Source organism: Passer domesticus, chromosome 8 (genome assembly GCF_036417665.1).
Source record: "Passer domesticus isolate bPasDom1 chromosome 8, bPasDom1.hap1, whole genome shotgun sequence".
Classification (NCBI taxonomy): Eukaryota; Metazoa; Chordata; class Aves; order Passeriformes; family Passeridae; genus Passer; species Passer domesticus.
Genome location: NC_087481.1, coordinates 53,575,121 through 53,647,209, shown reverse-complemented (window position 1 = coordinate 53,647,209; position 72,089 = coordinate 53,575,121). Strand labels below are relative to the sequence as shown.

Below are 72,089 nucleotides of genomic sequence, written 5' to 3'. Positions count from 1 at the left end.
GCAACAAATTGCAAGTGATGGGCGTAAATGACCCAAGGAATCCCAGCCTGGAGTAATTGCCTGTGAATTTGCTGAGTGTTCCTGCCTGGGGAGACTCTTGCAGAGCTGGGCTGCAGCCACAGGCTCCTGGCATGGCCTCAGGTGAGTCTGCTCACTCTTCTGTACCTGAATTTCAGTCTTCACCTGGTCAAATTAGTAAATTATTAACAAAAATCACCTTCCCAATCTAAATCAATTAAAGCCTTTCTTTGATTTGTTCTTCATTTCCATAAACGTTTTGAAGAAGTATTTCCCATTCCCTGGTTAGCTCTGTACTCCATACACTTGTTCTAATATCAACTTATTTAATATTTGGGTTAAAATTAAGTTATTAAACTTCTTTAATATTGGGGGCTTCTTTCTTACTCTGCTTAAAGACCAGGATAATGGCAGTATAAAGAGAAGCACTTTCAGAGGAAAATCTGAATGCTTTCCATTTTCCCTTTCATTAACCTGCCATGACACAAAACTGCTGCTAAGGCACCTGGTTCGATTCCCTGGTGGGACAGAAATGCACCTTTCTCCAAAGAGATCCTATCCCTGCAGCCAGGAGAGGGCCCAGGGCAGCAGTGCCTCTGTGCCAGGCAAATCTCAGGCTGGGAAGTGTTTGCTGCAGGAATTTCACCCTGGCACAAGGAGCCTTCCCCTCAGGATCAGCACAGCCCCTGCAGAAATCAGAATGCTACTCCCACTTCTGGATTACTGAAGGGTTTGAGTAAACTCTCGAGATCTTGTTCCATTTCAGATGTGCTGGTGAATTTACCATTTATATCATTTATGGTGAATATACCATTTATGCCATCAAGCTTAGCTCTCTAAGTTATCTTTTGTCCCTCTCACGGGTTTTAAATTTTTGATCAAATTACCTGATACAAAGCTATGGCTCATTTTGACAGAGGGATAGGTTCGTTCAGTCTTTCAACACAAATGAAGAACAAATCTGTATTTGCAACACAAATCCCAAGTCCACCCAGATATTCTGAAATTTCACCCATATTTCCTATCAATTTCAGGAGTTCCAGGATTTGGCTGTTCCATATCACTTCCTACAAAATAAAATATGTGGGTGCAAGGCTTTGAGCTACCTTAGTCAGATCTTTATTTAAAAATGGTTAAAAGTTTGAAAGCTCTGTGACACAGGTTATCAGGATAAAACCATAGGAGAGAAACTCTGGAAGCTGTTTGAGACAGTTTACACCCAATAACAGTAATTCACATCACACAATTGATGACATGAATGATATTAATGTTTCCTAGGTAACAGATTTTTTAAAATATATTGCTACATTTAACTATACAAGAACTACACCTCTCTTAGATAATGATGAGAGAACAGAACAGTTTCAAATTCCTGTATATACAAGACAGCAAAAGAATAAAATCAAGATCTGAAATAAGTGAGTTACTACATGAGACTAAAATCTGGAGTCTTTTTTTTTAAAAAAAAGAAAATTCAAATAAACTATTAGAAATTATTCCTAATTCAAATATCTCTCAGATAAACTTTACAGAGGGAAAAAATACAGACTTTGTTCTGTTAGCGTGAAGGACAAAGGTAAATATTTAATGCAGGCTGTAAGAAATTAGAGATCAAAGACTATTAATAAAGTTCAAATTTGCAATAGCCTGAAAATTGAAGGTTCGTCTGTTTGTTTTGTACTGGAGCCCCTATCTGCCATCCCAAAAGAGCTGAGGAGAGTTTGAGTCTCTGTTTGAATACAAATGTGTCATTAGAAGTAAAATGATCCATTTGGAACATGCAGGCAGAGGGTTCCAGGGGCCTAAGTCATGCACTCACCAGAGCTGCAGGTGCATTTTTAAAGCTCCCTTGTGAAACTGGCTTTCAGCACTTCGTCAGTTCCCTTTTCTGATTTTAAATATGCTCCTGTAGATTATTAAAGATATCTGTGTTTATTTTGGCCTAAGCTTTGAGACATTCTTTGACTTGCTGGGAAAATGATCACAGCTCATTTGGCACCACCTCTATGGCCTATGGTGTGATGGTTTAGAGCTCTCCCCAAAACCATTTTCTCCATTCAACCCTTCCCTGATTTTATGATAACATTCCTTAAGAATAACATCTCCTTACCCAGTGTATTTATTAAAGTATCAAGATCTTTATAATTCACATTATTGGCAAGGGGAAAGGATTTCTTCTAATTAAGCTATAAAGCTAAGTTAATAAAACCAATCATCCTGTGCACTTATGTAAAATTTAAATTTCATGTTCATCAGTGTTTAGTTCCCTTATAAAGTCCCCAGTGAGCTAATAACCCTTTGTGTGCTCTAGAAAGAAACATCCATCCTTCTTGGGGTTCCTTTTAAATCCTCACACTGAAAGCCCCTATTTTCACGTGGGTTATTGCTTTATTGGGCTGTTCAGTAGCAACTCTTTATTGAGCCCTCCTGGCTCTGAAAGCGTCAGCAAAATTTGCTTTAAAGGAACCTGCCAAGTGCTGAAGGCTCAGATCTTCTGCCCCTGAACCCAGCACGCTCCCCAGGGAGGTTTGTGCTCTCACTTCCCTGGCTGTGCCAGCACCTAGAGCCAAAATTGTGCACTTTATGCTCAATTGTGAATTTTATTCAAGCTCAAAACAGCCTCGGCTCTTAATCTGGTTGAAATCAAATGTTGCCTGGTGTCTGTCCCAGGAGCATTTCCAGGCTTCACTAGGAGTCAAGGTCACTTCTCTGCCCTGACAGATGCTGCTTCTCCTCTAAAAAAGTCAACACAAACTGTGGAGGGAGCCTGGTAAAAGGACAACTTCCCAGTGCTGGTGGGCCTTAAGACTGCCCCTCCAAATTTCATCATTACAAAGCAGAATAAACCCCATGTGTTTGCTTTCTCAGCATTTTATGTTTTAGTGAGCTAAAACCACACATGCACAACTGGCTGTGTTAGGTGGGCAATAATCAGCAAATGATTTGCATACAGACCAGGATAACCCAAGATCACTTTTCTGGGGGTAGATGCCTTCTTTCCCCATTTTTTCCCCCTCAGAAATGCTTGGCTCCTTCACACAGGGAGCACATGCCCTTTGCTTTGCCATGGGAACGGGAATGTGTAACAGAATTTGGAATTTGCTCTGCCAGAATGGAGAGGGATTTTCAGTCAGTGTGTGCAGTTCTTCTGTTTGAGTTGGTGCTTCAGCAAGCACAGTCAATAACACATCTTTAGAGGGCTTGTAGATAATTAGATTAATGAGTTGACTCTCCTCAAACACACGATTTGCAGTAAGCCTTTCTGCTCATCTCTTTATTGACTGGCACAGTAATAATATCTATTGAACTCCACTCAACCATCAGGTAACACAAACATATTTTTGCCCTTGGAGGCAGTCAGAAAGCACAGGCACACTATCACTGCAGTACATATATTTTCTGAGACAATTAACAACCTCAAGGTGCTGTTAATCAGGAGGAAATAGGGGCTAACTAAGAATTAAATTATCTCTTGCTACAACAGATTTCCCAGAGGTATGATGACCGTGTTAGAATTGTTTTGTAGGGATCTATCTAACTCTTTGTCTTTCTACTGTAATGAGATGTCAGTCAATCCTCAGAGTAAAAATCCTGCTCCCTCTGAAGAACCAGACAAGCAACAGAATTAGAAATGTCAAGTGACTTTTCCAAAGCATCTGATTCACCTCATCCCAACCCCTCAGCTGGAATTCAGGATTTTAGCATGGAAAGCCTCTGTCAGTGTCCTTTGGTGGCTCCCAATGAACCGCTAGGAGAAGCCAATCTCATTAACAAAACCACTGTGAGTAGAAAACTGTAGAAGTAGCAGGATGGCAGTTCAAGCCTTGGAAAAATGGAAGAAAAGGGGATGCAAAAAGCTCCATCTAAATTGAGCCAAAGCACTGACATTTTCTTCCATTTCACCAATCAAGTAAATGAAAAAAGTCTTACAACATTGGCTAAGCAAGTCCTTTCTGGGACATTACTGTGGTGAGAAAGGAAAAAAGCCCCTCAGAAATGCAACTGGTCCAGAATGAGCCCCTACCAAGGCAATCAGCATCTGCAAGGCCAGGGGAACACAGTCCTCACAGACCAAGGACTGTGAATGCAATAGGAAAATTAAAATTACTCAGGAGGTCTAAGCTGAGCACACAGGGGAAACTTCATTAACACAGCAGAAGGCAAAATGAACAAACAAACAAATGCTACAACTTTGGCAGTGCTCTAAGTGCAGAAATCCAAGAGATTGACAAGAAAGGCAAAGCACAAACCCCCAAACAGAAAAACTGCAGCAGAGTTGGCTGCCAAAGGGGTTAATGACAGCACTGCCTTCTTCCACCAGCTTCTGCAAAGCTGCAAGGAAAAAAGCATCTGCTTCAGTGTGCTGTAAAGCAGCAGAGAGAGCAACACTGGGGTTGGGGGCACTTATTTCTGAGGAAACCAATGAAAGTGAGAGACTGCTCTGCAACCAGTGTGACCCACTTGATGAAAAGCAGCAAACGTTGCTGTAAGCGATTATGAGTGCAAGAGCAGTGCCTGTCTGTGTGATGGTTTGGATGCTGGGGAAGGTACCAGGCTGCAGAGATGCCTCGGGCAACAGAGAGCAAACAGCCAGCTCTTGCTGAAACTTGGGAAATAAATGCTTATAGAGGTTTCGTAAAATATGGTGGCTGCCACGGGGAGGAGAAGGGCTCATTAGAGCCCTTAGAGGTCATTAGAAAAGCAGGGAAATAAAGCTTCCCATGCAGAGAGTGAGGATGGGTTCTGAGTGCAGGCAGAACCAGAGCTGAAGGGATCTCCATGGTGCCTGAAGCCCTTAACTCCCCTGCTCCTAAAGAAAAAGAACTGATTGTTTACTTACACACCCAACTGGACCCCCAGCACAGAGGAACACATCCTGCTGCCCAAAAAAGCAAAAATTCTGAGAGAATGAAAATATCTAAAACCTGCACACCACTGGGGTTATGGATGGTATCCCTAAAAGTAATATTGAAAAATATCGGGTTCATAGTACCCATTTTGAGCTGTGCATCATGCCCCAGACACCCAGTCACAAAAAAGCTGTGGGGTGAGAAATCCAGTGTCCAAATCCTAAAGCCAGAGGTTGTCTCCTAGTTGACAGTTTAATCACTAACCTATCCAGAGTAATGGATTTTTGACATGGAAAAATATGATAATTTTTCTCTAGCCTGATTTCCCATCAACCTGAGGCTTAATTAGAGCATATATTTCAGAAAGAAACAGACCTGATGTCTTCAGCTAGTGATCATATTATTTACAATAACAATAATTAACAATGAGAACATATTAGGAACACATCTCTTCACTTTATTTCCAATTCAATTATTGGGGTCAGACTTTCTACCAGGAGTTCTTGGTCCAAGTTTAATTTTTACTTTAGAGATGCTTCAGCTTCGGTGTAATATCAGATTTTAGGACCTTCAGCCAGGTCCTACTTATGAAGGGTTAAATATTAATGGTTAAATATTGACCCCCAAATAGAATATTAATTACATTTATTAACATTATTATTATTGAATTATTACAATAGTCATTAATGAATTACTATTAATATAATAATAGAATATTAGTATGTTATATATTATAGAATATATGTTATACATTCTATAGAATTATAGACTATTGATATTATATTTATAAATACAATTATATGTAATATATAGAGGTATTATATATAAAATTATAATTATTATTTTAAATATTTTAATTCATTTTTTTCAAGCCTGTGGCCAGGTAAGTGTCTCTCTGCCAGCACTGAGGGAGGTGTCAGTGTGTGCTATCTGGCAGGAAAGATTTTGGAAAGATCTTCCTGCCAGCAGTAACTGAGCTGATGTTGCTTAAGTTGCTCTGGAATCAAAAGCTGTCCAATCACAGTGATTCCTCTGCCATTGGTCATTAAAATTCACCAGTAAATATTAATGTTGGCTACTTTGCCAACTTTTCCAAGTAATTGATGGATTTGCTTTTTTGGCCATTTCCAGACTTGTCATTCTGGGGAATTAATTTTCAGTATATAATCTAGGCTGGATAATTCAGGCCAAATTAACGTAGAGGAAATAAAAGCTGATTGTACATTAACTGTTGGTAACATCTCCAGAGGTACAGAAGCACCACTTAGGAAGCCAAAATTTGCAGCTCCTGCCAAAACCCACCTGGTGCCTTTGCTGCCCAGGAGGCAGAATCCCCTGGAGCACAGGATATCTGTGCCCAGCCTGCCCCAGGGGATCCAGGCTCCTCAGGGTCTTGATTTTTGCCACCCTTCCCTCTCCAGAGACACAGCAGTGATCTATTTTCACAGCCCCATTCAGGCTTTCTCTGAGTGGAACTCACACAAGCAGGCTACAAAATGTGCTGCCATGAAAACACCAGTCTTTGAGTAATTAATTTTGGTTTTATGGAGTGATATTCCCTTTAAAACATCCTGTTCTGGTGGTCACCTGAGAAATATTGATGTCACCTGCAAGGGCTGACTGGAGAAAAGGAACATTTGGTTCCAGTGGAACCAAATGGCTCGGGTCTAGGAAATTTAATATACAAGGAAAAAATAAATTAGAAATGCCTTATTTCTAATGCAGAGGTATACTCAGACAGGTACTTCCATTCTGCCCTGCCTTGCTTCCTGGTATTTCATTTTATTTTCTCTTCATTTTGGGCTTTGCCAGGTATTTTACAGGTTCAGGTCAGATTTCCTGCTGCAGTCACGTTGTACAGCACTATTGTACTTCACACATTGCTCTGATTTTAATTTTGGCCAGCAGCTAGGGAGACAGAAAGAAGCCAGCTTCACCATATCCTCAATGGCCTGGAGTTGGGAGCCAGGGAATCATTACAGGACATCCATCCAGCCAGGCAGAGACACATTCATTTGCAAATGAGCAGCCCAAACTCAGTCTGCATGGTTTGAGGGATGGAAAAAGTTTGCAGGGTAATTTATTAGTGTCATTGTCTGCAGCTTTCCAGATGTTCTTGTCCTGGAGCATACACAGAGGAGAAACTCCCAAATACATCAATAAAATAGTTTAGAGATGTTTTTCTGCTAGGAGGCATGAAGCTGGAAAAATTAAAGTTGTTCTTCCAGAAGTGATTTAAATTAATGAATGACTTCAGATCAAGGCCAGAGGGAGGGGAAAATGTCAGCACAGCCCCTCCTGCTTGTATCGAGGTAGAGCAGGTCTCTAACCACTGCTGCATGCAGGGAAATAACAGATAAAAGTAATCAGGTAATAGATTTTAAAAAAATTAAAATAATAATAAATATAAAAATAGTGAATAATATATTATTAATAATATTTCCCATGGGATGGGAGATACTTCCCTGAATGCCCAGAGAGTACCCAGGGATAGTTCTGCAATGCTCAATGCAAATAAATGCTCTCTAAGCTGATGATATTCATGCAGACATTGTGTGAAATACTGCCACTCATCCAGCATGACACAAATATTTTCCTTAGAACACACCATGTGAAAGAGGAAGGTGTTCCCACTGGACTCGTTTAAACAAATAATTGGACAGAGAATGAACCAAAAACCAGCCCCTGCCTGTTGGAGTTTAATGCCAGAAGAGTGAAAGGAAAGATGAGAGCTGCTTTCATCCCTCAAGCCCTTTCATGTCCTTTGGATGGTATCAGGAATCAATAAAAATCAGAAAAAATAACCCTCATAGGTAATAGAGGTGATTCAGGGCATGTTCAGCCCAGATGAACATCCATCCCCCACCTGCATTTACTGGGGAGCAGGAAAGAGTGAAAGCCTGTATCAGACCTTGAGTATAGCCTGAATAATTGACATTAAAATTTGTTGAAATGGAACAATTTGACTGACCCACTTTTGGACTTCATGTGAGTTTATCTCACGTAAAGAACTATTTTCAGTTTATGCTGATGTTTTTAGGAGCTCTGTCATGCCTGCCAGCTCACCTTCCCACAGACACAGTCTCAGAAAATAATGCACAGTATTAATGCCAGGATCCCCCAACTTGATTTGGCCTCCACTGATTTCAGCAGTGATCAAACAAAGCTCTTTTTCCTAATCAATTTTAATATAAACTTTTCACTGTCAGGTTTGTAGGCAGATATCTGCACTTGTCCTAATCAGGGATTCCCTTGCAGCTGTAGGTTTAAAACTTCCTCTAGAGTAATTTAAGTACAGAGTTGTGTGCTGGCTATAGGAAAGCCCAAAGCCCCTAAACCTCATTCAAGGGCTGATGTTGACAGAAACCTGGCTCAGACCCCACTCACATGAACCAATTCCAGCCTCTCTGGGCAGACCCTGAACTGCTCAGCTGTGTGCCCTGCGCTGCTGAAAGCAAAAAAAGAAACCACCATTTAACTGAAATAGTGGGAGCTTCAGGAGAATATAGCTCTCCCAAACAACCACCTCGGGGGATCAGTGTTTAATAACAGAGAGCAATCACTGCACACCACAGACACCGAGAGCCCATTTTGAAAACCTCACACCTAAAAGCTCAGCTTTCAGACTTTACTGTGTCACAGCCCTAGCTGTTGCTGGGGGCACTAATGCAAGGGTTTAGAAAAGACCCAAAACATAAACACACAATTCAGCCTGAAGAAAAGCGCGGTGTGTTTCCTGAAAGCACATCACTGGACCATAAAATAGGAGTTGTGATGCTACACCGGGGGCAGGGATGGAAGAGAGATGTGCCTGTGAATCTCTCTCTACTTCCCTGAGCATTGTGTGATTAGCTGCCCCCTTTGGACCTAACCTTTATTCCTTTAACAAACCCAGAGAGTCAATTACACCTCTTGCCTCACTTTGAAACTAAGTGAAAATACATCAGGACAGGAAAGTGACAGAAAAGCTTTTAGTCTGCTTCAGCTGACAACGAAATGTATTTTTGTCCCTCTCTGTCTCAGCAAAGCCATTGAAATTCATGTCAGGGGATGGTTTAGATCCTATTGCACCTGTTAGTTCTGGTGTTTAAACAAATTCTTCATGATGCTGGTGTACCTGGGTGAATACCAGCAAAAACAGAGCAGAGGCAAACAAACTCAGCCCCTCACGTAGGATTTACCTCCCCAGGTTTGGAGGGGGCTGCAGATCATACAGAATTCTGTAATATCAATTATTGCACTGACTCTGGCTATTTAGAGCATTATCACAGCCTAACGAGGCACTCCTGCCATGATTTACCTTGTAAGCACATCTCTTCATGGCTGCATTTACTGCTTTGTAAATGCTTCTTATTGCATAGCCATTACCAGCGCCATTAAACCCATCTAACCATGCTCTCACCACTGGAGTGTTACAGAAAGATGGCAGCAGAAGCAGTGTAACTTTTCCTCTTTATTTCTGCAAGGACAACATTATGGCTAAACATGTATTTATTTGCATAACAGCACTTTATAACTCCTGAGAAATCTAAGTATTAAATGCTGTAAGTATTAAATAAATGTGTTCAAAAACCCAGCTGGCCTCTTCAGTATAATCACTTGATAAAAGTAAGGATGGAAGAGATTAATAATATTGATTGGTTTTAAGCCAGTAAACCTTGAGTTAAAATCTAGCCCTTTTTAATGGCAGATAGGAGAACACAAACACTGATTTGAAGAGAAAAAAAAAGCCTGAAAAAGTTTCTTAACTGATAATTCTGCTTCCCCCTGCTACAGAAACCTCTGACAAAGTAAGGGCCATACAGAAACAAGGTCGATATTTCTGCTCCCCCCTTTAGCCATAGCACAGAAACTGCTCCACAGTTTCTCCACATTAAACCTTGCAGTCCTTAAACTTCACAAATTCCCAGCTGGAATGCACTCACAACTGATTTATTGCTATTTACTTTGGGAAATCCCAAATACAGCAGAGGCTGCTTTCATCACCTCATAGAAAATGTAAATCCACTTACTGATAATGAGCTCCTGTGGCATCTCTTCCTGCACCATCCACGAGCTCTCTGTGCCCCCCTCTGCCAGCTCTCATTCAAAATGTTGCTGCAGGAGCTGGGTTTTTGTGTGATAATCCTTGTTCCCTATTAGCCTGAAGTGAAAATTTAGATCAGCTGTTGTCACCCCTTTTGGGGCAGTAGCACAGGAGTTTTCTTTCAGGGTTTAAAATGAGTAGACTTCAGCTGATGCTGAAAATAAACTGGTTAAAAATCAAAATGAAACTATTTCCCATCAGGACAATTCACAGAAGCAGAGGTGTTGCACTGAAATTCCAAGGGAATTGGAATTCAGACCACAATAGAATTAGGAAAGGAGCAAATTAGGAAGGAGTAATTCACCCACTCAAGAAAAACCCTGTTTCTCTGGGCATTTCTTGACAGGAGAGGGTTGGAAGCCTCAAAAGAGCAAGGGTGGAAATCCTTCTCCTACAGGTTGGCAAAAGTCTTTATATACTGGGATGTAACAAGAGATTATGGTTTTTTCCATTAGCATGTTCTTAAAATTATGAGTTTTGTTAACACATTAAAGTAAAAATATTTCCCAACCTCTGTGAAATGGAATTCCTGTTTCCAAACAAGCCTCAGAAACATGATCTCTCTCCCTTTACCCTGTGCAATGATTTGTTTGAAGAAGCCAGCTCCAGTCTTTTCCACACTCAGTGATAGAGGATGTTTGAGCTGTTTTATCTTTGTTGAACAATGCTGCAGATATGAATCCCATCCCATTCACTCCCTAAACAAGTTTACACCTCTTAGATTAGAGTGACATTGTGACATCGCTGTAATGTTCTTTTCCCCTTTCTTTTTTACTGCGTTATATTGCTTTCAGCAGGAGCCCACATCTGAAACTTTGATTGTGGCTTCAACCTGTTGGGCTGGGAATGAAGATGAAATGGGTTTTTGCATACACAAATGCTCTGTAATGCTGATAAGGGGTGATGTGAACAGAATACAGACTAACACAACAGAATTGTGTATTCAGCCTGCCTGGTAAGGGAGATATTTTTCAACAGTCTGTCAGTTAGCAATAAATGATTTGTAAATATTACCCTCAATACAGTGGGGAGTCCTTTCTTCTAATAACCCTGACACACACAAAAACAATTAATAAAAAGCTCAAGGAGATTTTTGACAATAATCTGCCTCTTGGGAGCCTTCAGAGCCCCTCTGTGTCCAGCAAGGGGCACTGGGCAAGCCTGTTGGAACTAATAAATCAAACTTTCCCTGGCTTAGATCTCTGCCAGCATTATGTGATGGGCTTGGATCTTAATGAGCAGCACTTCTTTCCTAATCTGAACGGTGTCAGAAGGTCACTGAGAGTGATGCTAACTACTTTTGAGTTGTTGTCTCCAAACCAGAAGTGTGACAGGGCACTCACCAGACCCTCCCAGATCAGGTGTGAGTGTGCTCAGCCTATAACTTGAGAAATTAAGAACAGAAATCTGCTTTCGCTCCAGCTGTCAGTCAGGGGGAGAATTCACTTGAATTCAGGAGTGAAAGTGCATTTGGAAACTTCCCTTTACTGACTGCCCTTTCTCACTGCAACACTAAGAGCTGTAAAATCCTTAAAATTCTTTAAATGCCCTTTGGCTTAAAAAGTGAGAAATTCTGTGTATTGGACAATGGCAACCTGAGTTCTCTGGCTGGATCTTGTCTGGATTCTGTTGGGCAATTCTGCAATGACACCTGGTCCCTTTTGGAACTGCACTCTGTCTTGAGGGTGAATGTTGCTTATGTATAAGTGCATTAATTAGACTTGGAAATCTAATAAAGATGAAAAGGAAGGAAGACAGGCACCATCCAGAAGGTGTGTCCATGTCACCATCAATTCTCTTCCCCTTCTCATCACCAGGGGAGAAGCTGCTCTGCAGATGGAAAGAACCAGGGACCCAAAGCAGCTCAGAGAGCACAGTGCTGTGGGTTGTAATTGAAAAGCACAATTACATTTGTGAGCAAGAGGCCAAATAAAAGAGAGCCATAGATAATCACTGTTATAAAAACCAGTGTCCTTGTGCCCCATCTACTCCTAGGAATAAACTTGTTTCAGACCACATTAAAATCGAGTAGAATAATGCATGGCTGCTGCAAATCTGCCAGTGAAATTAAGAGCTTTTTTGGCAAACTAACAAAGAGACTCAGCCCAAAGGTTTAAGGCTTCTGGAGCTGCTTCAATTGTGTTTCATGCTTGACTTTCTGCAGTCCTCCTGAACTGGCTGAAAGCATCTCTCTGTTGTTTTCACCCAGCCAAAGCACTGAGAGAGCATTTTCTATTTCATACCTTGCTACTCAGATAATGTAATGTGGGTTATCCCAAATGCCTCTTGTTTTTCCCTTTGGAAAGTTCTTTTTTTCAGAAAATAATAATGGGCAGGTAATCACTTCTGTAACTTCAGCACACATCTGTTGCAGCTCTGATTTTTTATTATATTTATCTGGGTTCAAACAAGGTCCAAAGTTTGGACCAGTCTGAATGATGATTTTTTTTTTGTTATTTCTGCAAGTTTCAGCAAAAATCCTGTAGCACCTGCAAAAAGAATCTCAGTTAATTCAGTGCATTCTTGTAATTTTAATTTTATATATGTTAAGCAAGTTTTAATGGCAAAATGATAATGGTTTTTCTCTGTTTAGGGCAAGTTCCTGAGCAGGGAGTAATTTGCACACCTGTAGAACAGGAGTTGTCTGTATAATAAACTGAATTAAACTTGGTGCATCCCAGTGGAAACTTCTAATTTAATTTTAGCCTCTTAGGACAGCAATGTAGGCATTCTGCTTATCAGATGAGTGTGGAGTGTACTCTGGGATAGCAGGTGAGACTATTTATCTTGTAAAGATGAGTAAGAGTAATAAGAAATTTGATTTCAGATAATGCCTGTGGGTGCTACTCCTAACTGTCCAACATCATGGTCCTGCTTAGCAATTTTAAGAAAAAAAAAAAACATATGAAGGCTTTATTCCACCTACAGGATGTGATGTGCTCAGTGATCCAGAGCAGTTCTCCCAAAGTCATTAGAATTTTAGTACCACAAAACAAAAATATGGCTTTTTCATAGGTTTGGGGTTTTTTTCACCCCAATCCACAGCAAAGTATTTTTTGCCATGGACAGAAAGAAGGCAAATGAGGTTCTCTTTTCACATTCAATAGAAATAATTTGTTCTATGCACAGGGAAAAAAAAATAGAGGGCCAAATTAGAAAAAAAGCAACAAAATCTGAATGAATCAGCACAAATGCTCTATTCCTAACCCAGTTCCTGAGATTTCAGTCACTGTGGGGACATTTTGCTGGTTGCCAGTGTCATGCTTTCAGGCTATCCTGCTGTGTTTGATTTGATATTGTCCTCCTGTTCTAGCCTAACCACGTTTGTTATTAAATATGGCACTTGCAGTGTTATTTGGGATATGGAATGGGACCAGGGGAAGGGACCTGTGGGGTTTAGCTGGGTAACAATTGCAGAATTTCAGCCTTGCAGAGTTACACTGTACCTTTGCCTGGAGGAAAGCTGAAGAGCATTACTTTGGTTAAAGGAGAGAGGCTGTTCCATTTTAACAGCATCAGTAATGACTCTTTATCAGTAACATTGTTTCTTTAGGGCTTTCTTTGTGTGTGATGCTCTACATGGTCTATTAATGAGAATAACTGTTAAATTATATTCTTCTCAAAAAAATGATAGCACACAGATGTACAAACCCACATTCATGTGTTGTTTTATTGGTGCATTACAACATTACATTTCCTTCACATTGAGAAAGCATGAGATTAAAATACATTGATCCACAAAAATGCCTTCCCTACGCTGACTTTGCACTGGTGATTGTGGCACCTACAGATCCCTCCACAAGTTTCATTCCATTAAGTCTTTCATAATTTTAATTACATTTTAATCAAACCTTTTACACTGTCTACTTTATTACTCTCAATTTAATTATTCCCATTAAAATGTGTTATTCTTTACTGGTCACCAATTACTCCTGCAATTTCAGTTTTTGTGCTGTATTACACTTCATGTTCCAATCCTTTAACAGCCCTTGAGGGCTGGATGAGCTTTTCCTCATCCTCAAAACAGCCTGCCTGTACCAAAAGCCATTAAAATACCGAGAATGTGTACAGCACAGTTAGAAGGCCCCACTCCATTTTGAGAATAAGCCAGATCTATACAAAAACATGCAAAATGCTCTATGCATCAGTATTAAATTTCTAATTTTGATTGACGATTTATTCTTTTTTTAACATTTGCATATAACCTGGAAGACTAGGGTTCCTGCTGAAAGAAGGAGCTAATGGTTAACCTCACCCTGGCTCTGGGGCTCTCAGTAATCCTCCCACATGAAGTAATAGAAAACTATATTTGTTACAGAATTCTGTAGGATGGTTTAAAAACTTTGTAGGAAGATTAAACCCCCACTGAACTCTGTGGATTTCTAGAATAAGATCTCAACCACACCAGAGGAGTGCTCTGTCAAATCCAGTGCAACTGCCAAGTAATTTTGCTTTGCTGATGCTGGTATTGTGAATTACTGTATATTCACCAGGAAAACCACAGCTAAGTTCAACTGTCTCTGTTGTAGAGCTCAGAATTCTGTAAGTGAAAGATCCTCCCTCTGACTCAGTTAAACTGTACCAGCTTTGCAAGGCCTGATTTCTACAGAGCCTCCCGGGTTCACTCCTGTTACCTTCTGTTCCTTAATGTCACTTCCTGTTACCTTCTGTTCCTTAATGTCACTTCCTATTTATAGCCATTTCCAAATATCATACAAATTTATACACAGCAAGGTTGCATCCTCTTGTACACAATTATTAGGTTTATTTTTAAGGGGACCCTAATTTGCTTGCTTTTTATAAAAATTCAAGTGTTGCCAATCAGGAAGCAGCTCTTCTCAAAACAAAAATCTACAAAGCTTAGCTTTGAGGAAAGTAAATGACAAGCCTTACATAAAGACATTGAGCTGTTTGAATCACAAAATGTCTACGAGGCTGATGCATATTCCAACAGGAACACAGAAATTATAATCATGGCAGCAGTCTCCTCCAGTCTGAAGCACCGTAATTGTGGTCGTTGATCAACATTATCTTGATTGCTCCAAGAAATGTTCAACTGCCAGGGTGTGGTCTGGAATATTTTGCCTGCATTTCTCACAGGATACCTAAGGAGAAAAAACCTGGAATCTGACATTCTGCCATCCAAAGGTACATCATCTCACAGGAATGTGATGTATACTGCATAGTGCATACGTAACAAACAGAATCCTACTGATAATAAATTAACTTCAGTCACACACTTGAACCTTCTCCACACCAACAGTGGTTTGATTCAGGTGAGTTCCAATTCAGGTACCAACCTTGGCAAGCACCATGCCCAAGAGCATGGTGAGCTGAAAATGTGGGATGGGGTTGGTGGAAAATTGTCTCCAGCCTTCCTCTGGATATGTTACAGTGCTGGAAACCACCACAAGCATTCGTGGTTGTGTGCCCAAAGTCACAAATGAGAATCTTTGCATTTCCTCAGGTCACCAATGCTGCAGTGAGTCACTACACAAGAATGAACATGGCACAACGAAATCCACAGAAAACTTTGTGTCTCTTTATCCTCCCAGCTTAAGGGGGTTTAAAACATCTGTTTGAAAGACTTCAGCTTGTTAAATGCAATGGATGCTCTTTTCTTTCGAAACTGTTTTGATGTTAAACACTGCAAGAGTTCTCAAAAATTGCTGATGGTGCAATATCAAGTTTCTAATCCATCCTGTATGTTGTTAGTTGGCAATTTTAACAGCATGGACTTTCTTGAAAGTGAGAATCATCCTGTGCAACTACTAATGCATGAGGCTTGGATCTCACAAGCACTTCACCAGCCACACCTTTCTCCTTCTTAGTCATTAGTAGCTCAGAACAACCTTGGTAAAACTTGACAATTAATACAAAGTTCCACCAGCATGTGGAGATTTTTGTTAATGTCAGAAGGCAGCAGGAAAACATAAGGATGATGCCCTAAATTATCAAATTACAGATGTTGAACACCTGATGAAAAGTGCTCTGTGTACTCGGCACCCATCAAAATCAATGAGTGCTGAAGATGACCAGAACTTTGTAGAAGATACTCAGTACTTCAGAAAATCTGTTTCCAGATCTAGTATATGCTCAGCCACATCTCAAAAGTACTCTCTTAACCATTCTCCACGAGATTCTTTTTAATAATGTACTTTCCCCTTTCTTTGTGTAGTTCTACCTGCTTGCAGTAGACTGAAAACAGATAATTCAGCAAGTGAGTATGAACTGAAAATTTAACTTTAAAAGTATGATGGTACCATGGCATTAAAAATAAAATATTTAAATTCCCTTTATAAAAAGGAAAGAAACAAAAGAAAAAATGTACATTAAGAACCACTGTTAAGAGACCAGTTTGGAGGAAATGTGAGAAGGCTAAAAGTTCATTCTGCACATTTCTCAAAGTCATACGGGACCTTCAGTTATTCCCTCCAGAGGCAGCCCAGTGGCATTGTCTGCTGTGGGTCTCTCTTCTTTCTTCACTGAGTTCTGATCCAGCAGGCTGACATAAGATTTGTGACAGGCTGTATTGCCCAAAGGAGGGTAGTGCTGTCTGTAGCAAATATAAGCAAAAATGAGGCCAATGACCCCTCCAACGAAAGCATCTGCAGGAAAAAAGCAACAAAACCAGAAGCATGTCACAAGGGGAAGGGCAGCCAGGAGTGAAAACTGCAAATAAAACACATTTGGTTGATGTAAAAGCGTTTAGCACAGAAAATCTGGATTTTGAATTTTCCTAAAGAATTTGGAACCAAATACCACAATTACACCAGACACACAAAATCCATCCTTGGGGACTTGTGTAATATTTTGAACACCCAAACTGTAGATGGTTGGCTCAGTTTTGGGGGATGAACACTGGGAGTAGAATGGTCTCCACGGGGTACCAGACACTCCTGATGTTCCAGATCACAGCTGACCATTTGTGGGTGGGCAACCCATGGATTTTCACCCATTTAAAAAAGCAGACTGACAAGAAAAATGTCAAGCTGGATGAATGCTTACCAAAAGCATCTGAAAAGTCAAAGAATAAGCATGCCTGTTAACTGATTTAATCTTTTTAATATATATCTATTTAATATTTTTAATATCTTTTAATGTTTTTTACTATCCCATACTCCTATCAGAAAATAAAGTAAGATAAGTAAGGCTATTGGATGAGATATTTGCAGCACTCGCACTTAGGCAATTTAAAGTTTCTATAGAGGATTCCTTCTGTTTCTGGTTATTAAAATGACCAGAAAATACTCACCTCACTAAAATACTCACCTCATCCTGTGTTTCATTTACAAACAACAAGAGAAAAATTTCACTGGAAATTTTTCACACACTCTGTGAAAGCCTTAGATTTAACATGAAGAATAATGAAGAGAGGCAAAAGGCACTGTTTAAAATGACCTGACAACACATTTTATTTTAACAAGACTGATTCAGCACCACATAATCTGTGTATAACTGTGTTTCCATTCTTTCAATTTCAAAAAACTCAAAGCGTAATAAATATGGTAAATCATTGAGTTTATTGGCAAAGAAGGGTAAATCAATGCAAATTATTTTTGTCTAAAGTCCTTAAATACAGATTAAATACCTTGGTTTGGCATTGTAATTTTTATTAGAACAATGTGGTTCAATTTTCAATGCATAATAGATGGTTTGTAATCATCAGAGAAGTGAGATGCCTTTTATCAAGAATGGCTGGGGAAAGAAAACCTGAAAAATTTAATAGTGAGGTGGATAAATTTAAGAAATGTGACTGTAAGTCACATTTGAGGAACAGGACTACATGGAATGACCCAGGAGATGCCTTCAAATCCTATGTTCTCTTCCTCCACAGAAAAGGACATAATGAATCTATTACAAATTAATGTAACAGGGGCCCAAACAGGAATTTAAAAGGTGATTGTGTGCAGACAGTAATTTATCCTACCCACACTGGAAGCTGACTGATTTCATCAGCCTGACTCTACCAAACTGTAATGGTATTAAAGTACTGAGGGCAAGAATTTTCACTGTACAGCATCAATCAACTTGTAAAAAACTTAGTTGTTGTGACAAGATTAATTTTCTATGAACTTGTGTTGGGTGCAATTCTCACATTATCCTACTTTCACTGAATACTGTTCCAGCTGCTTTTTTATTTTGCTTAACACTTGGGTCAAGCCTATGACTATTTAAATTACTATTTTTCATCATAGAGAAACACCAGATTTTTGCCAGTCCTCTTTAAGTTCCCTGGATTTTAAGGCTTGCTAAAATTTGCCCAGATTATTTCTTTCAAAACCTTTACACAAATTATTCAACTCTGGATCTCAGCTTGGGCACCACAGTAATACAAATTCACTACTTGATTTATGCCAAAGGTCTCTGTCTTACTGACCTTGCCTGACTGGGGTTAATAAGCAAAAAACACAGGCAACTTTTTTAAACTCCTGTTTTTGAAAAAAACAATTCAGTGTTTTGTTTGATTTCATGGTAGAAATAACTATCCTCTTTTTGTTCTTGTCCTTTTTCCCACTTTGCCCATAAAGGAAAATGAATATTCTTTCATTCTCAGCATTTCACTTTACCTTTTTCCATACAAAATTCTCCCTTATTCCATGAGTAAATTAACATTTTCAGAATTAGAAGTCTATGCAGGGAATATATATATTATAAACATAACATATATAATATATATTATATAGAACATCATATATATATATATGGAATTGATATATTCAGGATTCACAGCAAAATATCCTACTATCCACTAACACCAATACTAAGGCCTTGAACATCACTCTCTCCAGTCAAATTGAAGAGAGCTCATAAAGTTCTCATAATATTAATGCTGTAAGCACACTCAATGGATTTTTAATAGAGGGACACTCCACTCCATCTTTCACCTGCTCTGTGCAAAGTCTTGGACTCAGAACGAATGGTCCTTTTTCATTTCCCACAGCATGGTAAAGGCTCCATCACAAAGCCACCACAAATAATTTAGCACAATTAGCTGACTCTGCTGAGCTGAAAAGCCAAGGCCTGAGGTTCTGGGCTGTGTCCAGAGGGAACCAGTCTCTCCCTTGGGAGCACAGCTCTTTCAGGGGAAAGCAGAGGTCACCTGCAGGATAATGTCTGCCAGCACTGCTCTTGGGAGGAGATGGGTTTGTGTTGCAGGAAGGTAGAAAAATCATTGAGAAGAGCTTTACAAAATCAGGTCTGCTCTCCTAGAATCAGCAGTTGGCCTTGTCAAAGCTAGCATTTTGAAAGTTCCCATGTGAAAGCAATCCTGTTGGGAGCAATTTGTTAACAAAACAAGCTATTCCTGGGGAAAAAATAACTTGCACCTGTATAAAATTGTTTTTACACAGTTAGATAGAAAAATGTAAACTATCTTTCACAATCAACTTCCCTGCATGTAGACACTGACAGTTTGACTGACCAGTCAATACAGAATAACAACTTGTTACTAACCAATAAAGGTAATTGGCAAGAAAACTCCTAACCAATTAAGAGTCCCACACAAAGTATATAAATCTGTATAAAAATGAATTCTGTGAATAAAGAATGGGCCTTTTCCCACCATGAAGAAAATGGAGTCCCATGTAATTTATTCCCATAAGTTTGCAGCTCCATCTCCTTACAATTCAAAGGCAGAATAGGAGCAGCTGTGATGAACTGAGTCCCAACCCCTGGGTGCAGTGTTCCTCCAGCATGCACAAACCACACCACCATCACCTTTCAGCCCATCAATAATTCTGGCAAGGCACAGCTCACTCTGCAAACACCTGTTCCAAACTCGAGAGCAAACCTGTACTCTCCACATCTCTTCCCACTCCTCCTTTTCTCTTTAACAGGAAGCTCAAGACAAGTGCCAAATATTTTCTGTGCCTCCTGCCAGCCTGGCCAGGCAGCACCTCACGCTCAGCAGGTTTGTGCTGGAGGCTCTCTGCAGCCCCAGTGCCACTGAGAAAAGGAAAAATGGGTCCTGAAACATGACAAGGCTCTGCTGGAATGCAGGAGGCTCCTCAGAGAACATGTCAAGGCTAATGGCTGATGATTAAGCAGCTGCAGGAGCACAGCAGGGTGAGGGAAAGCATGACCGAGACTGGTTCTCCTGCTGGGTAGATGAGAAGGAGCTTGGGGGGACAGAGCAATGCAACAATTAATTGAAATTATGTGAGGAACCAACAGAATGCTGTGTCTTTGTACTGGGATTTGGGGCCAGGTTTTGGTAGCAGAAGGAGCTGTAGAGGTGGCTTCTGTGAGAATCTTCTCCATGTGCAACAGAGCCAGCACCAGCCAGCTCCAGGATGGGACTGCTGCTGGCCAAGGCTGGGCACAGCAGGGATGTGGGAGCACCTCTGGGATAACAGATGTAAAAAACTGGAAAAAAAATCTGGACAACTGAAATGGCAGCTGGAGAGAGGAATGAGAACATATGAGAGAAACAGCCCTGCTGACACCCAGGTCAGTGAGGAAGGAAGGGCAGGAGCTGCTCCAGGCACCGTGACAGCAGCTGCTGAGTGATCTCTCCTTCACCTTATCTCGACTCATGAACTTTTCACAGCATTTTCTCTCACCCTTCCAGCTGAGGAGGGGAGTGACAGACCTGGTGTTCAGCCAGGGTCAACCCACCACAGTGCTGGCAAACAGGAAACAGCATGTAACCAGTATGGAACTGAAATTTCAGGTAATTGAAAGGAGCACTCAGGACCTTGAGGGGAGTTCAATTTGCAAGGCCAGCAGTACAGTCCTAGCAACACCACAGAAAGCCAAGGTGACCTACATAACAGCACCAGAAATACCATGCATGGTATTACTTATAGGAATTCAGGGACAAATAGAGAAAAAGAAATTACAGGCTGGTTTACTTAGCAAAAGAATGAGTGAAAGCAAGGAAGCTACAAAGGTGGCCATAAAGAAGGTGAAGAAATGGTAAAAGAAATAATTGATGGCAGGGTTTCCCGAATTGTCACACGAGTGTGTAATTGATAAATAGCACAACCTTCTCCATCAGTTACAGAATTTTGAAGGACTCTGAGGCAGCAGTGACAGATGCAGTGACCTGATGGGTGTTACACTCCAGAAGTGCCTGCTGTGAGGGAGGAGAGGATGCTGTGGCAGAGGCTTGAAGCTCTGAAGGTCAGTGCTAGCTAATCCAGCCTGGCTAGAAAGCCCCAGCATCAATCCAGGAGCAAGGAAAATCTATAGCACAGCATGGTGTTTTAACTCACACCATGCAGTGAAACAGAAAAAAAATCAAAGAAATACATGGCTAACTAAGAACAAAAAGAGTAGGACAAAAGGGCACATCCGTGTCTCACCTTGCCAGTGGTGTTTGTAGTCACACATCCGTGACAGGGCGATCATCATGGCACAGTAGAGGGGCAGGATTGCTGCACAGAGCCTCCAGCTCTTCCCTCGGCCGCTCTCCGTGAAGCAATGCAGCTTTCCAGCCAGGTAGAAGGTGGTGAAGCCAAGGCCTGAAAATGCAACTGATAAAGCAAAGCACATCACTACAGTGAACTATAATTAATGCTCGTTTGGTCGGTTGGGGTTTTTTTATTAAAGGAGTCATGATCTTGCAGACTTGAAAAAAATTACATTTTTGGGGAAGGAAATGAGAAAAGACATTCTCCAACAAGATCCACGACAAACATGTATTATCCATAGCAGTATTACCTATAGAGCAATGCAAGCAACCAGGCAAGTGAACAATTTGGGAACCAGGCAAGGTTCCCAAATTCCCAGGCAATAGGTGTTACCTACAGAGCAATGCAAGCAACCAGAAAAGGGAGCACTCAGAAGTAATTTGATTTTTTTCTAATATATACACTCAGCGTTCACATGATCTGACACTTCTGCAAACACTGTGGTGCCTCTAGATATTCACCTATCCCATAGAAATTTAAATTTTTTCTTCCTTCAGCAATTTACCTTTTTCCTCTGGGGGAGACATCAGACACTAAATTAAACATTTAAGCAAATTTTTAACTTGAGTCACAAAAGCTTTTTCATGCTTCAACCTTCAGCACATCTTTCCTGATTTTGGACCTATTCTAAAACGTTGAGGTTCAAAGCAGAAAAGGATTCAGACAGTTTGCACTGTAATTGAATTACATTTAAATGAGATTTTAGGTTCCATTACCCAGTTTGTATAGAACATGCACAAGTGGCAGTGACAAGAGAACTCAGGCACCAACTTTCTGCACTGAACTTCTTTCCTGTTACAGCTCTTAAACCTTCCAGAGAGACACTGGACAAGGAAAGGACTTGTTTGCATAATTTCATCTTCCAGATGAGCAAATGGGAGTAATCAAAATAAAATCTGTTTGGATATGCAATATCAAATGCAATCCTGAAGCAAAAACTTTCCCACCCCAAAAATATTTTTGTCTTCATTTTTCTATTTTTCACCTCGGGTTATTATTTTTTAGGTGAACTGAAATCTGAAGGCAGCATTCCCAGGCAGAAGACTCAATTGCTTTGTGGTTTCAATTTCAGGCAATCTGCAATGCCCAGCAATTTAGAGGACTTAAAGGAATATTGCCCAAACTATAAAGTAGGTGTTCAGTTCACACAGACTCATATTTAGGATTACTACCATTTATCAGGCAATTTTACCAGCAATTGTCAGCATGGTGCACAGCAGCAGCAGATGTAGCTAAAAGGAACCTGGTGATATTTTCAAAATACTATTTTCCCCAAATTTGTGAGGTTCTTTTCAGGGTCTGTCTTCCAGAAGGATGTGCTCATGGAAGAACATGGAAGTTCAGCAGGATCTATATTTGTAATAAACACAAAGGCTGATCTTGCCTTAGGTGGTGGTTATGTTCTAACTAAAAGCCAGAAAGAAGAGAGTCACAAACATTCCTCTAAGGGGAACCCACACCTAATATAAGGGGGAAAATAAATATACAATACTCTAAAAATATCATAATATACAAAGCTAATATTGTGGCTGTAGAACTAATGTTGTACAGAGAAGCCTTACACTGCAGAATTTCAGATTGACTTCCCTTACCTGGAGTGTGCAAATCCAGAAAGGGCTGCTAGACCCAACAGTCCCAGTGCAGGCAGAGTCAGCAGCAAAACCCATGGAATTAACAGCAAAATGCTCTAGGATGTGGGATATACATTATAAAAGTAAGTGCAGAATTCAAGACAGCTCAATAGCTGTGCACCCCATGTGGGCAGCTTTGCCTGATGGCTCTGTTGTGAAGATGTCAGTCAAGAACATAAAGAAAAACAATTCACTCTTCAAGAATCCTGGGCCTAAAGGTGATATTTACACTGAAGGATTGGTCCATCAGTACAAGATATTTGAGCACTTTTTCCTGCACCAGCTGGAGTCAATACCTCACTGCAGCATGAAGGAAATGCAAATCCACACATGCCCTGAAGGGTCACACTCTGTCTACTGTCCTAGTAAAAGTTATTAGAAAGATCCCAAAGATTCAGCAGAACAGTACACACTCACATCTAAGCTGCCTTTTTCCAGAAAATAAATCAAACTCTCTTTATATAAGGAAGGGAAAAGCAGTACAAAATACCAACCATCCCTTTTTGGAGACACTGATGTAAATGAACAGAAGTAATCAGTCTGATTTAGTTTAAAACAATGTTAACACAAGAAACATATTGATACAAATTCCAGACACAAAAATTCAATTGATTTTAAATGTTGTTAAGAGGAGAAAGGAATGAGGAAATGAGATATTTTTACCAATTGGTGTAGCTAACTCAAATCAAAATGCTGATGCCACAAGTTACTGAACTCAGGAAAAACTCTCATGAGACAAACCACAGGTTCTGTCATGGCTTGTTAAAATTCTTTCAAATGCATTGTCGTTATTTGAATAAATAAAAATACCATAGACTCAATTGTTCAGTTTGCTTCTATGATGTTCTTTTTAAAAAATGAGTTCAGAAGGCATAAGGAGGATGACAGCACCTGGAGACACCACAGATCCCATCCAGACACCTGATTCCCTCCAGACAGGGGATTTAGGTGCGCTGAAAAACCTGTCTGCACAGACCAAACCAATTACCAAGCTGAAATGCATAAGGTGAGAAACTGTAAACAAGAATCTGATCTAAAGCACCCCAAATAAATTATTCATTTAAAAATGTAATTGCTTTTGTGAGCATTTTTCTGAAATTTAAACTACCCCAGGAGGATCTTCAGCCTCTCAAGTTTTAATGGATGCTTTGTTAAGCACACAATAAATGACTTTTATACATTAAGCAGTTTTTGAACTAAAGAAAACCCTTCAAATTACTTAAGTGACATCAAATTACAAAACAACCATCTGAATGGCCTTTTAAAAGATCAGATAAAATGATCCATCCCTTTGTCTGCAATGCTTTATTTTTGCAGTGATAACTGTACATTTCCTGAGTGCAAACACAGACTATTCATCACTGGAATTGTTTAGCAGCCTACTGAGGAATTCCAGCAGCTAGGGCTACTGCTGAATGTTTTCAGTTTCACACTGTTCAAAGACTGAAATATTTATCTTTCTTGAAGGAAAAAGTATGATACCAAATGAGTGCATAAATTTTAATGCTGAAATTCAACTCAAAGAGCATTTTATAGAAGTACAATTCCCAAAGCATGTTATGAGCTTATTATCACAAAATATTTTTAAATTCTTTTTTTCCAAGTGGGACAGTCAATCACCTTCCCTTTGGCCTAGCTTTATTAATTTCTTTTCACAGAGAAAGACAGTTCAGCAAAAGCAACGTGAAAAGCACATCACAAACTACAAATGTATGCAGGGACTTGGGAAACAAAAAAGAGATGTTAGAAGAAAAATAGACTTATTATCTGGAAAGCAAGAGCCTTAGTCATTAGTTGTTTTTGCATTACTGTCACAATGAATTCTTATGAACTTTTTGGGGGTTTTTTTGGTGACATGTGCTTTCATGTACTTTTCCAGATACCTCATCTCACCTGAAATTCCTAAGGTGGCTTCAGGATGCATCTCATTGCCACCAAAAAATGAGAACTAAGTTTTGATTTGTTCAGTTCACGACACCTTTTACAAAAGTCCTAAAAGCAACCTGTTCCATAGCCTACTTTTCCATTTCTGTGGGTAGAAACCTTGAAAAAAATCCTCCTTCTCTGAGAACATAGTGAAGAAAAGATTAAACCAGCTCAGATCCTGGAATTACTTTCAGTAATTTCTCTTTTTAAGCACAGCCTAGGTACAAGCTTTAAATCACTGCCTCTTCAGCTCCAATGCAAATTATGGCATGGGGGCATTTATGAGATATTTAACAATAAATAGTCCCTACCAAGAGCAATTTTTTCTTTTCCAGGTCAACTCTGGGAGATATCAAATTCCAGCCAATAGGTCAGGGTAACTTCTTGCTTTCCTGTTTTTCTGTAATTACATCATCAGTAACATCCTGGGTAAGGATCACATCCTGCTCAACTTCTTGTCATGCATCACTCATTCAGATATGTGCACCTAATTTAAAACTTATTAGAAGGAAATTGGCCCAAGCATCCAGACTAGCATGTAAAATACAGATAGAAGACAGGCTGAAGAGTTTCTCCATGGATAGAAATTTTTTACAATGGAGTATCAGAATGCTTCTGTCAAATTCATGATCAGCAGTGTCAAGGAGTTTACTGGAATATACCAGTTCTAGTGCTGCAAATAATCCCCCTAAATACTTCAAAAAAGAGCTAGGAAAACCCCAGGACTTTGCCCAGCCTGAGCAGGAAGGTTTATACAGAAAATCACTGCTTCTCTTTTCATGGTGTGACACACCATGAAAAATATAGGAAAAAAAAGGCAAAATATTATTTATTCCTGGAACACTGCAAAGTGCAGCCTGATCTATCCACCATCTGTAAGAGAAACTTTTCATTTTATGGAGAGAAGTTTGGACAGGGGAAGACAAATGACTTTGAGCCTTTTTCACCCCCACTTTCAAAGTGGGCCAGGACCAAGGAGGAAGTGGCTGCACAGCAGGATTGTACTGTCACTGAATCCACTGGGCTCCAAACTTGCCAAAAACTCTCTTGAGAAAATCAGGGACTGGAAAATTGGGCATCTTCATTCCCAATTCAGTCTGGAATGAAGTTTGCTAGCTGAAGACAGCAAAACTAGAGTTGCTCTCTGTTATGGAGTACACAGTAGATTTGGGATTAATACCTTTAAACATACAAAGAAAAGGGAGAAAATACATTTTTTCAAAGTGCTAAATAACTGAATTGTTCAGCATGCAGAAGAGAAGGCTCGAGGACAACCTGGTCTGGTGGAAGATGTCCCTGTCCATGGCAGGGAGTGGAAGTGGATGATTTTTAAGGTCCCTTCCAACCCAAATCCCACAGTGGCCCTACATCCTTTGTGTAAAACAAATTCATTAAAATGTTGGCCAGGTAGGACAAATCCCAGTGAGGAACCACTGCTCTATACTTCCAGGATTCCTGTATTAAAATTCACTTCTTTTTTTTTTTAATTCAGAAAAAAAGGAATATCTTTTTGAGGTATACCCATAATCTGAACCTCTAACAGGCTCGAAAGAGTTGATTTATAATTAAGGCTGGAAAACTGAACATTAAGGAGTTCATTTCCAAAGCCCCTCATGAATTCCAACAGCCCTTGCCGTTGAGTATTCACAGGTAATTATGTCAGAGAAGAGGTAGAAGCATTAAACATAACCATTCCTGAGTGTACTCAGAGTTTGAATTAAGAAGCCAATAAACCCCACAGGATTTTTTTTTTTTTTGCTTGCGTATTTAAGAAATCTGTTTCATATTTCCCTGGATTCTTCTATAAAAGGATGAAATATTTCAGTGAGACAGTGCCATACAGCTGTTAATTAAGAGATTTATCTTGAAAATAGGGGAGTAGCAGCAATTACTGCCAAAAACCTGTGGCTTGTAGCTCATTTGTTACTTAAAATGTTCATTTTCAAGTGAAGGAAATATGATTATCCTCCATGAAATTGCTAGCTAAAGATAATTAACAGTTCAAATTTAGATACCCAATTATAATTACAAGTACTGAGGTAATATTTTATATAAAATTATCACAGGATAGCAAACATTTTTATTGAAATTCAATAATTTCTCCATTCTGAAGCACATAAATCACTTTAATTTTTCAAACAAATGGGTGTCTTTTAACATGTAAAAATATTTTCGTTCTTACAACTGACTATTTTAATTATTTAGTGGAAAAGGAGAGGAGGAGCTGCCTGTCCTTTCATTGTAATGACAGCATATTTCCCAGTCACCTTTTTTCCTTGTAGTGGCACAGCACAAAACACCACAAATGCCATGTTAATTTAATTAGTGCTTCATCAGGCAAGGCTAGAGAATAAATGATATAATCAGCTTTAATATCTCTGATGATATACAGTGACAAACACTGAGTAGGGCAGGCAATTGTGAAGAGATAGAGACAATAAAATATGAACAACCAGCCACTCACCAGAAGTGCTGGGATGTTCTGAGAGTTGTTGCAGAGTCTTTACCTGGCTACGAAGAGAATCCACACCCAGGCTGCTGTCACAGAATTTATAACTGGCTCAGAGAAGCAAAAACCAAGAGATTTCTCTTCTTTTTCTCCCAAAACTGAGGAGGGGACTAGATAGAAGCCTAATTTAGGAGTAATCCTAAATTCAGCCCAAACCAGCAACTTGCATTGCCTTCCAACATGATTAGAAACACTCAACATAATCATTCTCCAAATGTTCCCAATTACTTATAAAAAATTCCCAATTACTTATAAAAAATGTAGGAACCAGACTGAGAGACTTCTTAGTTCAGGTTGAAACAAAGGAAAACTGAAAGTCTCAACAAAAAATCCACCAGTCAAATCAGTAATTTTCAACAAAGCAGTATTAGTTTTTTAAATATTTTGCATAAATAATTGTCATGTAGGTTTTGTTTGAGAAAACACTGATGTCATTATTTGCTCAGTCTTCTGCAGAAGGAAGAGGAAATAAATTACCTAATAACTCATGTTTTCTATGTGGAACTGACAGCATTAGCAAAATCCAAATGAGGCTTTTGCAGGTGTTTTTTTTCTTTCTGGCATAAATAGTATACTTGATTTCCTGCATTTATCTCATAGCTTTTATCTCAAGAGCCTTTTAATATCCCCTTGCTTTCAAGAGACCTAAATTAATGTTTTCAGAAAATGTTATGACTGAGATTTCTGCAGTTTGATAAATCAGTCAGCCACCTCTAAAGGAAGCTGCCTGGCATTTAAAGTTTATCATTCAATTTCAAGGGTTTTATTGAGTTATTTTTCTTTTGCTTACAGCAGAATTGTAGTTGGTACTCCTGATTTTAATGAAATTATTTTGGACTCGGAGTTGTTTGCATTAGGACAACATGATCTTGTGTGAGTCAGGTGTATCCCTTTTGCTGCTCAAAGGGGATTTGAGTGTGCAAGGAGGATTTGGAGACTGACCACAAATAATTCTTTTAGGGTGGAAAAGACCCACCCCAGCCTACAAAGGTGAGTGCTCCGTAGGGAATTTTAAAGTCCTCACGGGCACAGAATATTTGGGTTTACTTGCAAGTAGCTCTAATACAGGTAGAACACTCTCCTGCATATTCTGATTTATGTGCTGCAATGGCAGTTTCAAGGAATCTCAATATCTGCCAGCAGTGGAGTGAGATTTCTTCCTTAAAGATGGTCAGAAAGAGACGTGCCAGGCTCCCCTGAGTTCACAGCCTTCCATTTTCAAATCAAACCCGAGCTTTGTGACCCATTTCACTCCAGAGAAGAGCTGTCACCACAGTTCACAGATGGAAATTGATCTTTAGATCTCTGCTGTGACTCAGAGGCCTTTGAAGAGAAAAGGTCAGGCAGAAGAACAATGGTCTTTACTTTAGATACAGCTGAAATCTACAGCAGCACAACAAAATCTTCTGCAGCCTGTGAAACCAATTCCTTAAGCTTAGCTTACAAAATTTGCCTTAAAAGCTAAAGTTAGGCAAAAAGAAAGGAAGAATTAGACTGAAAGGTAATTAAGCTCCTTTCCTGCACAGATGAAAGCAAACTGAACAGATATAATAACCAAGAAACAGCAATGTAATAACCCAGAACCAGCAGCAGCTGCTGGGAAAACTGGTTTATTTGAGCCAAGATCAGAGATTTACTTACAATTGCAGCTCACTTTTTTAACTTCAAATTTTTACAGATTTCCATTTTGTCTGAAAGTGTAAACTACAGCTCGAAAGGCAAAGAAAATAATTTTCTTCTTCACTTCTAAAGAGCAATTACTTTCTCAAACACATCAGGACACCTTCATTCATCAAGGAGGTAATTAAAAAACATATGACAACACAAGTCAGTGCTATTGTCCCCACAGCCTCTGATTGCATTCATTTCAGATTTCTGATTGAATTCTCTGATTTCTTCAACAATATTCAACAGTAATCTCTACAAACCTCTTTCAGCAATACAATAAAAAGAAGAAAAACAAAAACACCCACACGAGAAATGAAAGCTCTCTCACAGCTCTATATCAACATTCATTCTGTAAATATAAAATTGAGATGCTAGCACAAAATCATTTCTTCAAAACTCTATTTTTTCCTTGCAAAAAGAAGTCTCTAGACTCAATATTTTTATTAATAAAAAAGACACAATTTAGCCAAAAGCCAACTTTTCAAACTAATTTAAGTAACTAAATTGCAGATTGCAAAAAAATAAAAATCACAAGTGTTTTATTTATTTTGCTGCTGATAGCAATTTTATACAGGATATGTTAATTTTTAGTTGATTTTATTCCCATAAATCCATCCAATCCAACGTGAAATTGTAAGTATGTTCAATTATTTCTGCAGCCACTGTGTTAAAATGGTTAATTTTTAGCAAGTTTGGCTTCCAGTCAGTTGATGGGATCTTTTTCTCAGGGATCAATAGCCAACAGGAATCTCCTGAAGTCCAACACAGGGAAATTCAAATTCCTGGACTGGGGGAAGAACATCCCAGCTCTGCTGGGTGGCAGCCAGTACAAGGTGAAGAGACAACTGGCACCAACTGAAGCACAGGAAACTGCATTTAAATATAACAAACAACATTTTCACTGAGTGGTCAGGCACTGGACCAGCTTCCCTGTGAGACAGGCTGTGGAATCTTCACATTAAATCAAACCTCAACTGGGAATCATCCTCTGGAACCTTCTCACCCTGACCCTGCCTTGTTGTGGCTGGAACTGCACAATTTCCAGAGGCACCTTTATCCCCAGAGTCCTGTGAATCCAACTACAAGTTGATATAAACCAGACTAGCAAGTGATTATTCATTTATTTCACAGCAGACACATCAGTTTCAGGATGTCTGTGTGGGTTTTGATGGCCACCAACACTCAGCAGTACAAACCCCAAGGAACTTGAATTAACCTCTCACCAAGCCACTATTTTTGCTTCAGTAGAAAGGTACCAAAACCAGTTTCATGCAACTTCCTCTAATCTAATTCCTTAGCTGAAAAACACAGTTTCAACAGTTCTGGCCAAGTCAGAAATAACACATTTAAAAATAGTCACTAAAAAAAGCTGAAGCCAAAACTGGCAACTGCAATTTGCTTGCAAATGTTTTGAGCAGAATAAGAGCCTAAAGGGAGTTATATCATGAAGAATTAATCACTTCCTCTAAGAAAGCAAACAGGGTCAAGAATCTGGCATTAAATTCACAGAGGATTTTTGGTGTTTCTAAATAAATTGTTGTGTTACTATTATTTACCCATATTTGCTTGTACAAGGACTCCATTCCAATCACAGCAGCATCTCCTTGTCTGGGATTTAATTTTTTCTTTGAAGCTAAACAGCCCATTTTACTGAACAATATTTGAAGCAAGCTTGTGATGCTGATTTCCTATTTACTGTTCTGATAAGCAACATATGAACATAAACATTTCAGATGCAACCATGAAGTTGTCCTGGTTTTGGCAACAAGACTCATTTATTATCTATTTTAATATAAACTCATACTACTTTTGCAATACTTCTCTTTGCTGCTGGTGGCCTGTCCTTATTTATACAGGTGAAATCTGGGTCAAAGATTCAGTTAGAATGCAATGGATCAGGTTTTTATTCCTTTTATTTAGATCTCTGTATCCAAAACTTAGTATCACCAACTTGGAAAGATGATCTGGATTTGTATTTTAAGCCGGAATTAATTTTTAGACTGCAACTGGAAGAAGACATGGACAAAACCCAACCCATAAAATTTGGTAGAACCATTTTATATTTGTGCCATTACCAGGATATAAAGTGAAAAGACAATTTGCCCTTTTACTTTCCCTCTCCTTCCAGCCACCTGACTGGTGATGTGGCAACATCACAGGAAATTTACTGCTCATATTCTTCTGCTCTCTTCTGAGAACTCTTTAGAGGTCCCAGGGCATTGCAACAATTTTTAAGCTGCAGCTCATGAACCCTACATGCTTTCAGAAATGTGAGCTCTCATATGGAAAACATGCTCAGTATTCCTGTCACCTTAATTAAACATGTTCTTGCCATATGGTCAAGCAGAATCAGCCTTCCTTGTGCATGAAAAAACCCTGGTGGCTTCCAGGCTGAACATGTTCCCTGAAAAAATTAAGATATCTTCTCCAAACAAAGATATTTACCCAATGATAACAATAGCTAACTGCAATTTAAGACTAAGACAGGGTTTAGAAAGCTGGCATTCTCTCTCATGACCCCGAGGTAATAATTCAAATTCAAATTCTCTCACCAAAATAGACTCAGACCTCCCTGTCCACACAAATACCAGACAATGAAATGCTCAGTTCTTGTAGCCTGTATAAAGATTGGCACATTGTGAAATCTTCCTTGAGCTGGCAAATATACAAAGCTACTGCAAGTAACAAAGAACTGTTAATTAAATGAACCCTACTGATTTCTTTTCCATTTTTTATTACTGCCTATCTGGCCTACCCGGAATTGCTTCACTGGATACAAACCTGGATTTACAAGCATTTCTTTCCCATGCACATTGATTTTTAGATAAATAGCACTCTAGGACTCATAAGTTCCTATTTTGTTTGTGGATAGATTTTGTCAGCCTGACACAAATGTCAAAATGACATCAGACATTAGATGCAAAGGAAGAAATCAATTACAAAAAGCTCTCTCTCCATCCCATTAGTACAATGTATGCCTGCAAATTCAGTGATCTTTTCAGGTCCCAGTTGTGCACATGGCTTGTCCAATTAAATGTCCTGTGTTCATTCACCTTAATTTTCCTCTTGCATGTGTTGCATTCAGTTAAATTCTCTTTATCCATGCATCACATTTTTCATTAAGTGGCACACCGGGTAATCATTACCAATAAAAGGTTTTCTGCTGATTTCTGCACAATTTTTTCTGTTTGTTTCATTGAATACACTCAATCATTCTATCTGTATGTCCATGCATTTGGTTGCTCATTTTTGGTCTGTAGCTTGCTGCTGCTGTTTCCATCTTTTGCAAGGAGGGAAAAATACAGCTGGAGAGGTGGGGATGCCATGAGGCCTCTCCAGAGAAGGCTGCCCAAAAGTCTTCTGCAAGAAAACTCTTCAGAAAGCATACAGGAAGGACACAGGCAGGAAAAAATGCTGCATTTATGATCCTTAAACATCACTGTTTTGATGAAGTATGGGCGTAGAGAGGCTGCATGGTTCCATCACAGGTGCTAGCTTTAAATTGGCATTAAAATGCCAATGGATTATAAAACTGTGGAAATACTAAATATGGAATAAACAAATGCATATTTTGGAGTTATTTTGGGCCACTCAGGAGCACCTCTGAGCTTCTGGACGCAGGCAGGAGTCTGGGCTCCTACAGCCAAAGGTCCATCCCCTCTCACAAGATTGGCAGCACACTGGAAAAGAAGGAAAATGGGTTCCAAACAATCCAAAAGATCCAGAGATTTCTTTGATCCAGTGGGACGTGCAAGTCACTCCTCGGTGTTATGAAACAGTCTGTGCTCCACACATTTTTCTTCTTTTATGAGATGCAGTCCTTGGCCCAGGGAGGTGAAGCCAAGGAAATCATCTGTGCTCCAAGACAGGAGAACTCTCCTTCAGGGCACAAGTTGCTCTGAGAGTGGCAACAGGTTGTTCACAACATTTTTATGGAGTAAGCAAGGTCAGGCCAGGCCACCTGGGAGTGCCAGTGCTGTCACTCTTGACACACATGCCTGCATTTTTCACTCTTACAGCTCCCCATTTACAGCACCACAGATTTTCTTGTTAAAGGCTTCGTCTTGCATGGATGAAGTTTTAGATTCTGGTATAACAAAGCTTGTGATTGACAGCCTATCCTAGAAATGCCTTAAGAAAAACTCTTTTGAAGATGTGAATGGCTCTTGACTGAAGCTTCCAACCCTTCTTTATGAGTTGCCTGGCAGCTTTTACTTGTGATTTATTTTCCCCAGGGGTTCAAGTGAAGTAGGAAATACCAAACTCTAGTGGGTACTTGTAAACCATCATACCAAGAGAGGTACTATGGTTTATGTCAACTCTCATCCTCACCACTTACATTTCTGCAGTCATGAAATAGAAAAAATAATCCCCCAAACACTAACAGAAACAAAAAAAAACCAACCAAACAACCCTTTTTGGTGCTGTTTCATGAGCTTCACAACACACATTGAAAGATGACAGAAATCTGAAGAGTGGAACTCCTTCAATTTACCTCGTAATAATCTTGTGCTGAAGGAAGGGAGAAAGGTGCCAAGGAAACATTCTGGACTGAGATTATGGAAGAAAAGTTCATAAGTGCTCACACTGCCTATCTGGCCTACCTGGAATTGCCAGAAGACAGGAAGGACCGTTTTTAAAACTGAGCTAAGAAAATGGAAAACTACAGCACAATTTGCAAACATGAATTATTATATCCCAAACATCCTCATTGCTCCATAGGTGTAGCAAAGTAACATAATGGTGTGCTTCCCATAGTAATAATAATAATTTGGTTCTCACTCTTTATACTACTGGGAATGAAGTAATAGCAAGAAACTAAATTTGTGATCACAACCATAAACTGTTCTTGATAAAACTGGCAATTTTGGTTATCTAAATAATTTTGCTGCAGAGAAGAAGGGTTAGCACTGTATGATTGTCAAATTAAATGGTTTCCTTCTCCATTATGAGACTAAAATATGTATGGATTTTTAAGGCTTGTCAGAGACTTAGATATTATAACATCAGGCTTCAAACAGCTAAGTACTTCAAGCAGCTGCAGAATTGCCTCTCTAACATACACTTACCAAGTGATAAAAATTACTGAATATATAATATCTCTTCATTCTTATCACATTTTAATAAAAGGTTTTGTGGTGGGAAATACAGTCAACTCAGCCACACTAATCTTATGTCTGTGATAGAGAAAGCTGCTCTCATAATTTTGATCTAAATACTCTGGAACATCATTCTGCTCCAATAAATTAGGTGTGAGCTGCAGCACCATAACTCAGAGCTTGTACAACCAGTGCCAGGTAAAAGGAAAACCCCAAGACTCCTCCTGTGGCTGCCCCATTGGCTTGGAACTAAAGCTTATAACATACCCACAAACATCTACTACTCTCTTATTTATTTCTGTGACTCAGACAAGAAAGGAGAAAAATCAGCTCACAATTTCATTCAGCTCATCACCCAACCTGTGTGCAATATATACTTCTGTACCATTAGGCAATTTGAAATTACCACTTTCCAAAAAATTCCATAGATACAACTCACTGGTTCTCAATTGGCAATTCTTAGAACAGCTGAAAGCAACAAACATTACTGGCCAAAAACGCCAAAGAAGCTTACAGTAATCAAATTATTTTACAGATGAAAAGAAGTTTTGTCAAACATGACATAAAACACACTAGAACTCATATTCCCAAGACAGAGAAAGGAACCTTTACAAACACCTAAGTTAGTAAAACTAATTTAGGTAGATGAATTCTCAAAAAGCCAACTAAACATCTGTCAGGATACAGCACAAACTGGGGGTACCTGATCAAACCATGAAAGCTAGATTGAGGACCACCCCAAAAGCAAAAGAAGAGTGACTGTACTGTCCTACTTCATTGGAATATAACAAAATAAATATTTACTATACAGACAAAGTTCTGCACTGGGGAACAGATGCCCCTCAGAATCACAGTGTTCTGGAACCTTGAATATTCCTCACTCTTCTGACAGCTCTGCTGTGACTCTGAATGTTCTCAGGTGGTTCCCAAGATGAGGAAGGGTCAGAGGCTCACCATTTTATTTCCAGAAGGAAATTGCTGACTTTCTGAAAGTCAGAAATTCAGACTCCTCCAGCAAAAATCAGGTTCACCATCCAGAAGAAGAAGAGCAACCCCAAACCACAGAAAGGACAGTGCCTCTTACTAAAGAGGCACTGTGTTTAAGTGAACTTACAGGAAGAGTGGATGCTTGGAAAGCTTTTTCTGCCTTCAGAGACCAGGTCTGGATCACCTGTGCAGTGCATTTCAGAGTTCATTACTCCATCTGGAAAGCAGCGGTAAAAGAAATCGGGACGCGGTCTACAAAAAACACCATGGATATTAAAAATACAAAAGCTGTAGTAACAAATAAACCTCAGAGTGATTATTACATTTACTGCTTATCACACACATGCAGGTTACTCCTAACTAGAGTGATCAGTTCTGCACAAAGTGTAACAACTCCCAAATTTTCACAGGTCTTGCCAAAAAGTGCAGCTCAGAATATTCAAAAAGCATCCATCAAAACCTAAACCAACCTTGATGCTGACTGTCTCAGTGCATTGAGCAAACCTCTGAGATTCTCCTGACCCTGCTGTGAGCTGGGCCTGCAGGTTTGACTGGTGTCACACTGACCCTGAGCTAACAAACCACGTGGAGAAGAAAAGATTCAGAGACAAGCTGACAGCAAAATACTTGGCTTGGAGTGCAGGAAAAATGAGCTTATTCCTGTCTAAAGAAGTGGGTGTATTCTTAATTATTTTAAAAGCACCATCAAATAAAAGTGCCAAGTGCCATTACTGTCAGGGCACCAGTTCTGCAGCAGAGAGGATTCATCAGAAACCAAACACAAATAGTGATTCCTCAATGCTGCAAAACACCCCAGCAACAAAAGCAGCACTGGATTCTGTCAAACAGTGTATGAACTCAAGTCAAATGCATATTTTTCAGCTGAAATAATTTTTTTACAAAGAGACAAAAAGTACCTAAAACATATTTTCTGAGCCCTTCATTCAAAATAATGTTTCCCTAAAGAAATGTTCTACCTAGGAATCCATTCACTGCAGCTCTCAGGTTTGTTTTGCTGTGCTTGTTGATGTCACCTGGACACAGAATATGCTTGTCACAAAACGAACTGATTCCTGTTTAATCAGACAAGGGCCACTGGCACCTGAGCTCCCACATGCTGCGACTCTCCCCTCCCATGCTGCCAATTTAATGAACTGATTTCAGCCCCCACCACTCCTCCCAGAGCCCTCGCTTGTCTGGGTCTGCCAGCGAGTCAAACAAGAGCAGAACACAGGCACGGATTGCTGCCACAGTGGGGTGTCACCTAATGAAGTTGTACAACACCTGCAGCAGGCCAAGGACAGCTCCACAGGGCCCCTCTGACTCCACTGGAACAGCAGCTCTCTATTTATTGGGATTTGCTGTAGCTGTCAGTCTGTCTCCATTCCTCTCAAGTTAAACCCATCATTTAGAACATGACAGGACTTACCTTCCCACTATTAATTTAATAGTATTTGTGCAGACACCATTCAGAGCTAGAGCCAAGGAAACAGCTACAAAACACAATGAACAAAGAGAACAATAATAACCTCAGTACCAAGCAATAAACTGCAGCACTACAGCATTTGATTTACAGACTTAAACCATTACTGGACTGAAAAGTGAGTATCTTTTTTTTCAGCCTATTGTTTTTGTTGTTATCCAGACTAAGGACAGACCTCAGAACATTGTAACAATCATGACTTGCTTGGCTCTTACTTCCCTACACAAAGCCAGTTTTCCTACCATGCCATTTGCACAGGCATAAGTCAATAAATGGGAAAAAATCAGAGAATGAAGTACTGTGGGTTTGCAATTTTTGTGTTTTGTAATTTACCAGATTAAACGCTCATGCTCTTTATGTCAAGCAGAATTTTTTATAGACCAATACACAAGATATAGAGATACTTGTAGACACACACGTGTATACATATATATATAAATATATGTATATATATGTGTGTGTGTGTGTGTGTATATATATATGTATGTGTGTGTGTGCGAGATGCAATTAAACACTTTCAGGCTAAAGCATTGCCTTTTGGCCAAAATTACAATTAGATGACTTTATTTCTCTTTCAAGAGGATTTGGATGTTTTGATTAAATATTTCAGTGTTTTCCCCTTACATTTGCTCCCATGATTAATATTTTTTCCTAATAAAATTGGTCAACAAGAAGGAACTGTTGTACTAGGTGAGAATTAATCATCTCTTCTATTTGCGCTTGCATGCCAAGTCCCCAGAAATTCCAAAGAACCACATCTCAAGCCTGTGGAGATCTCTGCCTTGATTTCAGTGGCACTTGGATCCTACACATACACACATTTTAGATTAAAAATTATTTAATTTTGCAGTCCACACCGTAGCTCCCTGTTGCAAACCAGGAGCCAATGAATTTTATTTCCCATCAGAAAAAAAATATCAGGCAAATGTCTGATTTCCAGCAGAACATTTACAGTAATATAGCTTTGATTAAGACAGCCACTGAGCTATTTTCTCCTTGGGCTGCTGCCCCAGATGCTGCACTTCAGCAGCACTCATCCTGTCTCCATAAAACCTTTGCCTGAGGATATTACAGATCATAAAAATGTATTATAGTGTTGTGTGTTATATTTTTTTAAAGTTAAAAAAAAGTGGGACCTTCATCAAAGCAAAAATAAGGGTTTTCTCAGAATATAACAATAGCTGCCAGCAAAAATGAAAGAACAAGTCAATCCTAGAGACATTCATACTGTTAAAAACATTCTTCCTCTTTTAACACCTTTGTTCACAGTGACCACTCAATCCAATTTTTCCCCTCCACCGTTTTGTCGCAGATTTTAATGGAAATTGCATGGGGAAATTTTCCATGAAGTCAAATGCAGATAACCAGCAGTGCCACAGCACTACACCGCCCTTCTTAAAAAACATACCTGCTTTTGAAGACAGGCAGTAAAATTCAGTCTTTTTGTTGAGTTTTGTCTTGATGGTTCTTTGTACACCTGACAGAACTGTGCCTTCACTGTTGCACATTCCTTACACTGGCAAGCCAAGCATCAAGTGACAGTGTGAATGTAGGATGGTAAAAAAATATTCTATTTGCTCTGCTGTTGTTTCCCTTAAGAAAGATTCATACTGCCCATCTAAAGTCATATAATCAAGTCAGTGAGAGATTCAGGCACTCCCAGGGGAAGGCTTAAGGGCACCTAAATTAACTCCTCCTTACTCCAGGTGCATTGAATCCTCTTCTCTCTACTAATGGCAATATGAGGGGCAAAGAATTTTCATCTCTTTCTCACCTTTTCTCTCCTCTATGCATCATGCTTAAAGAAATCCACCTTTTGGGGAACTCCCTGATCATTCTTTGTGAACATTCTGTGACAGATCTCAGTAAATCAGAGGCTCACCACACCTAATGAACCCTCACATCACCAGATACTGAACTTTATTAGAGTACAATGTACTTGAACTGGTAAATAAGTGGCAAATAAGCCAAAAGAAGTTCCACAGTTATGGCACAAACCGAACAGAACATCAGGATTGGTGTTTCCTTAGTCTGGGCAGCAAGGGGAATGTTGGGGAAGTTGGCAACTTTTCTTCTAATGTTATAGAGGGAATAACAACAGAAGGCAAAACAACAGGAAAAAAAAAATCATGTCTTTTTAGAAAAAAAGGTGAAAGTAAATGATGTAGAAATGGAGCCTAAGCTCCTCTCCTGCTTACACAACAGGAATGGAGGCTCAGAGCTGACTCTGTGTGCTTGATGAATGAGGAGTTATTTCCAGTGAATGGACTTGTCAGTAAAGTATCACTCGAAGACATTTCAGAACTTACAACAAATGACTGACAGCAGTCAAAACAAACCTAGGATCATTTCACACTTATGTGAGAGCAACTAAAGAAGGAATAATCTATGGGAATTAAGCCTTGTCTAATTTTTTTTTTCCAATTACACAGTGCCATTTGCATCCTACCAAGTTAAAGCAAGGTTGAGTATTGCTTCGATTTTACCATGTAAGGGACAATAAATAAAGCATAAATTAGCCAATAAAACAGAATTTCAGAATTATGAATGTTTTAAACATAAGGCCAACAAAAACATCTGCACTTCTCAGTGTTTCAAGGTATTCCTTGCCAGTGAAAGTGCTTGAATCAATATTGATCTCTGGCAATATCTGTAAATCAAAAGGATCTGAGCACATATTACTGTAAGGTTTCAAGAGACAGGCACAGCCAGAATTAGCTGGAACAGCTTAAAACTTACCCTCTCCATTGTCCTCTACTCCACTTTCCTGCCTACAACTGTAATCAGAGCTCACCCATAGCACAGCCACTACAGCTCACAGCCCAGGATTAAGTGCACAGCTAATTCCATTGGCAGTTAAGGATGAAACAACAGCTTCTAATTAGAAAAACTGAGCCAAGAGCACAGATTTTGCAATGGGTTAAAGTAAATTGCAGGAGAAGATCAGAGAAAACAATGAGAAGAGTAATTTCCTACACTAAACAGCTGAGTCGCACAGGACTTTCCAGTCAAAGCCTTGATTTAGAATAGCTGCAAGTACAAATAAGAGGAAAGTAACAGATTGGGTGTGACATAAATCTGAACAGTCTCTCAGATGGACTTGTCTTTGCTGATCAAATTCCAGTCCTTGCTGGCTAAATTGTGGAATTAAGGCACAGAATCTGTACATCTAAATCACACATAAACCCAAAGGCTTCTGTGAGATACCCTGAGACTGCACTGCAAGGACTATAATGGGCTGTAATAGAGACAGGTTTTCTTCAAGGCTTGGACTACACTTGGAATCAATCTCTGAGAGCCATCAGACATTTTTGCACCTTGAAGTATGACATACATTACCTAAGAAAGCCTCTTTAATTTCGGTCTTGTCCGTTCGACGGATTATTTTCACCACGAAAATGACTGCTAGTGGCGTGAGGAACGAAATTGCCTGTGAGAGATAACAAACACCATGTGTGAGAGCATCAATTCCTTCTCAGTCTCACTGATTAATAATTAGCTGCAGCCAGCTCCATTTAAACTGAAAGGCTGAATGATCTTTATCAGACTCCTGACCTTAAGCAAAGTGGGATGATTTGTCTTTGCAACTCCAGGCTGACAAGCACATTAATATTCCAATATAGCCCTCAACTGTAATAGATTTGTAATTGCCCAGAGATGCATTTAAAATGTCAGCTTCTCCAATGAAAAAGTAACAGTCCATAAGGTCCACAAAACTCCAAAACACAGATTTTGGACATTTTTTTCTCGGGATGCAAATGCTGAGGAAGGCAGCCCACCCACCCAGGCTGAGTGCTCAGTAAGCCCCTACTCAACACAACAGCCTGCAGCACCAACATCCTGGCATTTCAAAATGCTCTTTTTCTTACTTTTTGTTTTCTTTTCAACTGTCATGTTTGAATGCATTGGGAAGATTGTGTCTTTATGATTCTTTTGTTTACAAGTGTTCAGATGTGGAGCAAGATGCTTTGCCTTGTTCAAACTCAGAAAAACAACACCTGAGCATCTACAGGTTTAGTCACTGGTTAAACAGAATATCCTGTAATTGTCAGTGCTGGAGGACAGGAATCCTCCTACAAGGAACCTGAAATGGCATCTATACCTCAGTGTACACATGTTATTCTCTTTTAAAAAAGTGAAAGTTACTGGTTGAGGTTTGGGTTTGGTTTTTATTTTTTTTTAACAAGGCAAAAATTAAGCTGTAAATGGCAAAAGGGATGCCAGGTCTTAAGTAAGATTATGCTTTCTTTACTGAAGCTGTACTGGGCCTTACTTCTTAAATAGCCCCAGTGATAGAAAAACCAGACCAGACAGATATATTATGGCAAAAGACACGTGACTCAAGCTTCTTTTTAAATTTTAAATTTAAATGGAATTAAATTTTGTATTTAATTAATTTAAATTTTTAATTAATCGCAGCCCTCACTTTATGATTTTAGACAATCTGAGTAGGAAACAACACGAGAATGGGCTATGTTTATAATTTTGGCTGTGCATCTCGTACCAGATTGTCCTCGCCTGCATCTCCAAAATACTAACTCAGTGAACCATGCAGATTAAAACACAGGCTGCAGTCTGTTCCCCTCTTCCACATTTAGGAAGGCAGGCACCAGAATTTGTGCAAAAACAGGAGTCACTTCCCCTTAAAATCTCCCCCTGTCTAAGTATGTGTGAAATTGAAGTTTGGATGCCAATGCCACTTTACTGCTCCAGAAATATTCACTTCTCTCTCTCCTCATCAACAATTTAATTTCTGCTTTCAGAGACAGTGTGAAAGTAAAAATAAATTTAAAAAAAGTTGAAGCAAACCCTAGAATTTCTAGTTTCATTCTTAAAAATAAGGATTGCCACTAGGAAAAAAAAAAAACATGAAAAACATCTGCATTCCAGGACTGGAGAACATGTAGAAATATAGCCAAGGCTGACAGGCTTATAGTGGTGGTTTAATGGAGTCAGAAATCTTTTGAACAAGCAGGAGCATCAGAAATTATCAACAAAGAATAGCATTCAGATGGCAGCTTGTTCCAAACCGCTTCCCCATCCATCTTCAGAAATCTGGTAAAACTGCAATTTCCTCATATTTCACAAGCATGTGAATTTTTTAGGGAGATGAACTATTCATGTTCGTGGTGTATTGCTGCTCCTTATACAAATGCATTAGCTGGAAGGTGCTTTTTATTCTGCAGCAAAATGCACACACACATAAATTTTGGCTTGTGACAGACTCCTTTCATTTATTTTGCAAAAAGTTTCTCTATGGCTCATATCTAAAACAGATTTGGCAACATTCTAATGAGCAATACTCTCCTCAGATACATCTCAGCTATGTTTCCTTTCCCTGCAGTGAAATATTCCAGCATTGCCAGGCTTTTGTGAAACATGGACAAAATCTCTGTCGTTTATTATCCATCCTGGCAAGCCAGAGAGGTCCTGAAGTCACAGGGACACAATTCCACTTTTCCAAGGGAAAGCTGGCAGTTACCTGCACTTTCCAAGACGAGGAATGTCCTTTCATAGAGAGAGAGAACCAGGCTCAGCTCATTCCAGTTTTTGCTACCCATGCAGAAGTCAGCTTTGTCTAATTTGGATGTGCATTCACAACATTTCTCTTGAATTCAAGTCTCTCATAGCAAATAAAATAATCCAGCAATTCATAAATTCTTAGAGATGGCTTTCTGATAAGCCATGGCCGTAATTTCAATATCAGAGTACAGTGGTGGCAACAAATTATTTCCATAATGAAAGATTATGAGCAATGCTAGAGCCAGATTTTTCTTCTTTTAAATTAAAAAAAAGGAAATAATATAGAAATTACCCATGTTTCTTAATTTAAGAAGCTGTTGACTGTTTAAAACCTGAGCCAGAAAGAAAACACAGGCCATACAAATGTTACTGACACAGTGTTGCCTCAAAGTTCCACCCACCACAAACTCTGCCAAAATCTGGGGCTATGGGAACATATTAGATGGGAATACATTATAATTATATCCCAGAATTGTGCTTCTCAGTGCCTATTGCCTGGGGAATAAGAGGATGGATGAATGATTATCCCAACTGGTTTCAAAAATCTTTTCAGCACTGCAGCAAAACCCTGTACCATGATTCTCTCTTGGTTCTTTTACAAACAGATCAGCAGCAAAGTAATGCTGAGCAGGAGGAAAAACCACACAATTAAACTCAGTCTTTCCCAGCACAACAATTTAATGTTTGGCTTGGGGGATATTTTGTTTGTTTGTTGTTTGATTTTTCGTTTTGGTGTTTTTTACACAGTTGTCTTCCATTTCAGGAAAAACATATATTTTCTTCCATCCAAGATTAAAAAGTCCAAAATAGAGCTGCTTCTTAGTGCAATATAAACAAAATATTTCTTGTTCATAAAGGCAGATTTAAAAATCAGGCCTTTAGCATCTGTCTTAGAAGGCTGAGATAAATGGTTGCCTCATACACTGGAGATACCTTTAAACTGTTCCTTAATTTTAAAAAATTTATAAATTAAGCATTAAGCATTTATAAATAAAGCTGAATAGAAATTATGTAGCTGATTTGCATTTAATCTGAATTCAAGATTGAAAAGTAAAACCCTGGCCTCACTGAAGACTCAGGAAAAGATAACTTTGAGGCAGCTGTTGGGAAGACTGAACTACCACTTCTACAGCCTGAACTACAGCCGTAATTTCAGCATTTCTGAGGTGGTCTGTTTTACTGCAGTCATATACAGAGATCATCATGATTATTCATCACTGCTGGTGAAGGTTATCAAAATTATGAATTGTGATAACCAAATTCAGCCATCCAGTCTGCATGTGCTGAGCAGGGAAGAGCCAGAAGAGCAGTGACAGCAGGGCAGCTCTCTGATATATTTAGTGTTGGCAGAAGCTAAAACAAAGGTTTTGCCTCCAGGGAAAAGAAAAAGATTATTCAGAGTCCAGTATCTCAGTTCCTAACACGACTAAAACAAATTGGATCTCCAAATTTAAGCACTTAACCTTCTAAGAGCATGGCAAGGTTTTGTCAGGTCACCCAACCAGCTAATTGAAAAAAACTTCTCATTTCTCTCACATCCCTCTCAGCTAACACTGCTCTCAATCCCAAACTGAAAAATCAACATTCATAAATTCAATCAACTGGTAATGCTGCTTTTTAAAGACTTCCCATAATTTGCTACATTTTGGACAACATTGGCTTGGAAAAGGATTGTCTTTAGCATTAAAGGAACATCCTCTACTTGTGCAATATTTCCTGCTGCTTATCAAAGAAACATTTACTCAGTTTGCAGCCATCAAATGCCTTTAGTACTTACAAACATGAGCCGTGTGGGGATGTTGTCTGATTGCACCAAGGGATTTTTGTACAGCCAGATCTCCTCTGGCTGGATCACTCGCTGGAATGGATCCAAAAATTCCGTAAAACTGAAAAAAACAATGAAAGGTACAGATGTTTCACAATTTGAAGTGATGACCAAAAAAACCCAGAAGAGTTCTGCTCATTTACAATTTCCCCCAAATTTGACTATGACACAGCATGCATGAATTATCCTTATTAATAAATTGTTACATTGCCATCCTACCCCACTACATTTAATAAGACAAACTCTAAATATAAATACACCCTTCAGAAAATGGGTTTTAAAAGTGTACACCTTTGAAGCTGTTCTACAACTTTGTAAAAGTTACATAAACACTGCTGTGGAAAATAATTATTTTTTCCTTGGGAAAAGGGTGCAAATAAGACTGTGAGATTAAATAAATCATGTAGTCATTTATTATCAATTTACAATCCAGTCTTTTATAATTATTAAGTGTTTTATAATTATTGTTATAATTCCTGAAAAAATTATACAAGCAATGTAAAATATTAAATGACTTTCAAATGTCATGATTCAGACTTTGAAGCACGACAGTTGCGTTTGCAGGATCACAAAGCAAAATAAAGAAGAAGCCCAGAAAATTTCTTCTACTGATAAAAAGAGATAACTTTAGTGAATATCTCCAAAAGAGACTTACACCTAAAGCAGGATGGGCTGTCAAGCTGAAGAACAACCTAAGTCTAGCTGAAATGTCTCATTCTACCAAAATAATTTTAATTTCATTATGTCTATTAGCCATCTTATAAAGAAAAAAACCAAACAAACAAAAAAAACAGAAAAAAACCAAAAGAAAGCAACAACAAAAACAATAAAATCCACCAAACACATTAAAAACTTCATCATTCTGTAATTACGTTATTTTACAATTAAGAGCATCAAAATAAAATGTTGAGGTCCCATTGTTCTGTAGAAAATAATTTGTGTGAGTATCTTGTCATGCACTGAAAGAAAAAGCAGGAACTGTGATCTGTGGCTGCAGCAGGAAGTTTCAGCAGCTTTTCATGACTACCTAAATTATCTCCTTTTTCCACAGAGTCCTTCAGTACTCTTTAACTTTTCTTGGCTTTGAATTAATATCAGACAACCTGGGAAGTTTGGCCTTTGTTTTGCACTCTCATTTCAGTTTATTATTTTATTAGGGCTCGAGGAATGGGTGCTGAGGGAGGACACAGGGACAGTTTCCTGCAGGTTGGTCTCACCTGAATAAACCAGAGCCAGAACTCAGAGGGGTAGCAGCCCAAAGCTTTATTTACTGGAAGTTTTCCAAAGCCAAGGGCTTTAAACCTCTCCAAACACAGGTTTTACATCAGTAGCAGGCACATCAAGTGACTTTGTAAAGAGAAAAAGCCCAAAGCAGTTTGCAGAGCAGAGTGAAATTAAACCATACTCACACATGCAGCTCTCCCCAGGGAAGACAAACCTCAGAAAAGCCAGCTGGGTCAGCAATTTCCTCCAGAGGAGCAAGCCACTGCCCCTGCCCTTGGGAAACTAGGGTATCTTCAAAGGTCTATCCACCCCAAACCCTGCTCTGACCCCTTTACCTGAGCACACTCAGACTCCTTCCACACAACATCCAAAAGAGCCCAACCAACCTCTTCCTCCTCTCCTTTCCTAAAGGAAAACACCCAAATTTAAGGACCAAAGAAGGTCAAACACAGCCTTGTCACTTGTAACAATATTTCAGTTTCTATACTGGCCTACATGCGCAACAGGATTGTTCTGGGAGCTTAAGGAGTCTGGTTTTGCAAGAGGAATATTTACTGTGGTACTCAGCTTCTCCAAGCCCAGAGTTTGAGCCTGCTCTCCCAAGAAAGTGAACTTCAGAAGTGTCAAAACAATTTGTTTCAGTGTTTTCAAAATGAAAACAAAGCTTAAAAGACAATGACTTACACAAGACATGAAAATAGGAAACATTTCTAAAGAAGAGTGCAGTATCACCCATATGAAAAATTTATTTTCTACTTTTCAACTAGAAAAATAAAGGTCAACTCCTAGACAATGCAAGCAGGTTTGGTTCCAAATTTCAACTAAGAGAGAGTCCTAAAGTACATTATTTGAAGTATTTCTGGTAACTGCAGAGTGCAAAGCACACACAAACATCTGTGCTTGAAGGTGATCATGACACATCCGTGCACCAGTGCACTTCTGGAAAATTTGTCACATCAGATCAGAAATGCAATTAATATGATGTAAGATATTTGACATTATGAACAAATGCCAACAGAGTTAAAGGTTTGGGGCTCTTCTTGATCTTTTGTGTTCTGTCCCTTGCGATGTAAGAAAGCTGGAATTATTTTTGTTTAAATTTGAGGAATTTTTAAAAAATCAAATTCAGTTCTCATAGGAAACACACAGTGGGACACTGCAGATACACACTGTCATAAGATTTAATGCCTTTATGAGCAAAATAACGCGTACTAAAGAGATGAAAATGTAATAAATAACATAAATAGTATCTGATTTCAGATGAGGACTGATTTTATGATTAATATATACTCATCTGTACTCATATAAAGAATTAGTTATTTCAACAAATCCATCAATGACTGTAATTATTATTATTTTATGCAACAGCAGCACTTTTGTAACCACTATATATTAAATCTGATTAGGTTTTCATCTATTTCTTTGACTTGTGTTCTGAATATCTTCCCAAAACTGCATTCAAATTAAGAGCAACATAATGCAAAAAAAAACCTCAGAAAACAAACAAACGAAAAAGTTTTCTGAAACTGGGCAAAATAATTTCAGAATCACTGCTGAAGGAGGAAAAAAAAATATCTGCAGAAGGCAGCAGATGTCTCTGTGAACAATACAGAAATAGAAAGTAAACAGTTAAAGGAAAGAGACTGTAAAAAAAGAAATAACTTTTTTTTTATCTTCCCGAAGAGCTCAACTGCTAATTAAATTTTTATGCCAAGTCTCATAAGAGAACAATTCTCTTCTTTTTTGAAGCATCACCAATGGGTGAGTGGATATGAGATTTCACTAGCTTGAAGGCAATTCCCTTTGTACTCCATTAAACAATCATGAGGACATACTGGCTTCTAAGCTGCCTGACACTTGGATTTATGTTCCTATGTCCCACCAAAAGTGCAGTCTATCACTATTCAAAAGTCAGCTCAAGCTTGTTTAAAGGACTAGATGTGATGAGAAATGAATGCAGGCCTTGGACAGAGAAAACTGGTTTTGATCCTTTTGTGTTATGGCCCAAAGTACAACCTCAGCCATGGAAGTGTCTCCTGGCAGCAGGTGGGCAAAAAAACTTCCTTTGTTTAGTACAGAAAAACTTAGTCTTAGCTTTTTGGCCTTTTTTCTTCATTTTTACATATTCACCCAATGTTTTTAATGGCTTAGCAAGCAAGATTTCAAACACTTCAGCATGATGACATCTTTAAGGCATAAAAGCATTTCCATTAACATCGAGAGCCTTTAACTGTGACTTTCAAAGCAACCCAAGGGAAAGAGGAGCCCAAACTCCATTAAAAACATCAGTGAGCAACAGGTGCCCCAGTCCCTGGGGTTGCTTTGGCCATGCCAGCACTGCTGCTTACAGCTCCACACTGAGTAAAAACACTGCTCTTTTCCCAGGTCTTCGAGGTACATTGACTTCATTTCCATTTCACAGCGTGCAGCCCTTTAGGATCATTTCGTGCCAGCACCACAGCACAGCCAGAGCCAGGTAACAGCTCACTAAAAGCAGTTTTGTGATGTTATGGACTAATAACTTGGGGTTATCTTTTTATGAAACCATTTGCTGATAGTGGAGGAATCAAACAGAGCATAAATATCTTCATAGAGGTTTTGACCCGAGTTTCCAGAGTGGTTTTCATCCCCCATAAGCAGCAGCAGGATATTGTTTGGCACCTCACTGTGCTATTTTTGGGGTCTCCAACAAAAGAGGAATGATTGAGTCTGACTCCATGTTCTTAGAAGGCTAATTTATTATTATATTCTATTACAGAATGCTATACTAAAACTATACTGAAGAACAGAGAAAGGATACAGACAGAAGGCTACAAAGAATGATAATGAAAAACCCTTGACTCCTTCCAGAGTCCTGGCACAGTTGGCCCATAACTGGCCAATAAGTAAAAACAATTCACATGCACCCAATGGAACAATCACCTACCACATTCCACAGGAGAAGCAACTCAGATAATTATTGTTTTCATTTTTCTCTGAGGCTTCTCAGCTTCCCAGGAGAAGAAATCCTGGCGAAGGGATTTTTCAGAAAATGTGACAGTGACACCTCACCTTATTGTTTCCACCACTGCCTGGCCCTCAGCTGCATGAATCACACAGCAAAGTTTAAATTTCTGCCGGGTCCTGAGCATCAGCTAAAGAGGGCGTGGTTGGTTGGCAGGAGAAGGGGGAAATTGGGGTTTTTGCCTTTTACTTCTCCTCTCACAGACAAATCTTGTTCCAAACACCAAGTGACAATAACTGAGAGGACAGAGCAGTACACTTGGGATGGCAAAGCATCAGGAGGGAATGAAAGAAACTTGGGATTGTGACACCCAGACTTTCATCCCAGACACCTCATGAATGCCCCTCCTCTTTTCTAAGCTTCATCTGTTGATAAGCAGATTTTATCCTCAAATGGCTCTGTATGCATGCCCCCTCTGGGGCAAACAACAAAAACATAGCATGTTCATCAACTTCTCTTATAAATCACCTCTGGGGGCTTGTGGGGAATACATTTGGCTCTGACCACCATTCCCTGCCTGCAGAACTCTCTGTGAGAGAGCGCTGCTGCCTCTCCCAAAACCACAAATTAACTGGGACTCTTGGAACTCCATTTTTCATGTTTCTACATGGATATTTCCTCCAGTATTCCCCAAGCTGGGTCTCAAAGCTAGTAGTAAAAGCTTTTCTGGTGTGCCTGCCATGTTAAATCGTGCAATCAGCTGTTCTGCAAAGTTGAGAGTGGTGTCAGTGGTGCTGAAGTTGGTAATAGTTGCCCTAATTGCAGAGATGTACACAATTCGTAACTCAGGATTTGCTTTAGGGGCTCCACACAAGTGATCCAGGCTGAGAGAGAGCTCAGAGTTTGCATCAGCACTGAACACTCTTCACATCACCTTGGCTCACATTTGAATTCAAGTTTACTCTTTCTGAAACACACTAATAGTGGGAAAAGCATTTGATGTTCCTGGAGAGAATAACTGATTCGCAAGCCATGAGAAAACCTAGATTTTTTTACTGCCTACAAATAATGTCATGGGGGGAAAAAACCAAACAAAACCATAACTTCTTGGAGGTTATTTTACAAATTCCTGCAAAAACTGACAAAATTTGAAAAGCTTGAAAAGTTCTGTGTCTAGCATGTAAAATTAACAAAACTGAAGGAGAGGGGATAGTGATGAGGGGAGATAAGAAGCAAAGCCTGTGGTTTATCACCATGGTTCTGCTCTCCAAGGAGCTGGAGCAATTCAGACTCTGAAATGCTGCAGCCTGTGTGTACCAGCATGATGAGACAGCTTTGTGTCAGCTCAGAGGTTAGCACAAGCAAAGAGACCTGAGACATTTAATATCTAAAGTAATTTTAGGGAAATCCACAGCTCCTCAGCCATCAAGAAGGGTTACAATATATCTGGCCAAGACTCAGTTATAAATGATGAGCAAGGAAGAAGCTGGCATGAATTAAAAATCTAACTTCAATAATATAAACGCTACTTTGATAGAAACGCTCTCTGTAGTTAAGGCACAACACCGGGTGTCAAGAGATTTGATGTTTCCTGACATGGTTTTACAAAGCAAGGTTGGGCAAACCATTCCATGTCAGTATCACAGTAACTCTGAATTCTGCAGTTTGTTTATTAACTGGACTTTATTACCTCCACATGCCAAGTATGCACTGCTGACAAACACCCAGCAACAGCTTTAACTTCTCCAGAGAAACCAAAAGAGTTAATTTTAAATATATATGCTAATTTATATTGCAATAGGTACAGAATGCAAATGAGGTGTTCCCATCAGAACAGACCTAATGTTCTATTGGTTCTTCATAGACTTTTATGGAAACCTGTTACTGTAAATATCATTTTTTAACTGCACTAAAACCAGTTAAGTACTGTACACTTACACTGACACAGAAACACCAGGATCAATAAATTATCCCTTTTTAACAGCTAAAAACTTTTTATTTCCTAGTACAATGCCATGCAGTGTTTACACCTGATTAACAATTTGTTTTTTCTGATTAACAATTTGAAATCCCCATGTAGAGCTTTATTGAGACTGATAAAAAAAAAGGACATGGGCAATGTTTTTGGGGTTTTTATTTAATGCCACTGGCAAGTAGAGGACTGGTTCTGGAGGGTAGCTTTGGCTTCAGATGAGTCAGTATGACTTGATGGAAAATATTTCTGAATACTTTAAATTAGCTAGCAATTGCAGTGTGACATTTAATTAGCACATATGCCTCCATTAGCCCTTCAGATATACAAGAAATCATTTTGATTAAGAAAAGATGGAAAATAAATTCTGATGTGGTTTTAACACACACACATATTACCACAGCTGTCATATTTCTCTGAAGTGCTAAATAAGGAGAGTTTCCAGTATTTTCCTTCAGCCTTACTGATAGGTTTCCCAGATTTGCCTGACATATCCACTGATTTTACAGATTTATATCAGGGTAGAACTTCTTCCAAAGATGAATGGCCTCTCCTCCTTGCAGCCAACACTGCACCCAGCAAGGAGGCAACAGCTGTGGAGCCTGGGCTCACTTAAAATCTCAGATCTCAAACTAAAAACAATACAGGCTCACAACAGGAGTTCTGCAGCTTATGAAATCACATATAAATGAGATATATACTTAGAATGAATAATATGAAAGAGCAAACCAACAATCTTTTCACAATGCTGAAAAAGAAAGAACAGCCTGGAGAGGAGTTTTAGAACCTAATGTTAGGTTTCTTTGCACTTAAATTACATTGTCCCTGTTTTCTCAGCCCCTGGCATTTGAATTCTAAGTAAAAAAATTTCCTTCCTGTGACACAGAGGAAAGGGAAAGGATTATCTGAGAATGCATGAACAGCACAAGAATAAGAGGTTCACATAGCTAGGAAGTTGTTCTTGTGCACCGGAAAGATTCCAAAAACTTCCAATCCATGCATTCTCCTTGTTAGGGGCTGAGCCTTTGATAGCAAGTAGAGCCAAATATCACTGAGCATCATTATTGTGAATCTAGAAAACTCCCATTCCATGGGAATAAAATGGGTTTCCAGGCCTTAGAGTACTTAATTAGCTTCAATACAGCATTTTCACCATAATATCTTCCTCACAGGAGGGGGATATTTGGAAGCGGAAGGAACAAAGAGGGAATAGTTGTTCATGCAGCACTGCAGCTTTGATCAGAAGAGCAGGAGACAGGAGTGACTACACTGAACCATGAAAAAAAGACTGCAAAATGAGTTTAAATCATATTTGTTTTTTAATTTTCACAGCTTTCCTTGACCTAATACTGAAAGTGATTTTTGCAGCTTTGCTTTCTGGTCAGCAGAGTAATAAACCATTGTGAAATAAATACAACTTTGTTTTGGCTGCTCCTGGGGTGAAAGAGCCATTCAGTCCTTGTGATCCCTGCTGACAAGGAGCAGTGCTGCCCTTGAAAACAAGGCATGGAGGTCAGAGCTGCTGCTTATTGTCAAGGTGCAACTCCTCAGGCCATCCAGAAATGTACCAGAAATAATCAACAGTGGTTGTTTTAAACAGAAATAGAAATAAACAATTTAGATTTAATTAGAAATATCAGCCAAGTGAAAACTACTGGCTCCTGCTTTCATTGCATTATCTCTTATTTTATTTACTAAAAAAAAATACTTATGGTATTATTTGTTGCCTCTATCCTCTATATTTATAAATATACCCTATGATACAAGATATTTCACAAAAGCCATTTTAATGTGGTTTTGGGGAGGAGAAAGTAGAGGAAAACAAAATAATGAGTTCTGCAGCCATTAGAAGTGTCAAAGCTGGCAGCTGTACATTATCCTAAAGTGAAAAACAGAATTTGTATTACAGGCTTAAATTAACTAAGCACATGCCTGAATAATGAACCCAAACACAGTGCAGACAGTCAAACATTTCCTCTTGATGTTTTTAATGCTTATTTTGATTACATCTCAAACTGTTTTCAGTCAAACTCTCCACAGTTCCCTGCACAACTACACAGCTTCACAGCAAATTCATGGAGATGAGTCTAGTTAAATTCCTTTTTCTCCTTTTTTTCATATCTGTATGTCACACACTATTGAGTATGTTTGGACCTGAAGTGAAAGTTGGGGTAAACTCACAAACAGGCTGAGTTTTCTCTCTGTGACAAAAGCTCCCCCTCTCAGTTATCTCTGTCCCTCCCTCACTCCTCCTCCTAATGATATTCCAAATGAAATCCAACTATGTTAAAATCACTCAGTCCAAAAACATTTGCGTGAAACCTACATGTTCCAGAGTATCAGTAATGATTAAAAAAAATATATATATATTAGGAGAAGAAGATCTAATAATGGGGAACAGGAACATCATTTGTTGCAGTTTGCAGCACTTGCTGAGGTGCAATAGCAATAGTTCCACTCCTGGAAAGCACCTTGGACACAGACAAACACAATTATTGATTATTAATTATTAACAGCCTCTGCAGGCTGTGAGAGCTCAGACAGGCTGTTAGATCTGTTCTCCCATTAGTGAGAATTAGCAGTTAATGAAAATAGAAGATTTCTATCTGGTGGTACTCCCCTCTGTTCTCCCTTTTCAAGGCTTCACAACACTTGGCAGGGAGACACAAACCCTTCACAGCTGAAACGTTTCTGAGCTCCATTATACATGCTAAAGAGGTAGTAAAACTTCTCACCCAAAAAAGCTTATAATGCCAGATTGCAGAGTAAAACATTGTGCCTAATCTAGGATATCATTTGTCTCACAATCTGGCTAATGCAGAATATTTAGCACACAAACTTTGGCAGGGCACTGCCCTGCAGAAGGGACCATCAGCTTCTGTTCAGGGTTTGCTGAAGTATTCTCCAAGTAATTTCAAACTGCTGTCTCTGTTTCCTTTCCCACCCACCAAGATGAGTCAAAAATCTCTTACAAGGAATTTCATTTCAAACTTTTACCCACACACTCTCAGGCAATGGAAACCTCAGTCCACCCAGTGCCAGCTTACAGGAGCAACCAGTCTGTCTCCTCACAGCAAAGCAAAACAGGATGTAAAATACTCCTAAAACACTTCACTGTAACTTGCATTTTAAAACTTCCCTAGGTGGAGACTCTCCCTGTCCTTGGCAGTCCATCACAGTGCTCCTAGTCCTTAACATTAGAATATATTTCCCCACACTCAACCTGAGTTTCCTTTGCTACAAATTTAAAAGTCTTTCCTTCCTGTCTAATTCCCAGAGGATGTGAAGAGCAGTTTTGTTATCTTCATACACCTTTATAGAGCTGCTTACCTGTGAAGATCACTGCCATGTCTCCTCAAATCTTCAGATTAAACAACTGCATTATTTCTACCTTTGCCAGAAAAAAAGTTTTCTATACCTCTCTTACAATCTTCCTCATAATCTCAATCTTCCTAAATAATTAATCTCAATCAGCTACTTACTATGAAAACACCAACTGTCACCCTGTTACCTACCCTACAGTAAAACAATTTCCTCTTATTGCATTCTTATGCCATTTTAATTCAAATTCAGTGGTATTTTAACAAGGAAAATGCTTAGCCATTCAGGCAGTAAAACTAGAAGCATTTTGTAATGCAGGGAAACAAATACAATACACACAGTGACTGTAGCAATCTGATTTAAAACAAAGAAAAAAATCCCAATCTAGTTTTCTACAGAATCATATCAATCAGTCACAGAGTTTTGATATATCAATGATTTGTGGTCCAATGACGACAAATTTAACATTTAAAGGCAAGGGAAAAATGTGGATGGAAGGTACTTTAAAATCCATATAGTCATGAAAACATTAGTTCAAGTCCTAGAACTGGTGACAACTTTGTCTCTTCCGTGCAGTCGTGCAATTGGATCCACTGCAAAGGAGCTGTTCTGACCCAGAAACAAGTGAAGCCTTCCTTAACCATCCAAGACTAAGTCCCTGCTGCTCATTAGTGGATCACAACCAATACTTTAATTAGGGACACGAGCTTCTGTCCTTGTCCTCTAATTCTTGCCAATACAGATGCAGCACTCAGGCATCCCCCCGTTCAGTACCAGCACAGTCCTCACTACACAAAAAAGTTACAAGACACACTAAGTATTACCCTTAATTCATTTTTAGCATCAATAATTCTGCCAGCTATTTCCAAGTACTGGCTTTTCAAAGTCACTGACAGATTGGGAGACCATAAAGATCTTGATTTACTGTGCCAGATACGAGTACATTCTCAGCAGTAAGACTATAATTTTTATTAAATTCTTTCCCATAAGAATCACAGTTGTGCCCTATCTTGACTGTGCTTAGATCAAAGTATAAGAATCAATTTATTAAAGAAAAATTTTCCCCCCAGGAACCCTATCAGTAGCATTCTCCCTATAAAACATCCTCAATCAGGCGAGAAGCAAATAAACACAAAGTGCCAAAGCCTGTGAGTAAATGGGATTCAACAACAAGATTCAACAAGAGACACAAAGTCACCATTTACTCCTCAAAAAATCTGGAGCAGATGCTTTGGCATTTACAATAGCATCCTCTTTTAGCATGTATTCAGCTGTGAGTTTAGCCATGGAGATCAACTGTAAATCCTATCCTATTAGCAGGACAACTAGAATTCCTGCCATTACATCCCCTTCCCATCCTTTCATTCCCTTTTCCCCCCAGACTCAGAGAAGACAAAATAAATAATTCAGTTCCACAATCTACAAGTATTGATACAACAGTCTGTACAAACAGTCTGTCTTTTGCTCAGATCAGAGTCTGCACAAAAAAACAGGTAGGTACAATTTTTCCCAAATAACTGTTATCAAAGTCAGTAAAATCCTACCCTATTCCAATAAATAAAATACAGAAACAATGGAATTAGAAGATTCAGCTAGCTGAAACACCAAGCAGCTGAACAGCAGGATGGCACTGAGAGGATGCTGCTCCATCACTCCCCTCCTCAGCTGGATGGGGGACAGAAATAGCCTGAAAGGCACCTGGGTCGAGGTGAGAACAGTCAGAGATCACTCAGCGGTTACTGTCACGGGAAAAACAGACTTGACTGAGGGAAACTAGTCTAATCACAGCAGCAAAATGAGAAAATAAAACCCAAGCCTTAAAACAGCTTCCCACCCTTTTCCCCAGGCTTAACGTGGAATTTTTTCTCCTTCTTCCCCTGCAGTGGTACAGGGGGTGGGGAATGCAGACTGCGATCAGATCAACACAGCCACTCCTGCCACCAAAACCTGGCCACAAACCCAAAACAGCACCAAATTTCCTGTGAGCTCCCTGGTAATTCATACACAGGGCAGGCACACACTCATTTTGTTCTGTGCCAGGTATTATTGGTATTTGAGGCCTTTTGCTTTCACAGTAACCTGTCCAGGACGCAGAGCAAAGTTAAAATTCAGGTTACTTTGTGGTGTATCAGGGAGTTGCAGGAGCTCCATTCCAGCTCTCCCATCCCTCCAAAGGTGGGACTGACTCTGCTGAGCACTGGAACAAGTCTGCTGCTCAATATGCAACCTCTGACAGATGCTTTAAGGTCCCAAGCACCAGAAAAGCTCTTTTCTACAGCAGGCTTGCCCTTACCTCTTCATTAACTCTACTCAGTGAATTAGACTTCAACCTGCACCACAAAACAAACCTTTCCCTGACTTTAATCACATGTAAATTACAGTTTACAACGATGCAGCTATTTCAAAGCAGGTTAGCAAGCATATTGATGTTTTCATTTCCTATTGTCATTACTGTTTGTGAAACTAACACTGAAAAAGCTCCAAGACTGTTCAATGTGTTTGGCTACCTCATGACAAAGAATTTATCAATTAACTGAAGGATTTGGGTGAGGAAAAGAAGGATTGCCCTTGCTTTCTTGATGAGAAATTAGGATACACAGAAATGAAGTCCAAGACTGTGAGGATCAGAAGCCAAAGATGAGGTTCCAAACAAAGTCAGAATTATGGGATATTCAAATCAAGAACAGAGGACATAAAACCACTAAGAAGTGGCCAAATACCAACTTTGAAACATTCACTAGAGAGACAAGGCTTAAGAGGTGCTTTGAATTCTTGGTCCAACTGATTTGTGTAAATTTGCAGCATTTGAGTCAGAATGAGAAAATAAATCTTAATGTCTCATTCTGGTGATTTCTTCTCAATACCATCTTGCTTTTGCCACCTGCAGTCACAATTTTCAGCTCAGTCTACCCTCCAAAAATCCCATCCATAGGAGAGATAAAAGGCAAACCCAGTCTGGGAGAAGAGCAATGCAAAAGTGCAGCATGGTAGAATTTCCTCGGGTAATTGATTTTCTGTCTGTGTTAACAAGACAATACACAGTATCATTTATAAAGGCAACATATGCAGGATATCCAGAAGACAACATCCCCTGACAAAGAAAGCTACTTGAAAGAGCTTTGCACACCAAATTATTTCATGCATATTCATAACTTGATTAAAATATTAATACTGTAAACTTGTAAGAACCACAACAGGCACAGAAACAGCTTTTATTTACTTACACCAGAAACTGAACATGACACACACACAAAGGATGTCAGCATTACTCAGTGCTGGAAACTCACACATGTGCAATATATATCTGTATATTAGCCTGCAGATAAACATTTATTCCCAAGGGAGGCTGCTAATGAGACTCTGCTGTGGGGAAGATATCCAATTACTCCAAATGACATTTATATTTTAATCACATCACATGCACTGAAGAGCTCGAGGTTTGATGAAGCAATCCTTGAAAGACTTTGCCTTTTTAATCAATTAGCTCTCTAAACATCAGTGACGTGCTGTTGACAAGTCCTTGGGTTAAATATACAACAACACACACAAATCCTCTCTCCCTGCCAGGAGGAAACAGTGTGGTCTTCTAAAACTCCTGAAATAGGTGCAAAAAGTTTTCCTATTAGAAGACACCTAAAACAGAGCACTGAGAAATAAAGAGACCCCTCAGGCTCACTCTGAGCCACTCAGAGAATTCATTTTAGATGAAAACCTTTGTTTTAAGGGCATCACTCCTGTGTAAAACTATCAGACTCACTCACAAATCCTTTTATAATTGGCTTATCTGAATAAAACCAAGTCAGGCAAAACAATTTGCTTTCTTCAAGCAACCTGTAAGTGACAAATGCCACTGCCCACATGGAGATGAAAGTTTGGTCATTTTTACCATGGTTTGGCATTAATCAGGCGTTTTAAGATGCTCCAAGTCATAGAAATAAGTACAAAAATAAAGCAAAACAGAGCTTCAAGACCTGAATTCAATCATTCTTCAAATTAGCAAATTAGCATTGGATTTTTCCTGTAAACACTACATCCTTATGGCTGGTATATTAAATAGACCATTTCTACTTCTGAGAGCTTACATGAAAACCTCACTCTAAAAATAAAACTCAGTTCTGTACTCACAAATATTCCTTAATAAGTAAACACCTAAAGAAAAATATGAAGTGGGAATTGATCAAAGTCAGTATTTGATTGGAAAATATTTGAAACTTCATAATGTAACAGTCAAATTATAGCATGAGAATTTTCTTCACCCTGGAATTAACAAACCACCTGTGTTCCATCAGATCAGGTCAGCCCAATCAAAAGGTGCAAGGATAAATATTTTGAAAGCTAAAAATCAATTTGATCATTAGAAACTGGGAGAAACTGTGGAGCAGAACAGAACTATCACTATCCTTGCATTTTGTAACTTCCAGCTTGAGAGCTATTTTGCTGAAGGTACTCAAAGAATACCTATTTAACTTTGCAGTAAAGTTTGTATTTAGGTTTTTTTTTTTTTACTGCAACCACTTGTTTTTGGGTTTTGACTCTGTTGTTTGAAGTTTGGGTTTGTTGTCTTTTTTTTAACTCCTGCTTCTCAATTTCAGACAGACACAGTCCTTCTAATAAATCTCTTCTGACTAATCCCTCCTTCAATACCACTAAATCCTGAGGCTAAAATGCCCTTTGGCACAGATCTCTGTAAAGGCAGAGAAGCTTGAGTTGCTAAATTTCAATACCTAATCTGATCTTTAATTGCTAAGTGAGCTCTCAGCAATTGCCATGAACACAAGACCTAGAACTGAGTCAGTGGTTATCATTATCCTCCCTAAATGGCTGCTGAATTCAACCAAATCAATACTCAACTACCAAAAATGTGCATTGCTTCTAAGGGTACCCATCTGCAGGATAGAAGAGATCTTATATAACAAGTACAGGTTTCTGCCTTTGATGGAATGACTGACGTTGATAATTATGGCAACTGGAGGGGAAAAAAAATGCCAGTCTTAAACATAGAAAACATGGTTGTTCTTGATCTAAAATACATTCAAATTGGCAATACATTCAATTTCAGCAATCATCAACAGAAGTTTTCACACCTCCATTTTTATGAAATGACATTTATTACCAAGCAAAGCACCAGAGTGGAATGTGCACCTTTTTTTCTTTTGCATTCTGTGGTACAAAATATGCCAGTCTATTGCTGTGAGTGACATGAACTGTTAGGTTGAAGCCCAAAGACATCTGGGAGGCACAGATAGTTCAGAACTCTCAAATAGCTGTGGAGTTCAAGGTCAGGCTTCTGCCACTGCAAGGGTTGGTAATGGCACAAAGCCATCAAGACCTTTTCAAAAAGAGCTCCTTCTCTTCTGTCCACTTCCTCATTTCTGGCACTCAGCACAGAGATGAGCTCAGACCCAGCCTCAACTAATTTCTGCTAATGGCACTCCTCTCCAAGGGAGGTGGAACCTGAACAGCCTTTCCATTCCTAGAAATCTCTTCTGCAGTAGAACTCAAGTTGCTGCTGCCTGGATTCCAGTCCCAGGGCTTCCAAATTCACCAGGGAATGTTCACTTCTGAAAAGATATTCCACTGAACTCAGTGCTCCATAAAGATCTTTGCACTGGCTCTCTATAAAACCACAAGAAACACAGTTTAAACCTCTGCAACATACAAGTTTCAAAATGTGAGTAACTGCCACTTTAGAAAACTGAGAGAACTACTGAATGCTATTGCAATAGCAAAAGATCACTTCTGTGCTAATATTATCTGAGTAGGAAAGCTCTTCCTTTGGTCTACCGAGAGATTGTGTTCTTGTAACCATTACCAGCAAATAAAGTGCAGTTCTTCATGAAACTAAACATTGACCTGAATTTGGAACCCCACCATGCCCATCACTTTCAGATGTCAATGAATGCTCTGAATGACCTATTGAAATAGCACAATTATTCCCCAGAATCCCAATGAGGCAGGAGCTGGGCTGTGTGAAAATAGGAGAAATTCTTCCATAGGCATTTGCCATTATGGTGACTCTACCAAGAGCTTTTCTGTTAGCTACCCCTCCTCAGAGGATTTTGGAACCAAGGCACAAAGAGTGGTGAAAAAAATGGAATATTTTAGAGAGGAAATCAAAACAGAAGAGAAGCACAACCAAGAAATGACTGATTATGATGGCTCATGATTTCCATATCATAGGAATAAGCTACATGAAGAGATCTCCTACAGGGGTGGTGCAGGTGATGAATTACACACACAATCATAAAGAATTGGAAGGTTCTGATGTAGCATCAGCCTCTGAGGTCTTTGCTCACCCTGTAATTCCATGTATTCCAGAAAGGAGTTCTGTTGACAGGAACAGCTCTACTTTCAAAGTGAGATGCAACTGAACTGACAGATATCAAAGGCACCTCACAGGGTTTTGTTGCAAATCAAAAGGTTTGCATCAATATTCAAAGAGAAACGAGCACCGAGGAAAAAATCAAACACCAGTAAATTGGACAAGTTATTAATTAACCATGAGAGGTGCAGAAAGGACTCATCAAAGCATCCAGTGTCACCGGGTCTAAGTCAATATCACAGCTTTACAGATGTCCTACACTGCCTGCACCTGTGACCAACAGCATCCATCCTCAGGAAAACAAACGAGCAAGCAGCAGAATCCGATCCCGGTTCTGTGATACACCTGAGAGACCACAAACACCGACAACACTCATCTTTAAACATTAAGCAGTGGAAATGCAAACTTATATAGAGTGGAACTTTTCATTGTTCAAACGCACGCCGAACACAAACTGCATGAAAGAAAGGGCTGAAATACACAAAGCAAAACGATGCTTTCTCCTAAAAAAAAAAAAAAAGGCTGAGGGAAAGAATGGTCCTGCAGCGACAGCTGCACATCTTTCAACAGCCAGATTTTCATTACTCTCCTCCCTGGCCAACAGAGGAGAAGCTTCCCAAACCCTTTCTCACGCGTTCCAGCTCCCGCTCAGCCCCAGCCCCGCCGCAGCTCCCCGGCCCCGGGCTCCGCTGCTGCCGAGCCGGCTGTGGGAGCGCACTCACACCCGCCAGGTGAGACTTTACCCCGCACACTGCAGCCTTCGAGGCTGCGCTGTTCTGGCCGGTCGCTTTTTGCACACTTCTCTCACAAACAGCTGCTTCTCCGAGAGAAATTCCACTCGGCTCTCCGGCAAAACGCCGGGGCTGGGAGAGTTCCCTCAAAGCAATATTCCACCCCCGAGCATCCCGGCGGCAGCTCGGGCATCCCGAGGGAGATGCCCCGGCCAGCCCCGCACCTCCATCCCGCGCTGCGAGCGGCACTCGCTTGTCAGACAGCACCGAGCAAACTTGCCGCCGTGCCGCCGGCGGCCGCCGCCCGGCGCTACTCACACGAAGACCCCGAAGAGCAGCACGCGTATGCCGATCTCGATCGCCAGCTCCCGCATGGTGGGTCCGGCGCTCCCGCAGCCCCGCGCCGCCGCCTCTCACGCCCGGGGACAGCGGGGCCGCCTCAGGCCGCCGGTCCCGGAGCGCCGGGGCCCCGCGCAGAGCCCGGCCGGGCGCGGCCCCGGCCCCGCCATCCCGCGGCCGCCGCGGCTGCCGCGCTGTGAGGGGCGCGGCGCTGGCGCGGCGGAGCCGAGCGCCGGGGGAGGGTCCCGGTGACTAACGCGGTGTCCCCGCTCGGGGGGAGGGTCCCGGTGACTAACGCGGTGTCCCCGCTCGGCGGAGGGGGCCGGCCATCCTGGGGATTTCCCCTGCCCGCCTTCCCGCCCGCCCCCGCGGCGCTGCCGAGCGGAGCCGCAGCCGGGGCCGGGCCGGGGCCGTCCCCTCGGGGCCGCCCTGCGCCACCGCCCGCCGCTCGCCGGCACCGGGGTGATGTCCCCGCCTAACGCGGGGAAGGGGCGCGGTGAGGGCGCTTTTTCTGCCCCTTTTAGCGCAGCGCTCCCCGTCCTTCCCTGGAGGGCCACGGAGCCATCGGTGTGAGGGGCTGACACGCCGGGGCACCGCCGCCACACGCTGGGTTGCGGCTCCGGCCGTGGGCTGGCGTTCCGCTGCTCATCTCTGGCTCGTAATGAAGCCCCGCGCTTGGAAAAGATGAAGAACAATAATAAATGGGGCCGGCGGGAGGGAGCATCGCCGCGCACAGATAGCGGCGGGTGTTCATAAAAACCCGAATTGCCGGCCCCTTGTGCAAAGGGCAGTCCCGCACCAGCCGTGCTGAGCTTGGCCCATTCGCTTTATGTCTGCATAAAGGACTAACAGCGTTCGGACACGTTCTGCTGGGTGTATTTTCACCTGCTCGCACATACGTGCTGCTTTAAACCCTACTCCTCATTGTTAATGCAGATAACCCAGCGTGGCACCCCGGTGTCCCTTTGGTCAGATTCTGCGTAATGTGTGGTATTATAGCCTAAAGATGTCATTCATTCAGCGCCTGTTCTTTCAGAGATGAGTTCAGCTAAATATGCAGAGGTTGTAGTTATATGGGACCCCAAATTGCTGAGATGGGAGAAAGGCAGCAGAACAACCAATGACTTGGTTTACTCCTGTGATCCCTCCAATCCATGCACCATTCCTCTTAATGGAATTCTCTAAACTGCCCAAATCCTTATATTACCTTAGTCTACTTTTGCACAGAGTTCATTTAGCTTCCTCTTCCTTTAACTTCCTAAGCATGGAGGGACTCCTGAACATCTTTAGTGTAAGAGAGTTTCAGCCTTAAGTCATGAAATGCAGCAAACTAATTCACATTAAAATGTATTTAATTGTCTGCTTTCTTGGGGCATTTGAAGGGGATGTCCTTCAGGAAAGCGTTCATAGCTATTAACACTGCACATAGCTACAGAACAGCCATCAGGACTGCAGCAGGAATCCAATCCCCTTTGCTACATGATTATTGCTGGAGAATTAATGCCAGAGAGGCTTTGTTAAACCTATCTGCCTAACAGATGCACTGTGCATTAAAGGGAAGCTTTGAACTCGGAATTAACTACTAAGTGGTAAAACTTTTATTGACCATGTTTGTGGAAGAACAGAGACATAAGATTGTGCTGAACACATCTACAGAGAAGTACACCAGTGCTAGATTTGTTGCAAGGACTGAAACACAGAAAACCCAGATGTGTGACTGGCATCGGAGAGAACACAAAAAATGTTACTTAAAAGAGATCTCTCTCCCTTGTACACCTTATTTCATTAATTTCCAGACAAAGCTCAGTCAACTACTGGATTTTAAAAAATGTGAGTCACCCTCAGGAAGCAAAGCTAAATTGTGAAATCTCTGTATTCAACTGGTGCTGGTGGTAAAGGACACGCCACCTTCCTTTGAGGACACTCAGCCCTCAGTGGCTGAATGTGTACCTACACTGCTGATAGGTGTGCACTGGAATCATCTTTGTTTTTATTAATAGACAGAAATAGCCTCGTAATATGTGTGAATCAAGCCACTCATGAAACAAGGAGTTCTCATTACAAATAAAACATGATTTTCTTGATTTTTCATCTGCTTGTAGTGTTCTGGCTCTCCACCATGTATCAGCTGATGGTGATTTATGAAGCATAAATACTTCAGACTGATTTTGTTTTTAAACTAGACCCAGCTTGCAGCTGGCTGCTGAACAAAAACTTGACTTTTAAGCTGAGTATGAGCTATGGTGGTAAATAACAAGAAAAATATCTTAGGCTAGATTATGGAATTAAGCTACAAGGCAGCAGGAGGTACAGCACAGCCACAGCACTACAGCACATTCCTAGAGCAAACCACAGTGGCCTTGGGAACATCCCGGATTTTTATCCATCCCTGCATCAGGCACAGCAGGTGCCCTCAATGCTGTTTATGTTTTTAAGAGTGACTGCAGAGGAGAGAGGACTGATCCCACCCTGATGGATGCAGCTATTGATCCTTTTAGGGGGCTAACTCGGGTTCTCTACTTTTCTCTCACAAAGATCAGTTTGACTTTGAGCCACCTGCAGCCAACTTTCAGCCCTCAAAGAGATATTCATGGCCAGAAGGAGCAGCGCAGCTCACCTGGCTTTTGTGGAGATTACAGCATTTGCATGCTTCTTACCTGCCCTGGGGCAAAATCTCACAGCTCATGGTAAACTGAGCTTAAAAAAGTTGATGTTTCTATCAAAGCAGGTAAACTTTATCCTACCAGAAGGTTGTGGAAAATAGCAAGCTTGCAGCAGAAGGGACATGGCAAAAACACAGGTGGTAGTAACACCTGAGACTCTGAAACCAGGCAAGAGTCTGAACACAAAACAAAAAAGTGAAATAATTTTGCATGTTTTAAGAAGGATTCAGAGGATGTTGAATAAAGTTTCCATATCTTTCATAGTTCTGCCACAAAAACAGGAACAGCTTGGCAGACAACTTTCGTTTTGGAGTGATTTACGCTCAGATTTGTCACAGGACATAAAACTGATGAGGGTTTAGATCCACTGAGATAAAATATTAAGACATGTCTGGATGAACAACATTTCCAGTTTTCCATTACCTGAGTCTGTAGGTAACCAGATGTTTAAGCAAAAGCTGCTGGTCAAAGAAACATTAAAATCCAGCCTGACATGACAGGGCAGCTTTTTATTCTTTAGCAATTACAGTCCACTAAACAACCTACTTATTCTTTCAAAGATATAAATGAAGGGTTATTTTAGTTGTTTCTTACATTGCCTTTACTTCTGTCAGAGTTTTTTTCTTTTTACCTTTAACCACTTCTTTTCCTGCCTGTTTGAGTATTTAAATCTAGGTTACAATGGGGAAAAGCCCTTTTTTTCCCTTCTTTTCCTGTATGCACATTCCCTGTGCAGGGTCTGATGTGTCTGCACACCCAGATGGAGTGCACAGCCCTTGGCTGGAGATTCAGCTCTAGAGGAGCTCCAAAGCCATGGAGGATTTGATTAAAAAAAAAAAAAAAAACAAAAAAAAAAAAAAAAAAAAAAAAAACAAAACAAACAAAAAAAACACCCAGAGTGAAGACTGAGATAATTTTATTTATTCTGCACATGTCTACACAGATGCATATAGCAATGGGAATTTCCCATTATCATTGGATTTGGCTGCTATTCCACGTACATTGCTGCTGGTCTCTTTCCTAAGTAGTTATTGGTACTCTGGTGGACAAAAGAAACTTCAGGCAATAAAACTCCAAAGGAATTAAAAACCTCAATCAGCCTGATGCAGCCATGCACATCTTAATTGCCCTGGATATCATATTTAAATCATTTATAAAAGCAAACCGTTAATGCTTCTGTTTAGTTACTGTGCAGGTGCCTCCAACTGGCTCCTGATTGTGCCTAATTAAACAGTTCTAAACATTAATGCATCAGCGAGCTTCAGCAGTTGCCGTTTAATGAAGTTGTGTCGAATGTTTCATCTGGGAGATTTTTGGGGGTGAACGTATGTGCTTGGGGCCATCTGGTGGAGCAGAACTACAGTGCACTGAACGTGCTGCTGCCCAGCCCGGGCGGGCTCGCCTGGACACTCCCGGGCATCCCAGATACCCCGTCCCTCCAGGACAGCCAGCCCTGGGTGCTCCCCTTTATGGACTCAGCTGACCACTCCCAGGCATGAGGAACCCCTGAGGGAGCTGGGGGTGTTTATCCTGGAGAAAAGGAGACTCAGGGGTGCCCTCCTCACTCTGCACAGCTCCTGAAAGGTGCCTGTGCTCAGCTGGGGCTGGGCTCTGTCTGCAGCAGCACTGACACAACCAGAGCACAAAGTCTTCAGCTGGGCCAAGGGAAATACAGGTTGGATATTAAGAAGACATTTTTCACAGCAAGGGTGATAAAGCTCTGGAATGGCTGCCCAGGGAGGTGGTGCAGTCACCATCCCTGGGTGTGTTTAACAAAGCCTGGATGTGGCACTGGGGGCCAGGGTTTAGTTGGGGTGTTGGGGCTGGGTTGGACTCGATGATGTTGAAGGTCTCTTCCAACCTGGTCATTCTGTGATTTCTGTAGATTCTGTAACATCCCAGATATCCCACTCTGCCAGGACATCCAGCCCCAAGTGCTCTCCTTTATGGACTCAGCTGGCCACTCCCAGGCATCCCAGACATCCCACCCTACAGAAGAGCCAGCTCTCTGGGCTCTCCTCTGTCTGCTGTCCATTGAATTTCTCTGCTAAACCCTGACGTGTTTCAAAATGTGTCCTTTATAACTCTTCTAGACCAAGAACTAACATATTTTCAGGCAGCACACCACTGCCCCTAATAATCACCATCCTGGGGAAATTTGGTCAGTCTAAACAATTAAATTCATGTATACATGGAACTGAGATAAATTATTTATGAGCCAATTGACATTTACAGCACTGGTGCTGTTAGTGCTCAATATACTGTGTATATTGTTATGGGGTTACTGTCGTAAAAGTTTTCATGCTCCCATAATAAACTTGTGATAAATTCAAGTCTTTAACCTTTACAATATTTAGGGCTCTTTTGCAGTGTTTAACAGGAGACTGTGACTTAAAGCAGACATCTGCTATCTTTAATCTTGAGTAACTCTTCATGCCAAGAATGGCCTTATTGACTTCAATGAAATTGTTGTGTAATTACTTTTTTCTCTTTTTCTTTTTCTTTTTTTTTGTCTTCTAAATGTAGTAGAAACTTGCCAACCATTTCTGCAGTCATTTTAAATTGCTCTTGACTTGAAAGGGAGCACAATGATGCAGGATAATTAAATAGAAGAGGTAAATGGAAGAACAAGCTCTACATGAGTAGAGGAAAACAAAATAAAATGGCCAATTGTCTTGGACAGGAGGGAGCTGCAAAACAAACACTCCAGAGTTTGAACATGGCCTCATGGTTTGGTACTGGTAACAATAAAGGGCTGTTTGTTCATCTTTCACTTGGATTCTTGGAAACCACTAGCTATTTCTCCCGGATTCTGTGTAATAAAGAAGCCACAATTTTGAAGCTGCTCACAGCAGGAATTTGTTCTAACCCAAATTTCAGGGAAATAGCTCCAGGAAGGGTAAAGTAGGGTGAGAGAGTGTATTAATACACTTTGAGGCTGCACTCCCCTTTAAGCATGCCATTTGTTGCTCTGCCCCAGGAATCCCACACTGTGACTGCACAGGATCTGCATCCCCAGAATTACTGAACACTGAATTCTGGGGGCTGTGCTCTCTGTACTGCTACCTGAGGGCTTCAGGAGCAATGTGCCAGGGGTTTCCCAGCAGGAATCACATCTTGCTGCTGTTCTGAGGGCTTCCTCAGCCACTGATCATGTCAGTGATTTGTAGGAGCAGAAAAACAGGGTTTTCTCCTCGAAGAGAATGAGACCAATCTCTAAATTGTAGCTCTGAGCGATTGCAAAAGCGATTTCCTAACCCAGGAAGCAACATCAGGGACCTAATTCCTCTTTAAATTCCGTGATGCTGTGAGACTGGGTGCATTGTGGCAAAAGGAGCATTTTACTTTTTCTCTCACATCAGTTGCAGGCTGCAGTGCCTGGTCAGTAACTGCAGAAGTGGAAGCACCCTTAATTCCATAGCTAATTGGGATACATTGATGATGTTTTGTCAGACTCATAGCACAGGTCAGAGGAGAGCTGAAACATCCTTGTTCCTTGAAAGCCACTGAAGGCAAATTAAAATTAGACATGAACCTTTTGTGCTGTTTGGAAACGTGGTGGCAAAACTTTGTTCCCCAATTTGAACTCTGGAATTCATTCTTCTCAGCACTTATTAAGTCATAATTTATGTGCTTATTTAAATACCAAAGTCATTTCTGTCTGGCCCATCTAGCATGATGTAGGCTACTGTCAAATGAAGATACTTGGTTTAATTTGTATCATTTTCAATATATATTAGAGGGCATATTTTACCAGTGCTCAAGATGAAGGACAGAGAAAGCATTGAGGAGTATTAACTTCTGGATGCCTGGAAAATGCATTCACAATTTCATTATTTGCTGAAAGATAAGCTTGGTGCTTATTTTTGCACTGTGACAGCCTCATTTTCTTTGCCTTCTATATTATCTACATTTAAAAAATCAGCAGCTCTGCAACTTGAGTAGGCTAAGGAGCTGATTGAGTCTGTGTGTATGTGTGTGACTGCTAATTTTGCACATTTTGCTGCAGTTCCTCAAAGTAAAGACTACTAATTAATGAAAGGATGATTGAATCCCAAGCAGTCAGTGTTCCAAGCCAGTTTTGTCATTAATGTTGCCTAGCAGGGGAAGTGTACAGCACTCCTGTAATAATCCCACAATTTTGGACACCAGCAGCTCCCTGAGCTGGCACATCCAAATGCATTTCTCCAGGTGAGCCAGAAATCCCTGACCATATCTAAGTGGGAAATGATAACATCTGTTGATAATGATGAAATCCAATCACAGGCAGCTGATTTAGATTATCTCTCTGAGCTTGGTGCCACCAGTGTGGATTCTGGTCACTGATTATGTCACCAATATTTAGGTTTCATTTTATGAGGCAACTTTATCTCCTCTCAGAAGTAGAAATAAGGAATTTCTGTCACTGGGCAACTTCCCCTCAGAAAGCCAAAGGCAAATATTAAATATTTATTTTCCTTTTTAAACATATTATGCAATTTTATGCATTGATTTATAAATAGAGATAATTGAACAAACTCAAGCAAAATCAGTTCATGCATATTTTACTTTTTGAGACTGATGACAGATTTTAATCAACTGGGTTTAAATAATGAGCTTTAATGCTGTTTGGGGGTAGAAAGGAAGATGTTTAACATCATGCTACACAAATATTGCTGTGTGTAAACATTCAACAGCATTCTACTTTTGGCAAAACAATGCCTTTCTGCTGGGAAAGTACCTACAAAAGGATCCTGTTGTGGATTCAGCCACAAATTACAAGGTTTTGGAAAGGATTTCGATTCAAACTAAATGAAATTGTGCAATTCCTATAGAATTCCTTACTGACCAAAATTGGTTCTGTGCATTTATCATAATAATTGTGGAGTCACAAGGGCATTAATGATTAGCTAATTATTGTTGGGGTTTAGGGAAGAACCTAATATTTCCCTTAATGCCTCATTTCTACAGACAGAAAAGAACAGGGCAGCTCTGTTGTCAATTCAGCCCTCAAGTAAAACAGAATTTCTGTGGAAGTTTCCAAGGCTTTTAGTTTAAGGCTTGAAATGTTCTGTGCTCTAATTTGTTCTAGAGGGAATATTTAACTCGACCTCAGTGGCAGTGGGCTTCAGGAGAGCAGTAGGTTCTTATCAGAGTTGAGGTAGAGGTTCTTTAACTGGGTTGGCACTGAAATTGCAAAGATATACATGAGGTCCTTTAGATCCTGGCCCAGAAAACTTGTTTGGGTTTATTATTTCCTTGCTTTTGAAGGAAACATCTGGATATATCAGGAAGCAAATATCACATGGTATATTTGTTATGGTGTGATGGTATAAATATTTATTTTTCATGAAATCTGCAGTCTTTAACTGCAGTTTGACAAACTGCTCATGGGCACACCACTGAATCATCAGTAGACTCTGAAGTACTGGAATGTTTCCACCTATTAGTGCAGTTTTATGACACAACAATTGTAAATTTTAATTTGTGACTTTTGAGAATGGCACTAAGATCTGAGTCTTAAGTTTTAATTTAAACAAGTCTTAATTTAAACAAGGTTTAAATTTTAATGTACGTAGATGGAGAGATAAAAGGAGCATGATCTCATCTGACTTTAAAGTGTGAAAATATAGTGATGGAACTTTAAATATAGTGATGGAAAGATTTAGCAAATATTGTAGAACAAATACCTGATTTTATAGGCATAAAAGGTACATATTTTTTTTCATCTGCAAGTACTTACAGGTCAGGAGCACTGGATATTTGCTCAGAATTTTCCTTTCAGTAAATGAGGACACAACAGTTTTCTGCAATTGTATGATCTTCACAGACCTGGCAGAAAGAGAAATTTGTAACTTTGGTTTACCAGAAATAATTTGAAGGGGAATTTCTGTGCTGGAGGACTTAAAAAAAATTGGAGTGTGTTACCTGTTGTTGTAATGGGGATCCAAACATGGAATCATAGAATAATTTAGGCTGGAAAAGGTCATTAAGCCCAAAAATTAACTCAGCACTGACCCCTGTCTGAGACTCAGGATGGAAAGTAGTCCAAGCACAAGTTCCTGCAAGGTAGAAATCCATATTTCCTAACTGTAGGACAGAGCTGCACCTCCTTTTGAATTTTCTGTGCCTTTGAAGCCATCCAAAGAATCAGAGCAATATTAAATTGCATTCCTGTCAAGAGAATGGAAAAGTAAGGCTAAAGCTTCAAGAGTTTTCCTTGACAATAAACGTATTACAGTAACTTATTTTGTTTCTAGAGATGGCAAATAAGGCTCAGGAAATGTATGAGCAGCCAGCCTGGTTATTTAAAGTGTCTGATTCACTCTCTGAAGTGTAAAGTGCCTTGGATAAAGAAACGCCAACAGAAAAATACAAAGGAATCAAAATCGGGTATTTCTTGAAAAACCACAGCTCTGTATAGATGATAATGATACATGCAGATAAAAATGAGAGTGAGGGAGTGAAAAAGGCTTAAGTTCAGCTCCTGAGCTTTAACTGGATGTTGCCATTATGCTTTATAGCTTTAATTGTGTCATCCAGCTCCTTTATAAAGCCCCTTCTGCTGCAGTCTGATACTTTTGATGTTCAAGAGATTAGACACAGACAAAACCAGTCCTATGCACAGTGGGCACCTCTGTTACACCAACACTTTGCAGTATTTACATCAATATTTTAAAATAAAGAATGCTTTCTTTACTCAAAATAGGCTTTTTTTTTTCAAAACAGCTACAAGATGAAAGGGACAAAAAAAAAAAAAAAAGCTCTTTTTCCTTTGAAGAAAAATATCGATTTCAAAGCACAAAAAGCCATCACAGTCTAAAGTGAGATGAAGATAACAATTCCTAACCAAAGCACCACAGCCTGAGAACAGCAGTTCTTAGGAATCATTAAAATAATTGCGTAAATTTATAGAGCCTGAATATTACAGAATGTATCATAACACTCCTTTGCATATATATTTGTTGTGAAAGTAGTAGCTCAAATTGTTGAATGAATCAAACCTTCCCATGCCATATGGGAAAGCCACCAATTATTTCATTTACTGTTATTTCCTGCAACATATCTAAAGGAGAACCCTTTCCTAGTGGAGAAGAGCCAAGAAGCAGACCAGGAAATGAGATATTTCAGTGTTATATACAGATTAATACCTATTTTCCATCTAACCTTATGCAAACATCTTGGCTAGTGTCTGGCATTGTATCTGCGCCAAAAACTGAGCTGAACAGCAAAAGAGGAAGATGTTCTGAAGGATTTATACAGATCTTGTTGATCATCTAGTTATAAAAAACAAAACAAAAATCTAAAAAACCAGGAGTGTTGGGCCAGAGACCTGTTTGAGAACAGCATAAACAACAACCATCATTATCTCTTCTGCAAAAGGGAGAATCCCACTTAAGTGCAGAGAGAGGTTAAAGTGACGGGTCAGAAGTGGCTCAGGAGACAAGAGGGAATCTTTCAGAGAGGTTTAGCTAAAGCCCTGGGATTTGGAGTCCAAATCCCAGAAAGAAGATGAGAGCAAATGCTGCTCTAATGAGCTCTAACGCCAATTATAAATGGCATCCTCTGCTTGGCCATGAAACTGCATGTGGCAGCTGCAAGCAACACGTGGGCTTTTTAAATCATCTGGATTTCTTCCACAGAGTAAAAAAAAATACATGCCTATTACTTCTTTTTATGAGATCCACCTCTGGTGCCTTCTACTTAATGATCAGTGCAGTATGAAACATCAGTCAACAAAAAGCAGCACAAACAAGCCGTGTTCCTTGGCTGATTTATCTCCTGGGTGGCTGCAGGAGGGAGTGTGGGAAATGCCTCTTCCTTGCCCTGTTAGAGGCTGCAGATTACAGCAAGCACATTTTCAATATTTACTCGGTGCCCCTGGGCTCAGGGCTGTTGGTGTTTTCAGAGAAAAGCCTCTTGCAGGTGTTCATAACTTAATTCTTACTGAGACCCCTCAGAGCTGTGTCAATGAATGGCTTTTTAAGAGGCTGACACTATTTTTAAAAAGTGTGTTCCTGTTTGATTTTTCAAATAGGAATCAATTTATTTAATACACTGAAGAATGCTTTCATTTCACGTTCATGGGACTCAGGGAAAGGGGAGGAGAAAAGTTATGTAGGTGTTTTCTCCTCAGAGCTTCCAACCTTTAACATGTTTGAAAATGCACCAGTAAACAAAGCAACCTACCTAAAGTGCTTTAACAGTTGCTAAAACATTTTTTCTCTTCTCCTGCACTAACCCACACACATTTTAGGGATCTTTGTGAAAAAGCTCACATTTAACAGCAAATGAGGTCCCTTTTATGGTCTTTTACAAGTTGGATTTCACAGGAAATTCTGTGGAGTCTCTTTCCCTAGTAACTTCTGCTATTTTATTAATGATATTTGGCCCAACCTACTCCAATTCTGTGCTACAGAAGTCCAGAGTAAAACCTTAAGGCTTAAACCTTTATTCAGTTTTTGTTGGTTTGTTTGATTTTTGGGGTTTTTTTGCATTTCCATACTGTAGCAGATCAGAGACTGTACAGCAGTTAATAAGCTAATAAGTACAGCATGAAAATTTGCCATGC

General features: G+C 40.0%; 1 protein-coding gene across 4 annotated transcripts; it reads right to left on the bottom strand.

Annotated features, from left to right (window-relative positions):
• Positions 1-13,598: 13,598 nt before the first annotated feature.
• PLPP4 (phospholipid phosphatase 4) lies at positions 13,599-61,282 on the bottom strand. 4 transcript variants are annotated; one of them, XR_010367623.1, is made up of 8 exons: positions 60,855-61,278; positions 43,975-44,083; positions 40,014-40,104; positions 36,621-36,684; positions 35,319-35,443; positions 21,264-21,434; positions 14,619-16,562; positions 13,599-14,588 (listed from the first exon to the last, which is right to left on the bottom strand). XR_010367623.1 is itself a non-coding variant. In XM_064431478.1 (8 exons), the coding sequence occupies exons 1-8, from the start codon at positions 60,908-60,910 to the stop codon at positions 15,049-15,051; spliced, it is 816 nt and encodes a 271-aa protein (XP_064287548.1). In that variant the 5' UTR covers positions 60,911-61,282; the 3' UTR covers positions 13,599-15,048. The 4 variants fall into 4 exon arrangements, 3 of the variants coding, with proteins under 3 accessions (XP_064287548.1, XP_064287550.1, XP_064287549.1); XM_064431478.1 differs by having other exon boundaries at positions 13,599-15,059; positions 16,374-16,562; positions 60,855-61,282; XM_064431480.1 differs by lacking the exon at positions 60,855-61,278 and adding an exon at positions 60,549-60,567 and having other exon boundaries at positions 13,599-16,562.
• Positions 61,283-72,089: the final 10,807 nt, after the last annotated feature.

Coding starts and splice junctions, on each gene's coding strand:
- PLPP4 (XM_064431478.1), bottom strand. CDS start 60,910: ATGCGGGAGCTGGCGATCGAGATCGGCATACGCGTGCTGCTCTTCGGG. Junction 44,084..60,854: donor CTGCTCTTCGGGGTCTTCGT/GTGAGTAGCGCC, acceptor TGTTTTTTTCAG/TTTTACGGAATTTTTGGATC. Junction 36,685..40,013: donor AATTAAAGAGGCTTTCTTAG/GTAATGTATGTC, acceptor TGTGTTTTGTAG/CTGTTTCCTTGGCTCTAGCT.